This window comes from Notamacropus eugenii, chromosome 5, assembly GCF_028372415.1.
Source record: "Notamacropus eugenii isolate mMacEug1 chromosome 5, mMacEug1.pri_v2, whole genome shotgun sequence".
In the NCBI taxonomy this organism is placed as follows: domain Eukaryota; kingdom Metazoa; phylum Chordata; class Mammalia; order Diprotodontia; family Macropodidae; genus Notamacropus; species Notamacropus eugenii.
Genome location: NC_092876.1, coordinates 441,083,963 through 441,156,051, shown reverse-complemented (window position 1 = coordinate 441,156,051; position 72,089 = coordinate 441,083,963). Strand labels below are relative to the sequence as shown.

At 35.5% G+C, this 72,089-nt stretch overlaps 1 pseudogene; it reads right to left on the bottom strand.

Annotated features, from left to right (window-relative positions):
* Positions 1–27,113: 27,113 nt before the first annotated feature.
* LOC140508034 (peroxiredoxin-4 pseudogene) lies at positions 27,114–52,260 on the bottom strand (annotated as a pseudogene).
* Between the last annotated feature and the right edge of the window lie 19,829 nt (positions 52,261–72,089).

Here is a 72,089-nt window from a genome sequence, read left to right as displayed (position 1 = left end):
CTTCAAAAATCATGGTTGATTTGGAAGGAGTTAGAGAGTATTGATACAAGATTACGTATCTTCAGAAAAAAATCCATTTAGTCCTTCTATCTTTGCTGTCATCCTATATCTCTCCTTCAAAGCCTCTCTAAGAGTATACTACAACATAAGCAAAATAGACATCCATGTAGTTAAATTTCCCTGTCACTATTATTTCATGCTTTTGTGTCAGGTTTGTTACATTTCTCCCCCAAATCATCACCCATTTCCTCATTTCTTTCTGTATTGTGACCACAATACAGTTTCCATTTTTGCCTTCATTAGTTTTCCTTTACTTATGTGCTTGGTATGTAATGTCATATCTTTTTGATTAACAATGCCATCCCATTGTTATTTTTGTCTATTCTCTTAATTTTGGATATGATATACTCTAATTGTCATATTCCAAAGAAAAATTTGTAACCTTTCTTTAAAATCTCTGGTTCACTTTTAAAAATTATATTGCATGCCACACATTTCTGTAGATATCTGAGGCCATGAGTTTCATTGCTGATTCTTTATCTGGATCTTGTCTCCTGTGAATTACTAGATCTATCTTGGCAAATGTAAGTGATTTTTTTCCCATTACTTTCCACTTTCAGTTTAAATCTCTCTTGAACAGAAAAGAGAGATAGGGTTAAGTTATAAGCTTGAAGAGTCTGAGTGATTTAGACCTCTTGGAGGAGATAATCTTAAACATTCCCTTAGCTCAATTTCTCATTTACAGATTAGAGATCATCCTTTGCCTTGCTTATCCAATGCCAAGGTTTCCATATCTTTCCCTTCAAAAAACTGTGAGGCTGGATGGCAGATTGAGTATCAAAGTCAATAGACAAGTGCTTTATTAGTGTGATCACTTACAGGCTGAAAAGTCTAGCCTGTATGGCTTTTCAATTGTTGGATATCAGGAGTTCTTATGAGTTCATGATAAATTTCCTGATGTTTGAGGCTGGACCTTACTCAGGTCAGTCCCTTGGTAGTTTAGTAGTTAGTAGAACAAAACATGTTATTCATCAATTAGTAGTAAGGGATTTACTAAGCCAGATTTACTTAGCCAGGAGAATACTCGACAAAGAAAAGAACAAGGGACACTTCCAGCTGATTTAGCTGAGAGACTCTCCCATAATAATCCACCAGCCAAGTAGCGGTTTTAAGGATGGATAAGAGTCTATTTCTGCCTAAGACTAAAATTTTCTGTTTCTTAAAGTAAGTGCAGATTCATTGCTAATAATTCTGGCACACACTCACACACACACACACGCACATACACACATCTGCCCACAAACTCTGCCTAAAAAACATGCCTCCTTGGGCAACTAGATGGTGTAGTGGATAGAGTGTTGGAGTTGGGTAACAAGATAACACAGTGGATAGAATGGTAGGTCTGGACTCATCTTTGCAAGTTCAAATCCAGTCACAGACGCTTACTATGTGACCCTGGGTGAGTCAATTAAACCTGTTTGCGTCCATTTCCTTATCTGTAAAATGAGCTGGAAAAGGAAATAGTAAACAACTTCAGTGTCTCTGCTAAATAAAATCCCAGATGGGGTCATGATGAATTGGAAATGAATGAAACAACTGAACAATGATGACATACAGCCTTAGGTGAGTTCTTCCTTACCACAAGAATGAACTATAATTTCTATTCATTTCTTCACTCTTACTGACAAATATAATACACCTCAAAAAACTGAATAATTTATGGCTTCTTTTTATTCTTCTTTTTTGCATTGATAGTATGGTATAATGGGAGGAAAATGATGAATTTTCACTCAGGGAAATCTAATTCTACCACTTAGTACCTGTGTAATGTTAACAAGCCATCTGCCTTCACCAAGCTGCACTTTCCTCATCTGTACAAAGAGAGAGGTTGGATTAAATGATCATTAAGGTCATATCTTCCCCTAAACTCCAGACTGTAAGAATCAATGATACTTGAAAAAGAAAATCAAATAATTTTGTGGAAAAACTAAGTGAAACCAGTTATTGTGGGTCATGAATGCCATAAAAACAGTTTACTGATTTTTTCTTAGGGTCTGAGTAGAGTTCTCTCAGAAGGTTGGGATTTGTCTGCGGCAATGCAAAAATAGAGAGATGATAGAACAAAAATAGGAGCATCTTGTTGTGAAAGTAGCTGCAACAGTGAAATAGCCAATAGGTGTCTGAACGTTTTGGTAAAAGTGATCTCCATAAATAATGTCTAAGTGTGGAAACTGACTTTTAAAGCCAAGCTTCCACTTAGTGGAGAAGAACTCGGACTAAAGCTATTAGTTGTAAATTTGTTGTTTGGTTGGTTGGTTGTTGTCCTTCATTTTCGAAGAGGACTAAAATGAAATCACCACGACAAAGTGACCTTTCAGTGTGTCCAACTGTGACTGTTCAAATCAATATGAGCTCAGAATGCTCTACTGCAGATTGGCCACAGATAGTCAATATGAATTTTGGGGGTAGATATTCCAAATTTGCACATCCTATGCTTACTTTGTGCTGTCTCAATTCTGCTTTGCTCATAGAGCACAACACCCTTTCTGATATGGACATACCATGCTGAGAGGTCCTGTGCCACTGTCTCTCATGTTGCACAGTCAAATCCAAAGTTTTTGAGAGAGACCTTGAGAGTATCCTTGGATTGTTTTTTCTGACCAAGATGTGATTACTTGCCCCATGCGAGTTCTCTATAAAATAGTTTGTTTTGGCAAGTGTACATTTTGCATTCGAACAATATGGCCAGCCCATTGGAGTTGTGCTCTCTGAAGCATAGTTTGAATGTCAGTTCAGCTCGAGCAAAGACTTAGGTGTCTAGTACCTTATTCTGCCAGGTGATCCTCAGGGTTGAACACTTCCATAGTTTTCTCAACAGACCATCATCAATCAATGCTAAGGCCATTGACCATTTATCTCAGATTGAAATCAATCCCTCAGTTCAACTTCCAACTGAAGAAGAGGTTTTGAGGGTTATTAGGCTCCTTTCAGGTGGCAAAGCACCAGGTGCTGATTCTTTTCGAGCTAAAATTTACAAGGTAGGGGGGCCATTGCTCATACAAAAGCTGATTGAAATTTTCCAGGTTATATGGCAAGAGGAAGTTATCCTCCAGGAATTCAAGGATGCCTCCATTGTCCATCTCTATAAAGGTAAAGGGAATAGATTGTCCTGCAACAATCACGGGGGGCAGGGGAGTCTCTCAGGCAATGCTGGCAAAATCTTTGCTAGAGTCCACCTTAATAGTCTAATCCTTCATCAGGAAGATGTTTATGTACCTGAGAACCAATGTGACTTCAAAAAGGACCAAAGAACAGTCAATATGGTATTTACTACCTGACTACTCCAGGAGAAGTGCCAGGAGTAGAACAGAGGTCCATACACAACATTTGTAATCTGACCAAGGCCTTTGACACTGTTAGTCATGAGGGCTTATGGAACATTACATCAAAATTTGGCTACCTGGAGAAGTTCATCAGTATTGTACATCAAATTTACTCTTTAATATCTAAGGAAAAGCCATGAAAGGTTTAATTCTCCACTATCAGTACTTCTGCCACCACCACCACCACTACTATTACTACTACTACCATTGTTACTACAATTACTACTACTGCTACTATCTAATACACGCACATACACACATATATATCATATTACATCATAAGTACTGGGATAAATACTTGACAAATAATATTATTTGATTCTCAACATTGTTTCATATGAAAATCTTTGATAATATGTGGTGTATGCTACAAGTTTGAATGTTAATAATGGGCTTAGTAGAACAAATGCGGGGTATCAATGATTGGATGGAGGTACATAGAATATAAGTAAGTCAGAGGTCTAAATCTCTGTCCAAAATGTTACAGTAACTCAATTGAGTTCCATGACACATTATTTGAGAGAATCTCCTGGTAATTATTTTCATATTCACTTGGTATTATCAGGTATAAGTTTTCCTATGTATACCTTCTCTGATTTTTGGTTTGGTTTTATAATTTAATTTGCATAGATGGGTTTCTGTGCTATTCATAATATGTGTTCTTGTAACTGATAGGAAAGGGGTCAAACCTTGGACGTAAAGCTTGAGGTCCTGTTTCTCCCGATAATGAATCAGAGATCAGTAGTTAGCTTGAACCTAAAAATCATATCTCCTAAATTAATAATATTTAAGGGAACAGATAGAAATAATTCTAGCCTATCTAGTCTATCTAGTTTCCTCTCCAAGAGGATGTGAATATCAAACTTTGCTACCCCTCCCCATTTTCCTATCTATTATAAAAGCTCTTCCTTGCATGGTCTCTTTTAAATGAGATAATTTCCCCCATCCTGCCCCCCATTCTTCTCCCAGGGCAATGCTCATTTTGGGGTTACATATCTATACAAACACATATCTCCATATCTACACATCAAATACCCACACACATATATGTAAAATGTGTCTATTTATTTATTTATTTTTAGTTTTCAACATTCATTTCCACAAAATTTTGAATTCCAAATTTTCTCCCCATCTCTCCCCTCATCCCACCCTTCCCCCATCTGTCCTCCATTCTATCATAATCCTCCCTACCCTTATCCCCATCTTCTCTCTTTTCTTGTGGGGCAAGATAGATTTCTATTCCACATTACCTGTATTTCTTATTTCCCAATTGCATGCAAAAACAATTGTCAACATTCATTCCTAAAACTTTGAGATCCAGCTTCTCTCCTTTTCTCACTCCCCAATCATTCCCATTGAGAAGACAAGCTATTCAATATAGGCCATATATATGTGTAGTTTTGCAAAAGACTTCCATACTAGTCATGCCGTGTAAGACTAACTATATTTCCCTCCATCCTATCCTACCCCCCATTTATTCTATTCCTTCTTTTGAACTTGTCCCTCCCAAAAAGTATTTACTTCTAATTGCTCCCTCCTCTCATTTGCCTTCCCTTCTACCATCCCTCAACCTCACTTATCCCCTTCTCCCCTACTTTCCTGTAGTGTAAAATAGATTTTGATACCAAATTGATTGTGCATGTTATACCCTCCTTAAATCAAATGTGATGAGAGTAAACTTCACTTTTTCCTTCTAACCTCCCCCCTTTTTACCTCCATTGAAAAAGCTTTTTCTTGCCTCTTTTATGAGAGATAATTTGATCCATTCCATTTCTCCTTTCTCCCAATATAGTTTTTTCTCACCCCTTAATTTTAATTTTGTAGATATCATCCCTTCCTATTCAAATCACCTTGTGTTCTCTGTCTATACGTGTGTGTATGTGTATGTGTGTGTGTGTGTGTGTTTGTTTGTCTGTGTGTGTATAATCCCTCCAACTACCCAAATACTGAGAAAAATTTCAAGAGTTACAAAATTATCTTTCCATGTAGGAATATAAACAGTTCAACTTTAATAAGTCCCTTATGATTTCTCTTTCTGGTTTACCTTTATATGCGTTTCTTGATTCTTCTGTTTGAAAGTCAAATTTTCTATTCAACCCTGGTCTTTTCATCAAGAATGCTTGAAAGTCCTCTATTTCACTGAATGACTATTGTTTCCTTTGAAATATTATCATCAGTTTTGATGCGTAGGTGATTCTTGGTTTTAGTTCTAGTTCTTTCGACTTCTGAAATAGCATATTCCAAGTCCTTTGATCCCTTAATGTAAAAACTGCTAGATCCTGTGTTATTCTGATTGTATTTCCACAATACTCAAATATTTTTAATTCTGACTTCTTGCAACATTTTCTCCTTGATCTGGGAAGTCTGGAATTTGGCTACAATATTTCTAGGAGTTTGTCTCTCTGGTCTTTCAGGAGGTGTTCAATGAATTCTTTCAATATTTATTTTACCCTCTGGTTCCAGAATATTAGGGCAGTTTTCCTTGATAATTTCGTGAAAGATGATGTCTAAGCTCTTTATTTGATCATAGCTTTCAGGTAGTCCCATAATTTTTAAACTGTGTCTCCGGGATCTATTTTCCAAGTCAGTTGCTTTTCTAATGAGGTATTTCACATTGTCTTCTAGGTTTTCACTCTTTTAGTTTTATTTTGTAATTTTTTGTTTCTCATAAAATCATTAGCTTCTATCTGCTTCATCCTAACTTTTAAAGAACTATTTTCTTCAATGAGCTTTTGCACCTCCCTTTCCATTTGGCTAATTCTGCTCTTTCAGAATTCTTCTCATCATTGCCTTTTTTTTGCCTCTTTTGACATTTGCATTAGTGTATTTTTAAACGTGTTAATTTCTTCAGTATTTTTTTTTTGGATCTCCTTTAGCAAGCTGTTGATTTGCTTCTCATGATTTTCTTGCATCACTCTCATTTCTCTTCCTAATTTTTCCTCCCCCTCTTTTATTGATTTTCAAAATCCTTTTTGGGCACTTCCATGGCCTGAGACCATTGCATTTCAATTTTGGAAGTTTTAAATGCAGAAACCTTGACTTTTAGGTCTTCTTCTGGTACTATGCATTTTTCCTCCTCATCCAAAAGGATGGAAGAAAATACTTGCTCACCAAGAATGTAACATTCTATTGTCTCATTCTTTCCCCTTTCTGGGCCTTTTCCCAGTTATTTACTTGACTTTTGAGTTCTTTGTCAAGGGGAGGGTGTGCTCTGGGAACCTGTAAGTTCTCAGTTCCTCCAAGGTAGCACAATCAAGGGAGAAGAGTTTATTCCTCTCCCGTCCTATGCTCTGGTCTGTGAGCAGGATTCCTTCTCCAGACCCTCTACCAATTCCACCATACCAGCCAGTGCTCCTCTTCTTCACCCCAGGGCCACCACTCATGACTGAGGTTCAGATCAGCTGCTCAGTTCCTCCAGAGGCTTTAGGCTAGGGCTCCAACAATGGAAGCTACCACTGCCTGGGGCCAAGGCTAGACTTCTGTGTTCTCTTCTCACCCAAGTGAAAGAGTTTTCTCACTGACCTTTGAAGCTGTCTTTATTGCTGCTGCAGTGGTGCCTTGAAGACTGCTCCAGTCCTTTCCTTGCCATGCTGTGCTGTGCTTTACTCTGCACCTGGTGCAGTAGACTTTTCCTGTCTGCTGCCCAGGCTGCCCTGGGCTGGAAATATCTTTCACTCTGTCGTTTTGTGACTTCAGCTACTCTCGAATTTATTTAGTCATTTTTACAGGTATTTTATGGGCTGTGGGAGAAGAGCTTCTAGAGATATATCCTTCTACTCCACCATCTTGGTTCTGCCCCCTTAAATATATTTCTTGTAAAGAGTATTTTGTTGTGTTCTGATTTTTAATCCATTCTGCTATTTTTGTTTTTTGGATGAATTCATCCAATTCAAATTCAAAATTATAGTTACTATTTGTCTGTCTCCCTCCATTCTATTTTTACTCACTATGGTACTTCTCAGCCTCTCCTTTTACCCTATCCCTGTAACCATCCCCTCTCCCTTACCCTACTATTCTTTATTCTCCCCACCTCTGTAAAACTCCCTCACTTATCATTTCCCCCACCCTACTAAATCTTAATCTATATCTGTCTAAAGTCCCTTCCTTATCCTGTCCTCTAGTCCTCTTATTTCTTCATGTTTACGAAAGCTTTATACCATTTATGCATACATATATATGTATATGCCTATATATACATACATATACATACATATGTACACATACAAACATGCATACATGTGTGTATATATATATGTGTGTATATGTATGTATATTTGTTGTTTCCTCTTTAACCCATATATAATGAGATTATGATTTCAGTACTACCAGCCCTCCACCCCCACCTACTTGTTCTTATCAGTTCATCTTTTCAAACTCCATGAGTTTGACATAATTACTTCTTTTTATCTATTCTTTCCCAGTTTTGTTTTTTAGAATCACACCACCACAATCAGCTCAGTCCCAACCTTTCTTTCAAACTACCCTAGGAATGATGAAACTCTTAAGAATAGTAATATCATTTTCATATATAAGAATTAAACTGTTTGATGTTAATGAGTTCCTTATAATTGGTCTTTAATGATTTCCTTATGTTTCTTCTGGCTCTATTTAGTTTTCCATTTAGTTCTGGTCTTCTTGTCACAAATACCTGAAAGTCTTTCAGTTCATCAAATTTATGGTTTTTTTCATTCAGGAATATACTCACTTTTTATGGGTAAGTTATTCTTGGTCACAACTTTAGCTCTTTTGCTATTCAAAATATAATGTTCCAAGACCAGTGGTCTTTTAGGATAGAAGCTGCTAGGTCCTTTGAAATCCTGTGATATCTTCACAGTATTTAATTGGTTTTTTTTTGTTACTTGGATATTTTCTCCTTGATCTGGAGGTTTTAAAACTCAGCTATGAAATTCTTGTAAGTTTTCCCCTGGGATCTCTTTAAGTTGGTGAACAGAAGATTTTTTTTCATATTTATATTTTAAACTGTTGTTGAAGAATTTCAGGGAAATTTGCCTTAAGAATTTTTTGTAATATTGTGTCCAGATTCTTTTTTTATCATAATATTCAAGTAGTCCAACAATTTTCCAGATAAATTGTTTTTCTAATGAGATGTTTCAGAGTTTATTTTTTCAGTCTCTTGATTTTATCCTTCCATTCCTCTTGCCAAATCCTAGTTTTCAAGTAGTTATTTTTTTCTTAAAATTTTGGATTTATTTTTACAATTGATCAACTTACCTTTCATAATTTTCTTGCATTCCTTTTTTTTTCCTACTTCTTCCTCAATCTCTCCTATTTTTGAAATCCTTTTTAAGCTTTGTCAAAGAACTCTTTTTGGTCTTGTGACCATTTGATGTTACTATGTGGGATATAAGTGGTTTTTTTAACCTCATTATTTTCTTCTGAATATGAAGCCAGATCTTTTACACCCAAGTAGTCATCTATGGTTAAGTCCTTTTTTCCTCCTTTGCTTACTTATTTTAATTTTGCTTTATTTTATTTTTAACACCTTATTATTGTAATCTCGTTTTAATCCTACATTACAGGTAATGGTGATCCAGGCCATAGGTCCTCCTTACTATTTTTTTTTTTTAATTCTGTCTAGGAGTCCAACCTCAGGAACTTTTTTCCCTTTCTAAGCCATAGTTAGGGCTTCCAGCCAAACTGTCCCCAAAATGTTCTTGTTCCCTGAAGTACCCCACTCACCTAGTGTTTGTTCACTCCTCACCCACAGCCACAGCCTGACATCATATCTACTCATCACCACTAGCATTGGCATCTGGATACAGTGGGAATTCTTCATTCTTCCTCCCAAAGTGATCTGATCCCATGCTGTTCACTGTTACTTACATGGAAGTTTGTGAGATGAATGCTCCTGAGGCTTAGTCCAACTTCTGACCAGGTTTCGCCCAGTGACTGCCACGTCCTGATTAAGCACAGTTGACTGAAGCTGTCCGCACTCCACACAGGACAACCTCATCTCCTGGAGATCCTATCTTTCCTGAGGTCCTCTCAAATTGTCTTAGGAAGACAACTGCTTTACCCTTTTATTTTTGCCTCTCCATGCTCACTTTGAAGTGATGTTCTGTCTATTTGTGGAATAAATTTGGAAAGTCTGGAATTTTCTGACCTATTTCCCCATACTCTCACAATCCCTTCTATTCCTTTGATATTTGAATAGTTTCATTCTGGCTGGTTGAAGTATTTTCTCTTTGAGCTGGAAGTTCTGGAATTTGGCTATATGATTTCTGGAAATTTTCATTTTGGGATCGCTTTAAGGAAGATAGTGATGAATTCTGTCAATTTATATTTTACCCTCTGTGTCAAGGATACTGGAAGAGTTTTCCTTGACAATTTATTGAAATGTGATATTTAAGTTGATATTCACGTGATTCAGCAGATTTTAAATGATCCTGACTCAATCTGTTTTCCAGGCCAGTTGTTTTTTCCAATGAGATTTTCTGCATTTTCCTCTATATTTTTTCATTCTGTTGACTTTCTGTTATTGTTTTTGAAGTCTCATGAAGTCATAAGTTTCTACTTTTCCAATTCTAATACCTACAGAATTATTTTCTTCAGTGAGATTTTGTACCTCATTTTACATTTGGCCAATTCTGTATTTTCGGATGTTACCTTCTTCAGTATTCTTTTGTGCTTCTTTTACCAAGATATCAATTGTTTGTACTTTTCTTCTTTTGCTTTCATTTCTTTACTTAATTCCTCCTTTATCATTCTTATTTGATTTTGAAAATAATTTTCCACATTCTTGTAGGAATTCTTCTTGTGCTTGTGTTCAATTCCTACTTTTTTCTTTGATGCATTGCTTGTAGCTGTTTTGGTTTCTTGTTTGGTTTCATCTGAGTCTGTGTCTTGCTCTTCCTTGTCATGACAGCAGCATTTTATGATTAGGTTCTTTTTTGCCTGTGTGTTTGTTTTGTTTGCTCATTTTTCCACCTTATTTCTTATTTTGGAACATTATGTTAATGTAGGACTTTGTTGTCAGCAAGGTAGTGGGAGCATTGCCTCAACTCCCATCCTTTAACATTGCTGTTTTCAGAACTAGTTTTGGGAGTCTGGAAGTTTTCATTGCTTCTAAGGTTGTGTAATGTGGGAAAAGACATAGTCACTACTCTCCTGGTCTACATCCTGGTCCTTACTCACAAAGGTCCCTGATCCCTTGAGATTGCAATTAATACTGCCTCTGTGGGTCCTTATTGCCTTGGGGCTGGAAGAGATACTGCCCCTCAGATCTTCCACTCCCTCCCAATTGAAAGTCTTTCTCCTACTCTTGAGCTGTGACCTAAAAGTAAATATAAATAATGGAATTATTAAATAGCTCCTGGTTCTACATCAGGCACAAACATAGGGGTTCCTTGTAATCTCTTTCCAGCAAGTTGCCAAGTCTTCTTACCATCTACAGTTTGAGAAGTCCCAAAGTTGTTGCTGCTTCCATCACTACTATTCAGTCCCACCACTAATGTTTCATCTATACAGCTCCATTCATGTTCCCTCCTTTCCCTAATCACAGATCTCTTCTTCTGACCATCTATGTTGTCTCTGACTGGAAGAATGGCTTATTCTTACCTTTTATTGAATTTGACATTCCAAAATTCACTTTAAGGTATTATTTTAAAATTGTTTGGAGAAGTTTTCCAGAACCACTTTGAGTCAGGTATCTATGGCTGTGCCAAATGTGGCTATGAACTCTTTTCCAGTTGATCAAAGTATCAACATTCTTCTCCGTGGCCAGCTTTCACTGAGACAGTACATACTGACAGTGTGTCGAAGTGTCCAGAGTTTGGTTGGCCACAAGCCTTAAAGGTGTACGGTGGCAAGTGTGGCAGTGACCTGGGTTTATCGATGATGGACCAAAGAAGGGCCAGTCCCACTTCTCAATATTTAGTAGCACACTGAAGTTCATTCCTAAAGACAATGAAACTTCAGCTCCAAAGGGAAAGTAATTGGACAGTAGATAATGCTAAATACTGACCATGGAAACATTACAGCAGCCAGTTTACTTTGCAGTCATTGACTGGATTTGGAATTCATAAAAGTTCAAGCTGGTGAACCTAGAGCCTGCTGAAGAAATGACAAAGCCCTTGAAAACAGAAGATCCTAGCTGTAGAACTGGAAAGGACTTCTGAGGTCATGTTGTCCAATCCCTTGCTTATAACTGAGAAAAGGGAAAGCCAGAGACATCAAGTGGACTAAAGAAGGCCAGAAACATGATGATAGGGAGGAGATTTAAACCCAGATGAGTTCATATCTAGCACATTTTCAAAAATTCTAGGCTGCTTCTACTCATTTCCTTTAAGTAGGTTCTGTGAAGAAAGGTGTCACTATTTAGGGAATGCGCAGAACAAGTAAATACTCAATGATGAACAAACACCTATTACATCAAGTTATAGAGCTGAATTAGAATTTGGTTGCTTTTTGTTTTTTGTTGGGTTTTTTTTGTAGTGAGTTTAAATTCAAATACATAAAACTTGGATTTTCCTAAACTTTTGACCATAAGGAGACAGAATTCTTAGTGAGTCAGCCATCCATTTCTGACTTAATCTTATCATAGCTTTTATCAGCATGCTCTCTCCCCTTCTGAGGTTCCAAATGATGATCTTCTGAATTCCATGTAGTCTAGTTTTGAAACAGAATTTGATTAGCTTTAAGTAGCATAAATCAGATTTCCACAATGCTTTAATAAAGAATGAAAATCCTGAAAATTTTATCCTCTTTTTCTGGTTTGGAGTCACAGTATGAATTACTGTGGTTAAATACCTCTAGGATGGCCATGATGATGAAGGTTATTGATAAGACCAGAAAACAGGACAGATTCTTTTTTTAATCTTGATTTACATATAGTAGATTTTAAAGATAGATTTAAAAATTTTTCACTGCAACGTGTGTTTCTTGGGCTTATGGAACACATACTTGGTCAATTACCTCTAAGTGTGGAAAAGGCTACATCCTTTATTTCATTTAAGCATTTTGTCTTTCCATTTTATTGCTTGATACCACCCTCATTTTAACGATCAATTTTCATTTCTCTGGCAGAGAGGGAAAAAGCTTCATGAATTTTTTTGTCTTGTCAATTCCCATAGACTAACTGAAGAGAAGGCCCTTCACACTCTGCAATTACCAAGACATATTGTGTTTCCTGCAAGTGTTAGGGACCCAAGAATGCCATGTCCCTCCTTTACTGATAAGAATAGTACATTATGGTCCTGTTGACCCAAACACTGGAAAGTTCTTAGAAATGGTCTGTTGTAAATGTTAGAGACTGATTCATTTTCAGCAAGGAAGAGAGCCATCATTATGGCTCTCATGCACTTTGTAAGTTCTGTATATTTGTCACCTTTTTGCAATAAAAAGATGACACTGAGTAATATGTGTCATTCTTCTAAAGATTTTTTTTTTTATAATTTTGTTATTCTAGTAGAGGCAATCTCAAAGAACAGTCTTTGATTTGAAGACAGAAAGATCTTGATTCCAAATTATCTCTGACATTTACTAGTTGTGTGTCTGTGACCTCCCTGAGGCTCAGGCAATTCTCTAAGATTCATCTTGCTAAGCTCAGCCCAGCTGCTGTGAGAACTCCATACTCAAAAAATCACAATTCCTTCAAGTATCCTCCTGTTTTCTTTGTTTGGCAATGATTGGACAAAAAATAAAAATTCTTATCTTTTTTTGAAAAAAAACATTGTGTAGAATAAGAGTAGGTATGGTTTTGAAAAAAAATTGTATAGAGAAGATTGTTGGTAGACCTCAGCTGGTTATTTTCTCAGTTGATTATTTTTTCTACTCTACCATCTTGGTTCTGTCCCAAGAAGTTTGTCTTGTGATAATTTTGACAAGAAATCTGAGGATCTGAATAAATGCAGTAGCTGTGTTAATACGGAGAATAAGGTGGAGACAAGAGATGTAGATGAATGAGAACTAATAGGATTTGGTAGCTGACAGGATATGTGCAATGAAAAATGGTGAGGTATTGAGGAAAATACTGAGGTTACAAGACTAGGGTACTGAAAGGATGGTGGTGACTTCAATAGAAAAAGAAAATCTTGTAATACAAGAGAAAATTCTATTTTGGACATATTGAAATTAAGATGCTTGTAAGAGATCCAGTTTGAATTGTACAACAGGTAATTTGTCACTGAGGCATAGGAGAGAACCTGGGACTGAACATATTGATCTCTGAGTCATCTGCATAGAAATGATAGCAAAAGCCATGAAATCTGATGAAGATATTAAAGAGTAGTATATAGAGGGAGGAAAGAAGATGAGCTATGACAGTATCTTAGGGAATAATCACGGTTTTATAAAATGATATATAGGATGAGACAAGAAAAACACACACACACACATAGGTACAAAAAAAAACAAGGGAAGGAGCAAGTGACAAGTAGGAAGATAAATAAAAAGATACTAATATGGAAACTCAAAGAGAAGAAACCTTTCAGGACGAAATAATCAGCAGTGACAAATGGAACAAATAAGAAAAGAAAGACTTCAGAAATCAATGAAATTTGACAATGAAGAAATCATTAGCAACTTTGGGGAAAGTAGCTTCTGTAGAGTGATGAGGGCAGCATCTAGATTGCAATGGATTTAGATAGGTAGTAAACAGAGAAGAAGTGGAAGCAACAAGGGAGTTTGGCTGAGAGAGAAAGGGGAGATATAAGACAATTACCTTGAAACGGTAGAATCAATAGAAAGTAATTTTACATTTTTTAAAAGGATGGAGGACACTTGATTATGTTTGTGTATAATAGTAAAGGAACCAGTAGATAGGGAGAGATTGAAGATTCGATAAAAAAGGACCCCAATTAGGGTTGCAATTTATTGGTGAAGCTGGTAGGGATTGGATCAAATGGACAGGTGGAGAGACTGACACTCCAAAAGAGAAAGGCTACTTCATTTTTAGTGACTGATGAGAGTGGAGTATGATGTCAAGTGATTTTGAACTGATGAGAGAGGAAGAAGAGAAAACTCATGCTAAATGGGCCCAGTTTTCTCAGTAAAGTAAGAGGTGAGACATATACTAGCTCTGTGACTCTTGGTAAATCACTTAACTTTTCAGTCCTCAAGGTAGTACTTTTAAATCTGCAAGTCAGAAAGAAGGTCCCAACCTGAATTGGTAGAGATATTTTTCTCATCTGGTAGTTCCCTGTACCAATGAAATCATAAATATAGTTTTAAGTCCTGTCTATATATCATCTAAATTAAAATTATATCTATAATTTTGTGTAAACCTATGCTAAAGAGTTAAGTATCAGAAGAAAGGCAACTTGATTTCTTCTCATATAATAGATATTAAATAAAAATTCATGTGATTGAAAATACTCAATGATCATATAGAGAGACAGACCTAACATCAATGTTTTGTTTTTTTTTTCCTCCTTTGTTATGATTGAGTGGATTTATTCTCTTTAATGTTTGGTTACAGAATTGTCACATTCTTTCTGTTTTTTGCCTTGTTATTGCCCTCTGTTTTTCTCCAGTGGATTGAGGTTCAGTTAAAATTTGGGTGTGCCTGTCACCTTCAGGTGCTGAATCTTTTGCCTTAATGCTGCTTTGTTTTTTCTATTATTTTGTTGAACTGATGAAATTGCATGGAGACTCTGTGAAGGAGAGATAATGAATTTGATCATTTCTAATAGGTTAAGTATTACTTACAGATTCTTCCTTTTCTTTCTCTTTTTTTAAGTTGAGTGATATGTAAATTTATGAATTTCCGATATAAGGGATGATAATTTTGGGGGGTTGTGGAATCATAAACATTCTTAAATACCACTGAAATCCAATTTTTTCAGATAAGGAAACCAAGGCTCAAAGAGATTATGACTGGTCAGAGGTCATACAGCCAGATAATTAAAAGAGCAGGGCTAGATATCAAGCTTCCTTTACTGCTAGTTGTTTCTGAACCAAAGCTTTTTCATCCCTTTAAGATAACCTAACCAATTCCAGTAAAAATTGAGGCAATTATCCAGAATTTCCTTTTTAAACAACAAGGCACATATACTTTTGTTATCCCATTCAGGTCAGGATCTTCTTACGGCAGAATTATCTTGACAAAAGCAACAATTTCCCATTTTATTTTGTCTATGTAGACAGAAGATATCACCATGTTCTGAGTGGTGTTATTCATAGCAGAAAAGCCACCCTCAAGTCTAGAGGGTCACTTTCTTACAATTTTCCATAACAAAGAAAGGGGTGGGGAAAGGTGTCATGCTCTATCAGTTTCAAACTATGCAAATATTATTAGAATTTACAAAGAAACTGTGAGAATACTGACCAGAAATATTATTTTATATTCTAATCTAATGGGAAATCTTTTCATTCAGAAAACTTTCTGAGCCATCTCTCTTGGTAAATTAGCAATCATTAGTGATGTTTGTTACTTTTAAAATAAGAAGAACAACCTTACTTAATAAGTTGCATAGACATAGCCAGATGTATTTCTTTGTCCCAAATGGGCATGAAAGCCTCTCCCTGCTTTAGTTGTGGTTTATCAAAGCCATTTTACTAATCATAAAATAAAAACAAACCTTGAAATAAAAGGTTTGTACTGTAACTAGAAACAGAGGAACTGCAAATGTTCAATTATTGAGGAAAGGAAGAATTCATCAAATTTTCCTTTCTTCACACTTCAATATCAGAAACAATTAAGAATGAGAGAAGTTTTCAATAGACCACTTCAAAGGGCATGGAAATGCTTATTTTTAATTATTTAATGAAAGGTTAATAGTGCTCTGAAACTTCATTTGTGGAAAATTAAGCTGCTTGGACCAATGTGAAAGTAACTCTCTCTGGTCTGAAGCCAGATAACGAAAATAAAGGAACAATTTATCCATGCACAAATTTGGCTGCTTGTGATCTAGAAGGAGAATAAATAATGTAAGACCTCCATATCCTTGAAAGTTTTTTGAAGATAAAATACACATGTCATTTTTGTGGGGCTATATTATATGATTATCTCTGAGGCCATTCTAGGGCATTCACTAGATTCACTGGGATTGGTGAAAAATGGTTTCCAACAAGAAGGATTGGTAAATTTTTAGTCTTTTAGTCCTTGCTTTTTTTCTGGTTGAATACTTCACAGGACACGTGATGTTCTTCTACAGTCAGATGAGGAGGTCTTCAAGAAGCTAGTCACACAGAAAATAGCTATTAAAGTAACAGGAGGAAATTTACCACCTTGTAAGTCACAGGGAAATGATGTTTTACAACAAAAAAGATGCCAAGAAACTGAAGGAGGAAATCTTTCATTTATAATAAAGCTCTAGCTACTTTGAGTTTTACAGTAGGCACATTGCAACAATTACAATGTACCTGTCTTCGTATTATAAATTTTTCCATTTGGTCATTGATATGATAGTGAATGTCATAGTTTAGATTTTTTATTTCATGTTTTTGCAGAGTAAAGCCCACTGAATGATGAAGTCCTCCATATTTTCCCTTTAGAATGAGATCATGCTGTTTATATCATGTTCCTTCAAAATGCAGAGGCTTAGAAGAGTTCTGTAAGAACTCAGGATGGTTTAGTCTAATCATCCACACAGGGAAATAAACAACAATGACTAAACAGAAAGGAATAAATTACATATATTGTCTAAATTGGTTATGATATATAGTTCATCCTCAGTGTAAACAATAGGTATTTTTTCCATATATACACATGAACAAATACAAATATATTTAAATATGATGGAAAGTACTATTATATAAATGCATAACACACACAGGTATATGTGTGTGTGTATGTGTATATTTTTATATACATTCACTTATGTATGTATGTATCTATCTATCTTTTATAGATCAAAAAATTCAAATGGAAAATGATTTGGACTTAAGATTAAACTCAATGAGAATAGGTTCAATTGTCTTCAGAAAATTTCATTTAGTGACTCTAAACTTGTCCCACAAACAAAGGTCTCTATTCTTAGTGACACCATCCTGCTGGTGTGGCATGGTTATACGTCATGGAGCACTTTGATCTCTGAAGTGTTAAAACTGAATGGTAGATGGAGGTGTGGATGGCTTGTAACATAATAAATATGGAAGTACAAATATTATGAAAGAAATGGAAGAATGTAAAAGAAAGTGAGTTACTCACATAGTGAGAGTAAAAGGTAAGGTATAGGTAGATACAGGACTGTAACTTACTTTAGAAGACATCTAGTTCAAATCCCTTTTTTACAGGTGAGGAAGCAGAATAAGAATAATCACAAATAACTCATCCAGCGAGGATCACACAAGTTGGGCCTCTCCCTTTCTTCATTTCTCATAGTATAAGAAAGATTACACTCATAAACCATATTTTATTCTGGCCTTCTTCAATTGATCTGCACCCACTTTGGTAATAGTTCTTTGTGTCATGAACAACAAACTCTGCTTAGGTTCTGCTCCGCATGGCAATAGGTCCCCTCTGCTCTCCCTTCCACACTCAGATAATCTGATTACCTGAAATCTCATCACCATGAAAAGTGACTCAGGTTTGCACACTATACAACTTGCCAACTTACTCTATTTTCACTCTTTTCTGATTGGAGGACTGGTGCCCCCCACCACCACTCCCCTTCTTTTATAGAGGGCTCACAGTCTTCTTGATAACTACATCTTCCACTAGCAGTTCTTCTCAGAATAGCATACCTCCTGGATTTTTTAGTTCCTCTTATGCATCTTCCTTCCTTAGATTGTAAGTACTTTGAGTGTAGGAATTGTATTTTTCTTACTTGTATACACAGCACTTTGCGCAGTGCCTGGAATTGAGTACACATTTAATAAATGCTTGTTAAATTAAATTAAACTGAATTGAATATGGGTTTGCTCCCTCTTGGATCTATATACTTAGTAATGTTACTTCTGGGCTCAAGAAGAGGTGTTGTTTAGTGACTTTGGGGTATAAGTCTAAGATCCTTTTCAGATTGACTGTAAAAATTCATAGGTCTACAAATAATTCACTGGTGCCCTATTCCTCTGTCACTCAGTAAAATAATTTTTAAGTAGTATCTCCTAGTTATATCCTATTTAGGAAATGTTAAGTTGGTATTCCACTAAAACAGAAACACTAAGTTCCCAAACTTATCTTCCTTACAGAATATATTCTCTACACTCTTCAGGCAATGTATGATTTGTCACTGGTTTGAATCTCCGAAGTAGTTGCTAAAGCAGAGAAGCTGAGGATTCATATGTAGCTTCTGTCAAGGTTCTCAGAGATAGTTTTCAAGAATACAGGATCTGATTATAGTTAGGGTGGAGGGCAGAAAGAGTATTTTCTATAGTCAGAATTGTGCAGAGGTAGAGCCTTCTGTATCATTACTCTCCATGTGAGGCATAGACTTAATGAGTTGGATTTGTACCAAAAACCCCAAATGATATACCTCTCCATTTGTGACTCCAACTAACATTTAAAGACCTTGGAAGGCCTTTGAGGGTTGGAGACAAGGAAAGCAATTATCAGGGTGTTTACAGCTATAGCAGTTGTAACAGTATTGGGCTTTTGACAAGGGAGGATTTCATATCTGAGTGGGATGCCCTTAGACAAAAGCATTTTAATTAGATCCATCTTGGATATTTGAATATTGTCAATAAAAAATAAAATATAAAACCACTAATTAGTGGCTTTCCAAATATTATGCTTCATTGTGGCAGAAGTACTTGGCTACCAAGTGATTTTTTACTTGTAGTGATAAGTTACTGAATTTTATACTAATTACTTGAATTTTTTATCATTTAACATTCCATTTTCTATGTAGGAATAAATTCCTTGTTTCATTTTTGTTATATTTAGTATTTTTTAAACTTTCTGCACTTCTCTGGGGAAAACTCTACACTATATTTTTGTAAACACTTCTATAATTAGCAACTCTATAAGTAGCAATGAATATGAAATATTATGTAAGAAATTGGCTATAGAGATTTTTACTATTTAACTGTTTCTCTCACAAATATAACTATGTTGATTTTCTCTGAAAAATTCAGTTTTAAGAAATCAAAATTGTATCACGTGTAATTTTCTTTATCCCTTATTTGGTCAATAACTCTTCCACTAACCATACTTATAAAGTCTATGCTACGAACATTTATATAGGTTGTGGAGCTTCTGCTATGTGCTGTAAGAGGTTTGTCTAAATATAGTTTCTGACACACTGCTTTCTAGTTTTCCTAGGAAGAATGAAATTTTGCCCTTGGAGTATGTCATTTAATTTTTCAAACACTATGCAACAATATTCAATTGCTTCAGGTTCTTATGTACCAAACCTTTACCAGTTAGCAACTTTTTCAGTTGCTCAATCACTACCAAATAACTTTGAAAACTATATCTTTGAAATTTCTGTTGTCAACCCTTATTCAGATAAAAGCTTGAAAGGACAGACTATCCGGACTGTATCACCAGTGCTTAGTACAGTGCTTCCCACCTAACAAGTACTTAATAAAAGCTATGCCATGCCATGCATTTGCAATACATTTTGATACTGTTACACTCATCATTGTCTTTTCTTTAGTAGTTTCCTTGGGATAATTAGACTTTTCATTTCTTCAGCCAAGTTTTTCTATTTTTCCTTAATTCTAGAAAGTAACATTTCAGAGAGAGGATTCAAGGAAGATGGTGGAAAAGGTCAAAAATTTCAAGCTCTCAGATTTCTCCCGACAAACAAGACAAAATAGCAACTCAGGGTAGAACACTAAAAATACACAGGAGCTGGGGTAGAACAGTGGTCCTCCTGGGACAACCAGGGAAGATCAGAAGAAAAATCCCAGGATTCAAGTTTGGTCCATGTGAAATGTAAACACTTTCAGACTAATTCCACTGAAATAGCAAGCAACAAGTCTCAACCTCCAGACCCCAACAGAAATTCTCACCTCCCAAACAGTGTGGGGAGTCAGGCGTCTGAGCAAGGGAAGATTGAGAACACCTTTGGTGATCAGGGACATCAGTTCCAGCTACGCTGCTGATATGTAGCCTTGAGCAAGAAGTAACCGGCACATGTCCTGGGAGTGCCAAAAGAGTGGGGTGGGGATGACTCTGGTTGTGGGTACTGACAGGAGGGCAGAATACTTGGTTTCAGTTCTAGGCCAAAGGGAAGCACTGAAGGAGGATCTGAGGCCAGAGTCACTATTCCCCTATGACCCAGAAATAAAGGTGATTACAATAATAAGTTGTTACAAATTAAAAAATAAAAGAGCAAACAAAGGAGAAAGAACCCAAATATAGAAAGTTGCTATGAGAATAGGAAAGACCAGGGATCATCTTGAGAGGAGTATACTGAAGCAAAAAACCCTCTCTTACTTCAAAGAGTATGATCAAATGGTCACCTGCCTAAAATGAATTCATAGAATAACATAAAAAAGACTTTAAAAATCAAATTAAAATGACTGAGAAATTTATTTAAATGAACAAGCTAAAAAAAGCAAGGAGATTATGAAAAGAATGTGAACTAGTTAGCAAAAGAGATCCAAAAACTTCAGAAGAAAAGAACTCTTTGAGAATTAGAATTTTGCAAGGGGAAGCCACCAAAGTTATGAAACCAAGAAATTACACACACACACACACACACACACACACACACACACACACATATGTATAAAATGAAAAAAAAATAGAAACATCACATAAAGAAGCAACTGATCTGGAGAACAGATCAAGAAGAGAAAACATAAGAATAATTAGATTATCTGAAAGTTACAATAAAAAAAAAGAATCTTGATACAATAATGCATATAATAATTAAAGAAAATTCACCTGAAGTGTTAAAAAAGAGAAGGCAGAGTAGAAAGAGAATAAATCCACTGATCACCACATGAGAGAAACCCTACAATGAAAACCTACAGGAATATCATAGCTAAATTCCAAAACACCAAGCTCAAGGAGAAAATATTACAAGCAACAAGAAAAAAAAAAACAATTTAAATTTGACAGAGCCATAATTAAAATCATACAAGAACTAGCAAAAGCAACTCTAAAAGACCACAGGTCTTGGAACACTATATATCAAAGAGAAAAAAAAAAAAACTCATGTTACGGTCAAAAATATCATACCTATCAAACTTAAGTATAATCCTGAATGAAAAACAAAAGGGACAGTTAATGAATTGCTAGTTGTTCAGTATTTTATTTAAAGAAAAACAAAACCTGAGCAAAATAGAAAATTTGACATACAAGATTCAAGAGAAATATAAGGTACACATCAAAGACTAATTACAAGAGACTTAATAAGGATGTTTATTTTTTATATAAGGAAACATAAAACCTTTGTCTAAGACTGATATTCTTAATTGAGTAGTTCAAAAGAAAGACTGGGGTAAATCTGATTATAATGTGATTCTAAAAAGTTAAATTATTTAGGTGCCAAGCCTAGAGGCCTGTATTGGGCTACCCGAGTCTTTCCTACCTCACCTCCGAGGTCTTCGGCTGGCCACGCCGGATGCACGTATGAGAGAAAGGACGTTCCAGAGTCGAACAGGGGTTGAGCTTTTTTTCAGGGTCTGGGTTACAAGTGCAGGGGGATCTTCCTTAGGAGGAAAAGGGGGAGATTTCCTAAGGAGGCTAGATCTTAAGGGACTGGAAATAGAAGTACAAGCGGGAAGAGAGGGGGAGTGGAGAGAGGAAAGAAAAGAAGCGGAGCCCTACTGTCCTCTTTGGCTCCACACGTGCTGAGAGAGCTTTCAGGCTTCCTCAATCCTACTTAACCTTCAGCCACACAGTTTGCATCTCAATACCGTGCTGTTAGATAACAATAGTGTGCCCAGATCCGGGACGACCTCGAGGGCAGGGAGACTCCACCCATCACGTATCTCGCGGGGAGAGGCGGAAATACCCGAGCTAGCCGAGCTAGCTCAGTCTAACCTTCTCGAATCCCCGCTGTTCATGGAGGGCCTCGTAAGACTCTAAGATTTAGAAGTCCCACTTTTACCCGCCCGAGACCGTCCACACGGAATTGAGCTTCCAATCCCAACATTTAGGAAAAGGTAAAAAGAATAATTAAATTATACAAATGAGGGGCGAGAGGAAGAACTCACACAAAGTAATTAGGTGGGGGAAGAAGGCTGATAAATCTGGAACATTACTCTTGGGAATGAGTTAAAGAAGGAAATTATACACATATATACACACAAATGTGCAGATGTGTATATAAACATACACACATATGTATATAAATATGCACATATGCATATATATGTATGTATGAGTCTTCTAAATTCAAAAAAGAAATAATAAACTAAGGGAATAGGGAGTGGGAAGAGGATAAGGGTGGGATTTTTAGAGGGAACCCTATTCATGTCAGATCTGGGTTAAACAGTGAATATATACATTTAGAAGGGAATAAAAGTCTAGTAAATTTATAAAGAAATAAGGTGAGAGAATAGGAATGAGGTAGTATAGAAGGTGTTTAGATTAACGGGATTAGGACAAAGAGGGAATAATATATATTTGGAAGGCTATATAAATCTTAAATTCAGATAGAAAGAAGGTAAAGTGAAAGGTGGAGGAAGACGATAAGGAAGGGAAATTTGGCAAGGGCATTAGATTAATAATAAGAGGACAAGGTAGTGGATAGAGGTAAAGCAAAGGAGTTAGGAGGGATATGAAATAAGAAATGCACACAAACATAAAATAAAGTTCAGTAGTGGAATTTATTAAGGGAAAAAATCAGGAGCAGTAATGATGATCTCAGACACAGTTAAAACTAAAATAGATTTCATCAAAAAGGAAAACTACACTATATTTCAGTCATATTAATCAAGATTGTTTTAGACTATTTAAAATAACTAGACAGTATAAGACTGGAATGTGGCTGTTGTGTAGGAAATGAGTTGGGGATGTTTGAAAAATATGTAAAGGAAGATATTATCCACCCTCAGCTAAACAGAGAACAAACAAGAATAGTATGGTCACACATAGATGCATATGAATGTATGTGTTTATATACAGTATATATAATTATGCACATATATGTATAGATATAGATATCTAAGTATATGTATTCATATGTGTATGTAGCTATGTAGGTGTATAGGTATGTATATAGATTTTTGTGTATGTGTGTATGCATATATGTGCATGTACATGTATATATATTTATGAATATATACACGTGTCTATATTATATGTCTATACATATATACATATATATTCTATATTATATGTCTATACATATATACATATATATATGCACATACATATATACATATGTATACCACATACACGCATATCTGCGCTTAATTGTTGGCTTCTTGGGGGAAGGGGAGAAGGAATGGGGAAATACAAACAAAGTAAAAAGTGCCCAGAAGAGAGCAAAAGAAAATTTACAAGGAAGCAAAGAAAAGATGGACAGATCAGAACAATGTGTAGCATTATATAAGCTTTCTTGAAATTGAAACTTTTTGCTGTATATTTCAAATTCTCTCACATTCTGCTGTATGTATGGCAATGCTTTTTCTCTTCTTATTTTGTATTTGTCTCAATATTTAAGTTTATAATGTTTTGTTTCTTTTCTTGTCATGTATTTAAATTTAATATTTAAGTTTAAAATAAATTTTAAAATAAAGTAATATTTCAGTGATATGTCTTATGAACTGGATCTATAAATTAATATAGGTAATGTTGTAATGGCATAACTATGTATCTTTTATTCCATAAAATGTTTTTTATTTTCTTTATTTCTGCAAATAATATTTCATAGATGTATTTACATAATTCCTGGATGCATATTGGTAGGTGGATTCACAGATGTTTTGTACATTCTGAGAATTTTTTAAATGAAATTGTGTTTTCATTTTTTCCTAATATTTTATTTTTAAATATAATAGAGTGCCAATGAATTTGTGGGCTTAATTTATATTTTATTTTGCATCCTAATACTTTACAAATGTTAATTTTATGTAAAACTCTAGGTTTTTCAAATTCAAGAATTTGACATTCTGAAAAGAAGCAATAATTTTATTTCTTATTTGTCTGTGTTTAACCCTAAATTTCTTTTTTTTATTGTTATAGCTAGAATTTCTTAATTTGTGTCAAATAATAATGGAGACTGTGTCCACCTTTTTTCATTTTAATTTTGTCTTCAGTTCCAAATTTCCTTCCTTCCCTAACCACTGAGAAAATAAGAAATACAAAACTCATTACAAATATGAAGATATGCAAAACAAGTTTCTTTATTAGTCATGTTCTGCTGGGAAGAGGAGAAAAAATGTAGAGAAAAAATGTAGAGAAAAAATGCTTCAATTTGCACATCAGTTCTTTGCCTGGAAGAGGATAGCATTTTCCATAGTAAGTCCTTTGGAATAGTAGTCAATCATTGTGTCGATCAAATTGACTAAGTTTTCTCAGTTGATTATTTTAATGTTTTTACTATATTAATTTTAGTTTTTCTTTTAACTCTTTGGGATATAGATTCAGCAGTAGTATTTCTGGGTCAAATGATATTTAATCAGTTTTAGAGCTAGATCCAAAATGATCTCCAAAATACTTACACCAGTTCATAGCTCGTTTTCAATATCCCAGTTGGGCAGTTGTCATTTTTCTTTTCTGTCATTTTAACCAATTTGATGGATATGAGGTGGTGCCTCAGAATGCCTTTAATTTACATTTCTTAATTATTTGCAATTTAAAGAATATTTTCATTTGACTATTGATGATTTTGACTTCTTGCTCTGAAATTACCTTTTCATACCCCGTAATAATTTATCAATAGGCAAATGACTGTTTAAAAAATAAATTTGTTCAGTTCTCCTATACTTGAGAGAAAAAAAATCTTTATGAGAGAAAACTGTTGCAAAGATCCCCCACATTTCTCCCTTTACCCCTCTAATTTTAGTTGCCTTGGCTTTGTGCATACATCAATTTTTTTATCCAAATTGGTCTTTTTATCTTATGCGAAATAATCTCTTTTTTTGATCATAAACCATTTCCTGATACATAATTCTTCTACAGCCTTCTAGTTTGCTTATATCACCCTTTACATCTATATCATGTACTCGTTTTGACCTTATGTTGGTATATAGTGTGAGATGTTGATATGAGCTCACTTTCTGCCAGACTACTTTCCAGTTTTCCTAATTTTTCATGACATAGTGAATTCTTGCTTTAATGGCTGAGATGTTTGGGTTTATCAAACACTAGGTTACTGTTTTCCTTTGTTTTATATGCTGTGTTCATAATCTCTTCCTTTGATCTTCCATTCTGTGTATTCTTCAGTGTCAAATGATTTAGATGATTAAAACTTTGTAGTATTATTTTAGATGTAGAACAGGTAGGCCCCCTTTTCTCCTATTTTTCTGCTGCATATTCTTTTATTCCTCCACATGAACTTTGTTATTATTTACGTAGTTTTAGAAAGTAATTTTTTGTTAATCAGATTAAGTAATTGAACAAGTATTCAACACTCACTGAATAAATCAATGTAAAGAAAATTTTCATTTTTATTATATTGACTTAGACTGCATATGAACAATTAATATTTCTTTAGTTATTTAAATCTGCCTTTGCTTCTGTTTTGTGATCGACTGTGTTAATATTGTTTATGTGTGTGTCTCGGCAGGTAGAATCCCCAATATTATACATAGTGCGTAGTTATTTAAAACGGAATTTCTTTTTACATATCTTCATGGGTTTTATTAGTAATATATATAAATACTAATAATTTGTGTAGACTTATTCAATATCTTGCAACATCATTAAAGTTGTTAATTATTTGAATAATTTTAGCTGACTTTCTAGAGTTCTTTAAACTATCATATTACGTGCAAAAAAAGGTGATAGTCATTCTCCATCACATTGCAGTTTTCTTCAATTTCTTTTTTATTGTTTTATTGCTGTACTTGGTATATATAGTATAATATTAAATAATAATATTGATACTATATGTCCTTGCTTCACACAGTATCTTAATGGAAAAGCGTCTAGTTTGTGCCCATTACAGAAAATGCTTGCTCTTGGGTTTAGTTAGATAGCATTTATTCTTTTTAGACAGGCACCATTTCTTTCTATGCTTTCCATTGTTTTGTTTTTTTAAACAGGAATGATTGTTGTATTTTTCAAAGACTTTTTCTACATTTACTGAAGAAAAAAGTATGATTTTTGTTGTGTTTTATATTGATATGACCAACTGTGCTTAATATTTTCCTAATGTTGAGTCAAGTCTATTCTGGTCACGTGGATGTCCTTCTTTATGCCCAGTTTTACTGGGAAGGCATCTAATGTTTTGACATTACAAATGATGGTAGCTCTTGGTTTTTTATAGGACTTATTTGCCTTATGAAGTAATAGTCCTTTTATTTCTAGGACTTATTTGGTATATTGTGGTAAGCTTTTTATTCCTATGATTTAATTTTTTTTGCATATTTTGTAAATTTTTATGTATATTAATTTTCTTAATATCACTATAATTTCCTCTTGGTGTCCCATTTCTTGACCTCTCCCTGAGATTATATACCAAAATTCAAAGAATCCATTTAAATATGAAATAATAGGATAGAAATCGCCAGAAATGACACATTGAAAAGATCTGAAAAAAGATCCAATGCCACCCTCATGTAAAGACATGAGATGGTAGATTATTTCATAACTTCTCTTCAAAATCATGCTTTTAAAAAAATTTTTACATTTACTTTTGATTTTTTCCATTAACCTTGTGAGCACTTCCTTTTTTAGCAAAACCACTAGAATTTTATTTGTAACCTTTAAACTAGACATGACTTGAGCAAACATTTCAATTCTGTTATCTAAATGCATCAATTTTCTAGGTGGATGTGTAATTCTAACTCTTCCTTTGGCCACCAAGTTTTCATACCTTCTTCAGGTTTGATCTTTTCACTACCGGGTTTCCTACTGGTAGGACAGACTTCCCCATGTTTGCTAGTATATTGCAAAGCTGGAACTAAATCAAGTGTTTCATCTGTTGATCTGCCAACAGAAAGGTCATTGTAATGTCATAGGATCCCTTTTATTATCAATAATGAAAAGGACTCTAAGAATGTGACCTAAATCCAGATAGCCTCCATAATCCTTTGAAATCTGGTGTGTCAAATCTGAAAGAAGTTGAATTTTCATTGACCCAAGGCCTCCTTGCTTCCAAGGGAATATTAATGCATGCTAAACAGGTATATTGGGAATCAACAGAGCATGCAACCACTTCAGTATTTATAGCTTTGCATTCTTCAATTTTCTCACCAAAAGTGATAATTTCAGAAGGACACATAAAAGTGAAGTAGATAAAAGAAGAAAACCAAATATTTTCCTCGATAATTGGTTAATTTGAACTCCTTAACTTCTCTATTTATCACACTTGCTCCTTCCCAGTAAAGGACTGACTTAGAACTCTTGGCTTTGCTGAGGTTCAGAGAGTGGTCTGACACTGGTACATAGGCTGCCTCCCCCAGGGTACACTTGACATTCTGGTTAAAATTGCACACCCTGTCGGGCAGCTGACACTCAGTGGGCATCTTGTCCACTTTGCCCCACATGGGGGCTGCCCACAGCAGCAGCAGCAGGGCCAGCAGTGGCCATCCTTGAGGCCTCTCCCATGATTGTGCATTGGGCCTGTGATCAGATTTTTATTGTTTTCTTAGCTCTGCGTATTTCACCCTAAAGAAGTTCATGTATATCTTTCCATGCATCTCTTTGTTAATTATATTCCTCATATTATATCAAAACAGTGTTCTATTACATTCATGTACCGTAATTTGTTTAGATATATTTCTGATCAATAAACATCTACTTTGTTTCTAATTCTTTGTTAACACAAAAAAGTACTGGTATTTATTGGGACTTTCTTCTTCTCAAAACCCCTTTGTGGAATATAAGGTTAATATTTCTAAAATTTTAGAAGTATTTTTGATATAAATGTCATGTCTTATTTTAAAAAATCCTATAACTCTTGAGAGAATCATATAATTTAAATTTTTATTCAATCTATTTTATTTATATTTTGCTAATATTGACAAAATACTGTATTCTGGGTATGAATTCAACTTGGTCATATTATAAACTCTCATTTGTTGTAACCTTTTAACTAATATTTTACTCAATTCTGCATTAAAGGTCATTAGAGATATTGGTTTACAGTTTACATTCTAGACTTTTTCACTGATTTTATTATTAGGAACATTTTTATCTCACAAAATCACTTGAATAGGATTCCTTCTTTCTATATTTTAATAAATATTTTAGTTAAGTATAAAACTAATTTTTAAATGTTTTTTTTCAAACCCATCTGGTTTGATTTTTTTCTTTCCGTTTAGGCATGCCTTTATACCTTTTTTAAAGAACTGGTTTACTTACATTTTCTTTTTCTCTTATCAATTTATTCTATATTTCTACATATATTTACTTGCTTCATTTATTATCAAGTTTTGGGCATACAACCAGGGAAATATTTTCTAAATTTATTTTTTTCTCATTTCTTGCATACTCTATCTTTTCATTTTGCTATCAGTAATTTGGTTTTCATCTTTTTTTTAGCATATCTGCTATTTATTTTATTAGTTTCATTCACATGATAAAACTCCTAGTTTTGTCGATTCAAATTTTTTTTCAATTTTGTTTATGCTTTATTTAATTTTCATAATTTCATTTTTTTAATATTTGGGAGGCTTATTAGATCTATAACATGTTATATCCTTTTTAAAAATTTAATGCCCATTTATTTATTTATTTATTGGTCTCTTCCATTGATATAAATGTTTAGAAATATAAGCATTCCACTAAAAATGCTTTGGTGACATTATTTTTTATCTGTATTGTCACACTGTATCATTTTTTTAAATGAAATGATCTATCATTTCTCTATATTGCCCTTTGAATTGCCATCATTTTTAGGATTGAATTAGGATTACATTATTATAATAATTATAAATTATTTAGTCTCCTTTTGAGTTTGAATCCTTTCATCAAAGGTCTCATTGATTTTAACATTTATATTGTATTAAATCAATCAGTAAACATTTATAAACTACCTACTCTGTGCCAGACATTGTTAAGCAGTGAGGATATGAAAAGAGGAAAAACTTAGTGTCTGCTCTTAAGAAGTTCACAATCTAATGGGGGAAATAAACAAAGACATACATACAAAAATGGTATATACAGGTGTATAGGAAATAATTAATGAAGAGAAAACAGTAGAAATAAGAAGGGTTGGGAAAGCCTTCATGCAGAAGATGGAATTTGAGTTGTGACTTGAAGGAGGCCTGAAAATTCAGTAGGGAGACATAAGGGAGAATGTTCCAGGCATGGGAAACAGCCAGCGAAAGTGCCAAGAGTCAAGAGATGGAATGTTTTGTTCATGGAACAACAGAGTCCAAAATCACTCAACAAAAAGTATTTGGCATGGATTAAGGTATAATAAAACTGTAAATGGGGGAGGGGGTTAGATTATGCAGAGCTTTAGACCCCAAGCTCAAGGTTTTATATTTGATCCTGGAGACAAGACGGAGTCACTAGACTTTATTGAGTAGGAGGGTGACATGGTTGGACTTAGGATGTAGGAAAATCACTTTGAGGGTTCAATACAGAATGGGATTGAAGTGGTGAGAAACTTGAAGCAAACAGACCCACCAAGTGATTGCAATCATTCAGGTATGATGTGATGGTGCCTGCACTAGACTATGTTAGTGTAAAACAGGAGTGATCCCAAGGGATGGGTAGGATGGTGATGACCTCAACAGGAATAAGCAAAATAGGAAGAGTGTAGAATTTAAGTGGAAAGATTATGAGTTTGTTTTTTGATTTGTTAAATTTAAGATGTCTATCAGACATCCAGTTGGAGATGTGTGAAAGGCAGAAAGGGTAGGGTAAGATAAAAAGCATCACTACAGAGATGGTAATTAATCCCATGAGAGCTGATGAGATCACCAAGTGAACTAGTATATAGAGAGAGGGTAGGAAAGACCCCTATTGGATGCCTATGGTTAGAGGGCATGATCTAGAGGAAGATCAAACAGAGAGGAGAAGGTGGTCTAATAGGCAGGAACGGAATCCATAAAGAGTGCTCTTCTGAAAGTCTAGAGAGAAGAGAATGTCAAAGAGGGAAATGTCATCAATAATTTCAAAGGCTGCAGAGAGTTTGAGGAGAAATGAGAATCTGTCAACCAAGAACATACTTTTCTGTTTTGCTTTGTTTTATTTTTTCTTTGGTATTGCCCTTGAGAGGACTTAATATACTGTGGCTTATGGGCCAGATTTGATACTCTGCTTTAATAAGGTCCACAAAAAGAATGCTAATAGTTTAAAATATGATTAAATTTTATTTTTAAAAACTAGCTGTATGAAATAGGCTTTGGGTTGCATTTGGCCCTTTATCTATAGTTTACTGACCTACCCCCTGACATAATTTCAGTTTATTTTTTTAAAGGCTCTGCATAGTTGACATCCTAATCTAATTCACTAATATATAATTCTTAAAATTATTCTTAATCCTTGATGACTTTGCTTCATCTAATATTCCTGGAATTTTAAACAAAAAATGTATTTGTAATTACTCATCAGGTCAACTACCTATCAATTGAAAAATGTTGGTATTTGATTTTCCATACAAATAAATGATACAACTTGGCCTTTATCACTTTCAAGTCTCCCTGAATACTATCTGATTACCCCTCTGTCTTGGCTAAATTTTAGATATTAACCCAAAAATGGATCATGTTGCTTGACTTAATTTTCTTTGACCTTTTCTTTATCTCATTAAGCTGATGAGTAAAAATTTCATATATTTACTATTTTAAACTTCATAAAAGCACACATTTGCAGTATCCTCACTGCAGATCCACTACATGCAGATAATGGGCCTTTAACTTTTTGTTCCCAGAGTCTATGCTTTGCAACATTACCATTATAATTACAATTATAACAATACATAATTGTATATTATATCATATACAAGAATTATAATATTGTCTCTTGAGGGTAGGTCTATTTGACTGGCCAGCTATCAGTTTTTAAATCATTGTACTTCTACATATCCTACTTTTCAGGGCACAACCAGTCACAGGTGATTGCAGGTTGAAGTGTCCATGTTCCTGCTGCATATCTTTCCTTAAAACAATTAATCTGATATGTGGTGAGTGTGGGTGTTTTCCTTTACTGAAACCCCATTTTTAAGCTATATAGATAGCTATCTCTCTGCTGACCCAAGTCAGAGTGGGTGGAAGGAGTGGTGTGATGTAACATGTTTATCTCTCTGTATTCCTGTGAGGTAGTTAATACAGTGTTATTTTTCCCTAACTAGTAAATGAGGAAACTGGAGATAAGTTTGGTAAGGTGATTTACTCAGGATCCTATAGGTAGTGATAGGATTTGAATTCAAGTTTTCTAATTTTATTTTGTTTTATTTAATTATCTCTACCAACCTAACAAAGGGATTTGGAGTTTTTGATATAGAGGCTTATATGAATTAACACTTGAATCTAGAGGCTAAGGGTAATGTTTGAAAATAGAGTCCTCCTTGTGCTTATATAATTGATGTATTTTTTAAAACAAAAGCATTAGAATATTGTTTTGCCCCTTTCTTTTGTAATTTTTGTTTCTGGTGTGTGGTGGTTGAATATTTTGTTAGTATATTCAAGTGCAAAACTCTTCTTTCAAAAGATGAAGTGTGAAATATGAATTTGACATTTTCACATGGTTGCTTGCTGATTTAACCCAATACCAAATTCCTCATTTTTGCTTTTTGTTTTGAATATATAGCTACATAGATGAGACAATTTATGAATATTATCCTAGGGAAGATCCTCCTCCTCCTCGTCTTTTTGATTACCCCCCCCCCTTTGTCTTTTGGGAGCAAGGCAATTTTAAAAGGAAAAAATGGCAGAATAGCTAGCCAAATGTAGCTTCATTACCATGGTAACTGATACTCTAGCCTTCAAAAATGGTTTCTGTTTATGCAAAACATGCATTTTCAGACAAAAGTGTCAAATAGCAGAAGATTGGAGCCTGTTAATAACAATAACTTAAAAATAAGTAGCCCTGCATGATTTATAAAATAATTGTTTTATGTTATCTTACAACACTGTGAGGTAGAGATCATTGAATATGAGAATTGGAAGTGACACTGAGGTCATCTAGTCAGATCCCTACTGAAAAAAAATATGAACTTTTTCTATAATATCCTTCACAATCAATGATCATGCCCTTGAGGATCATTTCTAGCTACTCTCATCCATGTAATGAAGAGCTTACTTCCCTGAGAAGCAGCCAATTTTATTTTTGGACAGTTGAAATTATTTGGAAGATTTTTCTTTTTTTAAAAAAATGAAATCTATTTCCCTGTAATTTCCACCATGTGGTTCTAGTTCTGCTCTCTGGAGACAAACAAAATGAGACTAATTCCTCTGATTATAATCAGAGGAGCCCAGAATGGACACCAGACAATCCCCACCCCTTCCCTGGCTCCATGACCAATCTAGGAAGTCACAAGATAACTTCTTAGCAAGGAGAAAACACAAGTAAACTCAAGCCAGAACTGAGTACAGATAGCTAGATGTGATTCAATATTTACCTAAGTATCTGTGACTTTGAGAAAGAAAAAAATCTCTCAATTCATTTATAATAAGTCTTTAGGAAAGGAAAAATAAAAAAGAGGAAGATGAGCTATGTGTTTGTTTTAAAGGGAAAAAGTGTTATCTATATGTATCAAAAGATTACTCTTCTGATTTTGTGTTTATCCTATAAGATATGATCTTTAATGTTGGTATATTTTCTTTTTGGTTGTGCTAACAAAGATAATGTGAATATCTTTATGTAAAAATGTTTAAAATTTTTAAAAAGTCTCAAAAATTCTCCATAACAGCTACAGAACTTTGAACTGATTTATGACTTTGCATAAGTATTTTAGGGGCAAACACAAATTAGAATTATTTATCATTGAGATACCAAAAGAAATGACTGGGACGATAATTTATGATACTCCTATATTTTACTTTGGCATTGAAAAACAAAGATATAACATCTTTTAGAATAACAAATAAACTCCTAATTCCCAAAATACTTTCCCATCTAAGGTTCTTTAGTCAATCAATAAGTATGCATTACTACTTGCAAAATCTCAGGCATTGAATTAAGTATTGGCACAAAAAGTGAAGAAAATAGTCTCAGTTATATTCTAAGGTGAAAGACAGAAAGTAAAAAACAATGTATATACAAGACATATACACATTAAATTGGATGTAATAAAAGTGGAAAGTTTCTGGCTTTGGGGTGGAATTGAGGGTGAGAAAGGTCACTTACATAAGGTGGGATTTTAGGTTATACATGAAGGAAGCCAGGAAAATCCAAGGATAAGAGTCAAAGAGGGAAAGCATTCTAGACATGACGGACAGCCAGGGAAAATGCACTTGATTAGATGATGGAGAGTGTTGAGTGAAGTAAGAGCTAGGAGGCCAGTGTCATTGCATCATAAAATACATGTAAGAGAATAAAGTGCAAGAAGTTTGGAAAGGTAGAAAGGTTATTTAATAAGTTCAAGTTAATGCTTTTGCTACTCTTTTTATATTGTCCACTATCAGATTTCTATGAAGAGTATCCTACTTGCTGTCTTTTTGTAAACATATTTTGTTTTTAATTTTATTTTTATTTTAAATCCTAAATTTTATGCATTTCCTAGTCCTCCTCTACTCATTGGAAAATCAAGAAATATGATGCTCATTACATAAATGAAGTAATGCAGCATATATTTCTCCATTATCTATGTTTCAAAAAAATCAAGACAAATAAAATGTTTCAATCTACATTCTGAGTGTATCACTTCTCTATTTGGAGGTGGAGAGCATTTTTCATCATGAGCCCTTTAAAGTTGTGGTGTGGTGTATTGATCAAAGTCACTAAAGTCTTTCACAGTAGATTAACTTTAAAATATTGCTTTGAGGAGCCAAGATGGCGGAGTAGAAAGACACATACATATGGTAGCTCCAAACCCACAGCCCATAAAATATCTGTAAAGAAGACCTCCCAACAAATTCTGGAGCAGCAGAAGCCACAGAACAACTGAGCAGATGAGATTTCTGTTCCAGAGAGACCTGAAAACCTGACATGAAAGGTCCGTCATGCACTGGACGTGGAGCTGAGCCCAGCCCTGCCTTGGCCAAGCAGCACAGAGAGGAGCAGATCCCAGCAGGCTTCAGGGACAGAATCTCCAGCAGCTGCACAGGTCCCTCCACCCAGAGGTGACAAGGGTTGGTGAGAGAATCTTTTTGGGTGGCTGACAGGGGAGTGGGGTGTCCCTGTGACTCAGGCGCCCTCGGGAGGCAGCAGCAGGGGCAGAAGCAGACAGGGGCTCCCAAAGCAGGCAGGAGCTTGGATCCATACTTGAAGGTCTCAGCATAAACCCCCTGAGGGAACTGAGCCCCAGTGGTGGCCCTGCCCCCACCTGAGCACCTGAACTTAATCTCAGACTTAATAGCAGCCCTGCCCCCACGCAAAGCCCTGAGGCTGGAAAGCAGCATTTGAAAGCAGAATTAGCCAAATGGAAAAGGAGGTTTAAAAGCTCACTGAAGAAAATAGTTCTTTCAAAATTAGAATGGAACAGATGGAGGCTAATGACTTTGTGAGACACCAAGAAACCACAAAACAAAACCAAAAGAATGAAAAAATGGAAGATAATATGAAATATCTCATTGGAAAAGCAACTGACCTGGAAAATAGATCCAGGAGAGACAATTTAAAAATTATGGGACTACCTGAAAGCCATGATCAGAAAAAGAGCCTAGACATCATCTTTCATGAAATTATCAAGGAAAACTGCTCTGATATTCTAGAACCAGAGGGCAAAATGAGTATTCAAGGAATCCACAGATCACCTCCTGAAAGAGATCCAAAAAGAGAAACTCCTAGGAACATTGTGGCCAAATTCCAGAGTTCCCAGATCAAGGAGAAAATATTGCAAGCAGCTAGAAAGAAACAATTCAAGTATTGTGGAAATATAATCAGGATAACACAAGATCTAGCAGCTTCTACATCAAGAGATCTAAGGGCGTGGAATAGGATATTCCAGAAGTCAAAGGAACTAGGACTAAAACCAGGGATCACCTACCCAGCAAAACTGAGTATAATACTTCAGGGGAAAAATGGTCTTTCAATGAAACTGAGGACTTTCAAGCATTCTTGATGAAAAGACCAGAGCTGAAAAGAAAATTTGACCTTCAAACACAAGAATGAAGAGGAGCATGAAAAGGTGAACAGCAAAGAGAAGTCATAAGGGACTTACTAAAGTTGAACTGTTTACATTCCTACATGGAAAGACATTATTTGTAACTCTTGAAACTTTTCAGTATCTGGGTAGTGGGTGGGATTACACATACACACACACACACGTGTACACACACAGGGACAGAGAGCACAGAGTGAATTGAATAGGATGGGATCATATCTTAAAAAAATGAAATTAAGCAGTGAGAGAAATATATTGGGAGGAGAAAGGAAGAAATGGAATGGGACAAATTATCTCTCATAAAAGAGGCAAGCAAAAGACTTTTTAGTGGAGGGAAAAAGAAGGGAGGTGAGAGAAAAACATGAAGCTTACTCTCATCACATTCCACTAAAGGAAGGAATAAAATGCACACTCATTTTGGTATGAAATCCTATCTTACAATACAGGAAAATGGGGGAGAAGGGGATAAGCAGGGTCGGGGGGATGATGGGAGGGCAATGGGAGGAGGGAGAAATTTGAAGTCAACACTCTTGGGGAGGGAGAGGATCAAAAGAGAGAATAGAAGCAATGGGGGACAGGATAGGATGGAGGGAAATATAGTTAGTCTTACACAACACAACTATTATGGAAGTCTGCCAAGCCTAGAGGCCTGTATTGGGCTACCCGAGTCTTTCTTACCTGTCCAGGTCTTCGGCTGGCCACGCCGGATGCACATATGAGAGAAAGGACGTTCCAGAGTCAAACAGGGGTTGAGCTTTATTACAGGGTTTCGGTTACAAGTGCAGGGGCTCTTCTTTCTTAGGACGAAGAGGGGGAGATTTCCTAAGAAGGCTAAGCTTAAGGGAATGGAAGTAGAAGTACAAGCGGGGAGAGAGGGGGAGGGGAGAGAGGAAAGAAAAGAAGCGGAGCCCTACTTTTCTCTTTGGCTCCACACGTGCTAAGAGCCTTTTAGGCTTCCTCAATCCTACTTAATCTTCAGCCACACAGTTTGCATCTCAATACCGTGCTGTTAGGTAACTAGGTGTGCTCCAATCCGGGACGACCTCGAGGGCAGGGAGACTCCACCCATCAGGTATCTCCGGGGGAGAGGCGGAAATACCCGAGCTAGCCGAGCTAGCTCGGTCTGACCTTCTCGAACCCCCGCTGTTCATGGAGGGCCTCGTAAGACTCTAAGATTTAGAAGTCCCACTTTTACCTGCCCGAGACTGTCCACACGGAATTGAGCTTCCAGTCCCAACAGAAGTCATTTGCAAAACTACACAGATATGGCCTATATTGAATTGCTTGCCTTCCAAAGGGAATGGGTGGGGAGGGAGGGATGAAGAAAAGTTGGAACTCAAAGTTTTAGGAACAACTGTTGAGTACTGTTCTTGCTACTAGGAAATAAGAAATACAGGTAATGGGGTATAGAAAGTTATCTGGCCCTACAGGACAAAAGAGAAGATGGGGACAAGGGAAGGGGGGGATGATAGAAGAGGGGGCAGATTGGTGATAGGGGCAATTAGAATGCTTTGTGTTTTGGGGTGGTGGAGGGGACAAATGGGGAGAAAATTTGGAACCCAAAATTTTGTGAAAATGAATGTTACAAGTTAAATAAATTAATGAGAAAATAAAATAAAATTTTGCTTTTACTGGGTAAAATGTTCTCCTGGTTTTGCTCACTTCACTTTGCATTAGTTCACATAAGTTTCCCTGGGTTTCTGTAACAGCAATGAAATTAGAATTTTTTGGATGTTTTTGTTTTACTAAAAGTGTCTCTGATTGAATGTCTTTTTTTCTTTTTTGATTCCTGTGTAAATTGTATTGAAATGAAGCAGAGTTGCATGAAGTCATCAGCTTCACTTTCTCCTCCAGAATGATCAGAATCCAGTGGCAGGACAAAGTCAAGACAGCTGATGATGGCTCAGGATGCCATGGATGACGAGCCCCTACCTCACAAATGAGTTTGAGACCCTTTGGTTACCCTCAACCTGGTTTGGCCCATCTGCCAAAATGATTAACCCAGATTTGACCACTGCTCATGCTGCAGCTCCTTAGAGCCACAGGTGAGAGTTGGATGGAACAGCTGAATATGAAAGGTGTAAAGAGCCCCCAAAAGGACTTGACAGCCATCAAACCAAAAGTGTTGTTCCTCCCTGATCATAACGTGGTTAGGGTTAGGGTTAGGGTTGACTTTGATTTTCTCTGATACCTGTACTTGATTAAAGTGATTAAAAAAAAAATTAAATATTTATTTATTAGTTTTTGGTTTTCAACATTCATTTCCACAAAATTTTGAGTTACAAATTTTCTTCCCATCTCTCCCTTCCTCCACCCCATAACATCTTGCATTGTGCTTACCCATTCCCTCAATATGCCCTGCCTTCTATCATACCCCTCCCTTCCCTTATCCCCATCTTCTCTCTTTTCTTATAGGGCAAGATAGATTCCTGTACCACATTACCTGTATTTCATATTTCCCACTTGCATGCAAAAATATTTCTCAATATTCATTCCTATTACTTTGAACTCCAACTTCTCTCCCTTCATCTCTCCTCACCCATCTCCACTGAGAAAGCAAGCAATTCCCTCCTTAAGCCAAATGTGAAGAGAGTAAGTGTCACTTTTTCCCTCTCACCTCCTCTTTTTTCTCCTCCATTGAACAAGCTTATTCTTACCTCTTTTATGAGAGAATTTGCCCCATTCCATTTTTCCCTTTCTCCTCCCAATACATTCCTCTGTCACCCCATAACTTTCATCTGTTCCATTGTAATTTTTGAAAAACTATTTTCTTCAGTGAGCTTTTGAACTTCCTTTTTCATCTGCTCTTTAAAGTATTCTTTTTTTTATTCGTTTTTTGGGCCTCGTTTGCCATTTGAGTTAGTCTATTTTTTAAGGTGTTAATTTCTTGAGCAATTTTTGAGTCTCCTTTAGTAAGCTGTTGACTGGCTTCTCATGACTTTCTTGCATTGCTCTCATTTCTCTTCCCAGTTTTTCTTCCACCTCTATTATTTGATTGTCAAAATCCTTTTTGAGCTCTTCCATGATCTGAGCCCACTGCATATTTAATTTGGAGGTTTTGTCTACAGAAGCCTTGACTTTTAGGTCTTCCTCTGAAGACCTAAGTTGTTCCTCCTCATCTGACAGGATGGAAGGAAATACCTGCTCACCAAGAGAGTAGCCTTCTATTGTCTTATTCTTTTTCCCTTTTTTGGCCATTTTCCCAGCCAGTTACTTGATGTTTGAGTTCTTTGTCAGGGCTGAGCTCAGGGCTGAGATTCAGATCAGCTGCTCAGTTCTGCCAGGGGCTCTACACAGAGGGCTTCAACGATGGAAGCTGCTGCTGCTGAGGGTTCAGACCAAACTCCGCTCTCCTGGGTGAAGGGCCCTCCAATTGACCTTTGAAGTTCTTTGTGGGTTGAACAATCTGGGAATTGGTTGCTTCCAGTGATGCCCTGAAGTCTGTTTAAGGTCTGGTCCCTGCCACATCAGGTTGAACTCCAGGCTTCCTGGGCTGCACTGTGTGCATTCAGTGCTTCATCAAAGTGATTGTTAACCCCTTGCTTTCCTTTTATGAATGGAGGTGTAAGAACCTGTGGTACCAGGTCCCCCTTATTATTTCTTGCAGCATAATAATCCTTAATCCCAGTCATATACCATAACTTGTTCAGGCATTCTCTAGTTGATGAAGATCCCCTCAGTTTCCAATTCTGTGTGGCTATAAATGTGTGTGTGTGTGTGTACTCAAATACACAGATATACATACACACATTTGTACACTCATACATATATATATATATATTACATATATATACATATATATGTAAAATTTCTTGATCAAAGACTATACAGTTTCTAAGTCTTTGGGCTAGTTCGAAATTGTTTTTACAATGACTCGGCAAGTTAACAACTCTCACAGCAGTACATTAGTGCTTCTTTTTAGTCAACCTTGCTGTCATTCAGATACTCTTAAATGTAATCTTTTTCCCATCTAAAATACTCCCTACTTGTCCTTCTCCTGGTCTACATCTTCCTCATCCTTCAGCGTCCCACAGTAGTTCTCCCATTTTTGTGAATCCATACCCAACTACTTGTAATCAAGTCTCAGAGCCCATTAGTGGCAATTGATTACTCAGTGTTCCACATCTGCATGAGCAGCAGAATTAAGAGCTCACAAGAAGTGAGGGAAAAGAGAAGGCTTTTATCTTCAGTCTTGAGAGAGAAGATTTATGATTTCAGATTCCCTTCAGGAAAAAGCCCCTTGAGAGATAGAAAGGCTATAGGAAGAAGACAAAATGTGAGGGAACCAGGGACTCAATCATATTCTATCCTCAGTTTATATATTAACAAAAATTTTAAAGAATTTCCACTTGGATGAGATCTGGGTTGCTTTCTTTCTTAACTGAACAAAGATATCTTACTTCCAAGGGGAGAATTCGTTCACTCTCTATTTTGTGGTATATTATCCCCTCTTTAACTTTTATTTCTGTTTGCCATCAGCTTAGATAAATGGACTTATTTGCCATTGTCTATATGTTGTCGTGTGTAACTGAAATATAATGGGAAGGAAATCATTCCATAGATGTCTTAGGATAATATTTTCACATAAAAATATTATAATCTATGTGAACATGAATCTAAAGGTTATTTTACCTTGCCTAACAATGTTTGTGGCTGGAGTGTGAATATACCTAATTCTAGCTCAGCACACCCTCTGAGTAGAAAAGAATGGTTAGCCTAATTTCATTAATCTTTTGCTCCTTTCCTGGTTAAAAATCATTCTCCCTTGGAGAAATGGGAGGAGGAGACTCTAGACATTCCAATGTAGACACACATAAGTTACACATAGGCAACTATGTGGTATATTAGATAAAACACTGCTATTAGAGTCAGGAAGAGCTTACTTAAATCCGGCCTTATGGCCATTCAGTTCCATGACCCTGCTAACATTCAATTATGATATCCTCTTCTTCTTCATAATAATAATATCTATTTGACTGTAAAAAAGCTAGGTAAAGAAAGGAGGCAAAGGAGATACAATGATAATTTGTCATTTTAAAAAAGCTTAAAGAAATTCTCTTCCTCAAAGTTGCTCACAAAATATCTAGAGTATGTATGTAGAGCATACATACTCTAGACCAAAATGTTTTTATCTTCTTTTTTGTTTCTCAAATTTTACACATTGCATTTTGTTTTTACTGTATTATTTCTTCTACATTTACCTTTTGTGGTACACATACTATAATCTCCTCTAGGTTAGATGGTTTATCTTATGTCTCTGTTATCTCCAAAGCACCTACCACCATGCTAGGACTAGAAGTAGTCAAGAAATACGCGTTGATTGAATGACCATTTGTGCTTTCTATGTCAAAAAAAGCTAGGGTTAATTACTGGCGTATCAGAATATCAAGTAAAGAATACTGATGGGTTATTTTTATTAGTTATTACTTCTTAAATAATTTTAAGTATAGTTGAAGATATTATCAGTCAGGAGAGTAATTTTTTGTGATCTGATGAATTTTATATACAAAACCGCTTTGGAATAAGATAGGTCATGAAAGACAACATCAGGAAAAGTGTGTCAGAAAAAAATGGTCCAATAATGGAACGAATATGAGGGAAACTTTAGTATTTCCTTGTTATTCAAAGTAATGGAAAGATCTCTAGGGCAATAAATGTACTCCATAAACCCCGCTGATTGCAGGGCATGGAGAAGAGGAAAACATGATTAGATTGCTATTTCCATTGTTGGAGTGAATACTTACATCAATGAGATTATAGATCAGTTGTATATATTGACATATGTACAAATACATGCAATATATATACAATATAAAATATGATATTCTATCCACTCTTTACACCTTTCCCCAACTCACAGTAAGAGGCAAAATTAATTCTTAGAAACTCCTTAGCTTGTCAATATGATCTGGGACAGGAAGAAGTTGATATCTTTATTGTCTTTTCCCCTATGAGAGTATGATTATCTCTCTCCTTTTTCTCTTATAATAATATTATCTAATAAAATCAAGGCCCTTTCACACTAATTAAAGAAACACCGTATGACTAACTGACATTGATTTCTGCCTTGTTACTTGATGACTTTCTCCCTGGAAAGTTGTTGTATTGATGCCTAGGCTTATTGTGACGAATGCAAAAAGGAAATGAAAGGGAGCAAACTTAATTAGGAAAAGTTCAGGTAAGATTACTATTACAGTGGTTAGAATGTGAATAAGAAATTATGAAATAAATATAGATCACAGCAGAATATAAGTATTATAATCTCCAGCATTCAGAGAGCTTGAACTGTGCTTGCTGTGTATCCTAAACCTATGATATTCTACATTCCATGTCTTCCTGTAGCCATAATACTGGTACCAAGGACCTGCATTTCAGAAATTAGAAGAGGCAATGATCACACTTGGCTTACTGAATTATAAATGAATCTTTTAGAAAACCATTGAAACTTATACTCATGCTTTATCTTCAGGTCTGATTGTCTTCTCATCCCCAAGAATTATCTTTTATCAGACGAAGACTGCTGGAAGAGAGGTACATAACTCTCTACCATTTGGATATGTATCTGTGAGAACTGAAATACCTGAACTGCAATGCCCATCCGCATGTAGGCTAGATAAGATTTTTTCTTAAAGCGATTGAATAATCGCCTACACCTTGGTGGACTCAGGAGTTTGAGGGCTCAAACTCATGATATTGTTGTCAAAAAACTGGAATTTCTCCCATGAAAAGGCCCTAGACAATTTTCAGGCACTGACTTAATAATTAGCTGGTCACACCAGGGGTATCTGATTCCATTCCTTGATTTAATAAAAAAAAAAAGCAGCTTCTTATTTGATCTAGCTATAACTTTAAGATTTACAAAACCTTTTTATAACATTATATTTGAGTCAATAATCCTAAGAGGAAGTTGCTACAGATATTACTAAGACTAAATTTTAAATGAGAAAAGTTAAGCTCATAGAAAATTATTAACTGTAAATTAAAACATATCTTCCTTACTCTAAAGCAAGAAATTCATAATTCTATTCAAGATGCTTCATTGCTTTACTTCACCGTTCCCCACAAATTTAAATTCTCTTCAGAAAATGCACATGAAATGATCCAAAAACTATCATACACCCCTTCTAGACACAAACCAGAAATGTAAAGGAATCCCAGAAATACACAGATTCACATTCTCTCAGATTCCACACAGATATGCCTTTTTATTTGTTAGTCATAATCACTTTCTGACTCACATTGTTAATGATATCAACTATAATATTAAATCTTAACTTTGACTCTTTTCTCCCTCATCAGCATTCCTTCTCGCTGCTCTCATGATCACCATTATTTTATAGCTCAGAGTAACTATTGACAGCTGGGAATTTTTTTTCAACTCTGGAGCAGACATTTTGCTTACAGTTTCTATAAATTTCTTGAAGAGGAAGTATTGAAGGTATATGTAGCATATTGGTAGACAAAAATGTAGGGGAAGTCCTATGTTGATGGTTTAGCATGATAAAATCATGGAAATTTGAAAGTGCATGGTGGTCTGGGAAAGTTTACAATTTAGTTTCTTGATTTGAGAGCATATGAAGGTAGCTCTAGACAGTAAGGTTGATAAGATAAGCTGAAGTAATGCAGTGAATGATTTTGAATGTGAGTGGGACTGCTATAAAATTATTTCACAGTTGTTAGTGCATAGGAGAAAGCAAATTGTTGCTGGGCCAGGTATGGAGAAATCCTTAACCCAGTTGAAATCAAACAATGTGACTGAAGCAAACCAGGATACTTGATTCCAAAATATTTTGACCAGAATATATTAGTTCAGAATAGAAGTTGCATAGATCATGTATCAGTCAGGCTTTGATTAATTATTTAATATTTCCTCTGTGACAGCAGAATAAGTACTATAATTCTTAGTATTCTCCCACCCCCAGGTAACACTTAACACTAAATTGCAGAAGGGTGGAACCAAGATGGTGGAGTAGAAGTAGGGAACTGCTAGAGCTCTCCCTCTAAATCCCTCAAAAAAGCCTTTAAAAAATGACTCTGAAGAAATTCTGGGACCGGAAAAGCCACAGAATAACATATTGAAGCACATTTCTGGCTATGACAATCTGGAAGGTTGACAAAAAGAGTCTGTCATGCCATATTGGGAAAGGAGTGTAGTTTGATGTGGGCTGCACTGGTGTGGAAGGAGCTAGAGCAGGCATTAGGGCACTGTGGTTTCCAGACTTCTCTACCTACAGAGGGCATAGACAGCTTTGAAGGTCAGCAGGACGGGTCTCTTTCCTCTATGAGAGTGGAGTATGGTATTGTCCCACTTCTAGCCCTGGACCTAGTCCCAAGGCAATGGCAGCCACCTCTGAAATGGAGGCTGCTTCCCCAGTCCTCCTCTTAACAAAGAGCTCAAAATCCAGGCAATTGATTGGGAAAATGAGCAAATGGGGGGGGGGGGGAAGAAATAGACTATAGATTGTTACTTTCTCAGGGAAGAAATATTTTTTTTTTATGTCACTGATGAGGAAGATCCAAACTTAAAACCAGAAGGAGACAACAAAGTCAAAGCTCCTGCATGCAAAGCCTCCAAGAAAAATAAGAATAGGTCTTATTATGGAAGAGCTGAAAAAGGACTTTGAAAATGAAGTAAGAGAAGTAGAGGAAGAATTGGGTAGAGAAATGAGAGTGATTCAAGAAAACCATGAAAAATGAATCAACAGGTTGCTAAAGGAAACCCCCAAAAATGCTGAAGAAAATAATACCATTAAAATTAGACTAATTCAAATGGCAAAAGAGGTCAAAAACACCAATGAGAAGAACAATACCTTACAAGGTAGAATGGGGCAGATGGAAAAGGTGGTCCAAAAGTTCACTTAAGAAAATAATTGCTTCAAAATTAGAATGGAGCAAATGGAAGCTAATGACTTTATGAAAAATCAAGAAATTTTAAAACAAATGAAAAAAATGAAAAAGAGTAAAAGACAATGTGAAGTATCTCATTGGAGAAACAACTGAGCCAGAAAATGGATCCTGGAGAGATAATTTAAAAATTATTGGACAACTTGAAAGCCATGAGCAGAAAAAAAAAAGCCTAGACATCATCTTTGAAGAAATTATCAAGGAAAACTGCTGATACGTTAGAACTAGAGGGCAAAATAGAAGTCAAAAAATCCTCTAATCACCTCCTGAAAGAGATACCAAAAGGAAAACTCCTAGGATTATTGTAGCCAAATTCCAGAGTTCCCAGGTCAAGGAAAAAATATTACAAGCAGCCAGAAGGAGAAAATTCAAGTATTGTGGAAAATGATAGGACAACCCAAGATTTTGCAGCTTTTACACTAAGGAACTGAAGGGCTTTGAATATGACATTCCAGAGGCCAAAGGAGATAGGATTAAAACCCAGAATCACCTACCCAGCAAAAGTGAGTAGAATGCTTCAGGAAAAAATCTAATTTCAATGAAATTGAGGACTTCCAAGCATTATTCTTGAAAAGGCCAGAGCTGAAGAGAAAATGTACTTACGATGTGTGTGTGTGTGTGTGTGTGTGTGTGTGTGTGTGTGTGTGAGAGAGAGAGAGAGAGAGAGAGAGAGAGAGAGAGAGAGAGAGAGAGAGAGAGAGAGAGAGAGAGAGAGAGAGAGAGAGAGAGAGAGAGAGAGAGAGAGAGAGAGAGAGAGAGAGAGAGAGAGAGAGAGAGAAAGAGCACAGGGTGAACTGAATATAAAAGGATGATAGCTACAAAAAAAATTTAATGTTGAGAGGAATGCACTAGAAGAAAGAGAAAGGAAGAGGTAGAATGTAATAAATCATCTCGCATAAAAGAGGCAAAAAGGATCTTTTAAAGTGGAGGAGAAGGGGAAGGTGAGAGGGAATAAGTGAGGCTTCCTTTAATCAGATTTAGCTTTAGGTGGGATTAGCATACACACTCATTTGGGTATGGAAGCTTATCTTACCCTACAGGAAATCAGAGGGTAAGGGGTTAAGAAAGGGGGTATAATAGAAGGGATCGCAGATTGGGGGAAGGGGTAATCAGAACAAACACTTTTGTATAGGGACAAGGCAAAGGAGAGAATAGTATAGGATAGAGGTAAATATACTTAGTATCTTACAACATGACTTTTATGGAAGTGTTTGGCATGACTACACATGTATGACCTATATCCAACTGTTTGCCTTCTCAGTGAGCATGGATGGGGAGTGGGGAAGAGAGAGAATATTAAGCTTAGGGCTTTAAAAATGAAAAAAAAAATGTTTTTGCATGCAATTAAGAAATAATTTTTATACGTGGTGGGGTACAGAAATCTATCTTGCCCTACAGGAAAATAGAAGGGAAGGAAATGGGGGTGGGGGATAAAAGGGAGGGCAGATTGGAGGAAAAGATAATCAGAATACACACACTATCCTGGTGTGGGTGGAGAGGTGAGATAGGGAGAAAATTTAAAAATGAAAATTTTGTGGAAGTGAATGTTGAAAACTGGATGTCAATTAATTAAAAAAAAAACTACTAAATTACAGAATTATTGCCTATCTGGATTAGGAGTGAGTTTCATCACTGAGATATATGAAATCTGAAATGAAAGCCATATGTGTAGGTATACTTAACTGTATATATGTTACCTCTCCCATTCCCCAAGTAGGATGTGAGCACCTTGAGAACAGGGACTTATTCCACTATTTTGCTTTTTATCCACAAATGGCACTGTACTGGACACAGAAGAGGTATAACAAATAAAAGCCTGTTGTAATGAGAAGGAAGGGAATGGAGATGGGGGAACCAGGTAAATAAAAGTAAATTTGAAATGTGTTATATTTATAGATTTAAAACTTTACAATCTATTTTTGCATCAATTGTGGTGAATATGTATCATAATTTTAATTCAATTTAATAAACATTTATGAAGCACCTCCTATGAGCAAGGTACAAATTTGAGCCGTAGAGATAAATGGATTAGGGATTCAATTGTAATGAGGATGTGAGAATTAAAGACGTAAGTTAATATTAACTATATAACTCTCCTGTATCTATGCTAGGTTTCCAAGTGTTCAGAACCTGGTAGAGTAAAGCTCAACCCTGAGATTTTGCCTGATGTTTCTGTAAATATGCTGAGTCGAATTAGTAATACAATTCAAAAATATGTGAGTGTTCAAGCCAAAAAGGAAAGGGTATTATCAATAGATAAAGGTAATGTTTCATACAGCTTTTGATAATTTTTTTGTTAGTTGTTGTATGAAGATCCTTAAACCTAATAAATTTCTGACAAGGTTCTAATTCCTATTGATGGAATGGAGTTGTTAATCCATTTTTATGAAAGCAGAAGTGGTGGTAAATAAGAATGTTGTTGCTATGTAGTTTACGGTTCTTGACCATATCCCCATGGCAACAACTAAGAGTCGTTCAACGTTTCACAGAAGTGTTAAAAAGGTAAATGGTACTGATTTTCCAGGGTTTTGTTCTTAAAATTAAGACATATAAGAGGACATCCTAAGGGTTAAATGTTGTAAACTCATAGGCTTCTCTTACACTTATGTTTATTCATTTCATTGTTAAAACTAAATTCTGGGAGGTAAGAAAGACTACTATAACATTAAAATGATTTCCATATTCTCCATTAATCATTTCCTGATTTACTTTTCTTCTGTACCTGATAACTGCTAATGTGTTATTTATCCATGAACTTTTCCTTCTAATTTCATTATTTTTGTTGATGACATCATTATTTGATCAGTCTACCACTTACAAAACCTTATCAATAACTTTTTTGTTGTATCTCTTCCCTATCCCACGTTACTTTTTCCTTTACTAGGATGTTTTCTTATTTTGTAAATTCGAACCAGTTCCCTATGTGTTTGAGAAATGAGGCCTTTATCAGAGAATCTTATTTTAATTTTTTTCACATTTACTATTGCTAACTGTATTTCCCTCCATCCTACTCCCCACCCCACTTCTTCTATTCTCTTTACTTTCACCCTATCCCTCCTCAAAAATGTTTTGCTTCTGACTACCCCCTCCCCCAATCTGCCCTCAGTTCTATCACACAAACTTTCTTCTCTTATCTCCTGCCTCTCCTACTTTCTTGTAGGATAAGATAGATTTCTATACACAGATGAGTGTGAGTGTTATTCCCTCTTTGAGCCAATTCTAATGAGAGTAAGGTTCACATACTTCCCCTTAACTCCTCCATCTTCCCCTTCACTGTAAAAGTTTTTTCTTGATTCTCTTATGTGAAACCTTAAACCCCTTTCTACCTCTATCTTTTCTTTCTCCCAGAACATTCCTGTCTCCCATTTTTATTTTCCAAATATCAATCCCTTCATATTCAACTCATACCTCTGCCCTCTATGTACCTATCTGTCTGTCCATCATCCATCCATCTGTCTATCTATCTGCTCTTTCTAATTGCCTTAAGAATGAGAATGTTCTTATCAGTCATAATTATCATCTTCCCATATAGGAATATATACAGTCTAACCTCGTTAAGTTCCTTATGATTTCTCTTTCCTGTATACCTTTATATGCTTCTTCAGAGTCTTGTATTTGAAAGTCAATGTTTTCTATTCAGCTCTGGTCTTTTCATTAAGAATGCTTGAAAATTCTTTATTTCATTGAATATCTCTTTTTTTCTCCCAAAAGACTATACTCAGTTTTTTTCTGGGTAGGTGATTCCTGGCTGTAATCCTAAATCCTTTGTGCTTCAGAAAATTAAACCCCAATAAGCTAGATGCATTCCCAATAAGATCAGGGGTGAAACAAGGTTGTCCATTATCACCACTATTATTTAATATGGTACTAGAAATGTTAGCTGTAGCAATTAGACAAGATAAAGATATTCAAGGAATTAAAATAGCCAAAGAAGAAACTAAATTATCACTCTTTGCAGATGATATGATGATTTACCTAGAGAATCCCAGAGATTCAAGTAAAAAATTACTAGAATTAATAAACAACTTTGGCAAAGTCGCAGGGTACAAAATAAACCCACAGAAATCTTCTGCATTCCTATATATTAGCAACCAAGTCCAACAGCAAGAGATAGAAAGAGAAATCCCATTTAAAGTTAGGGTAGACAGTATAAAATACTTAGGAGTCTACCTGCCAAAACAAACCCAGGGATTATATGAACACAATTACAAGACACTTTTTGCACAAATAAAGTCAGATTTAAGTAAGTGGAAAAACATTAGTTGCTCATGGGTAGGCCGGGCTAATATAATAAAAATGACAATTCTACCCAAATTAATATACTTATTTACTGCCATACCAATTAAACTATCAGACAATTACTTTCTAGAGCTGGACAAAATAATATCAAAATTCATTTGGAAAAACAAAAGGTCCAGAATATCAAAGGGACTAATGAAAAGAAATGCTTGGGAAGGTGGCCTAGCGCTACCAGACCTCAAACTGTACTATAAAGCAGCAATTATCAAAACCACTTGGTATTGGCTAAGAAACAGAGAGGTAGACAAGTGGAATAGACTTGGCACTCAAGATGCAGTAGGCAAGGAATATAGCAACCTTCTGTTTGATAAACCCAAGGACCCCAGCTTCTGGGATAAGAACTCATTGTTTGACAAAAATTGCTGGGAAAACTGGATAACAGTGTGGCGGAAATTAGTCATAGACCCATACCTGACACTGTACACAAAAATAAAGTCCAAATGGGTACATGATTTAGGTATAAAGATTGATACCATGAATAAACTGGAGAAGCAAGGAATAGTGTATTTATCAGATCTATGGAGAAGGGAAGAATTCTTTACTAAAGGAGAGATAGAATGCATTATGAAATGCAAAATGGATAACTTTGATTACATTAAACTGAGAAGTTTTTGCACAACCAAACCCAATGCAACCAAAATCCGGAGGGATGTAGTAAATTGGGAAAGAATTTTTACAGCTAAGCTCGGGGATAAAGGCCTCATTACTAGAATATATAGAGAACTGATCCAAATGTACAATCATACAAGTCATTCCCCAATTGATAAATGGTCAAAGGATATGAACAGGCAATTTTCAGAGGAAGAAATTAAAGCTATCTATAATCATATGAAAAAATGCTCTAAATCACTATTGGTTAGAGAGATGCAAATCAAAACAACTCTGAGGTACCACATCACACCTATAAGATTGGCAAACATGACAGAACAAGAAAATGATAAATGCTGGAGAGGATGTGGGAAAGTTGGAACACTAATTCATTGTTGGTGGAGCTGCGAGCGTATCCAACCATTCTGGAGAGCAATTTGGAACTATGCCCAAAGGGCTACAAAAATGTGCATACCCTTTGACCCAGCAATATCGCTACTAGGACTATATCCCCAAGAGATCATAAAAATGGGAAAGGGTCCCACATGTACAAAAATATTTATAGCAGCACTCTATGTAGTTGCCAAAAACTGGAAGTCAAGGGGATGTCCATCAATTGGGGAATGGCTGAATAAATTATGGTATATGAATGTAATGGAGTACTATTGTGCCATAAGAAATGATGAACAAGAAGACTTCAGAGAGGCCTGGAAGGACTTATATGACCTGATGCTGAGTGAAAGGAGCAGAACCAGGAGAACTTTATGCACAGCAACAACCACAGTGTGTGAGAGTTTTGTCTGGTAGACTTAGATTTTTGTAATAACACAAGAACTTCTTACCAAAAAAAAAAAAAAATCCCAATGGAGGATCTCAAGGCAAAATGCCTGCCACACTCAGAGAGAGAAATATGGAAGTCACTCACATATTGTAGCAGATCATGTTTGTGTATGTGTATGTGTTTGTGTATCATGTTCTGATTTGTTATACGATTTCTTTCATTTATCTTAGTCTGACTACATAGCATGACTATAGTGAAAATATACTCAATAGGAAAGTATATGTAGAATCTATACAGAATTGTATGCAGTCGTGGGGAGGGAGGGGGGGAGTGGGGGGTAGGTGGGGGGGGGATAAAATCACAATTGTATGGCAGTGACTGTTAAACATTACAAAATAAAAAAAAATTAAAAAAAAAAAAAAGAAAAGAAAATTAAACCCCAAACCCTCAGATCCTATAATGTAGAAGCTGTTAAATCTTGTGTTATCCTGACTGTGGGCTCCGTAACATTGGAATTGTTCCTATCTAGCTTCTTGCAATATTTTCTCCTTGTCATGGAATCTCTGAAATTTGGTTAGCATATTAATATGAGTTTTCATTTTGAAATCTTTTTCAGGAGCTGTTTGGTGAATACTTTCACTTTTTATGCTATCTTCTGGTTCTAGAATATCAGGGAAGTCTTCCTTGAAAATTTCTGGAAAGATGATATCTAGACTTTTTCTTTTAAGCATGTCTTTCAGGTAGTCCAATAACTTAAATCATCTCTTCTGGATATGTATTCAAGGTCGTGGGGTTTTCCGGTGAGATATTTCACATTTTCTTCTCCTTTTTTTCATTCTTTTCATTTTCATTCAATTTCTTGATTTCTCATAAGGTTAGTAGCTTCCATTTGCTCCATTCTTATTTTGAAGGAATTATTTTTTTCAGTGAGCTTTTGGGTCTCCCTTTCCATTTGGCAAATTCTGCCTTTTTCTATTGAACTTTTTATTAACATTTTTTTTCACTTTTTTCCTTCCTTCAGTTTTTTCTTTTTAAATTATTTATTTTTAATTTTCAATATTCACTTCCACAAGATTTTGAGTTACAAAATTTCTCCCCATCTTTCTCTTCCCCCCACCCTGAGATAGCATGCTTACTACCCCTTCCCTCAGTCTACTTTCCCTTTGATCATATCCTCCTTCCCCTTTACTTTCTTAAAAGGCTATATAGATTATACCTCATTGCCTATATTTCTTATTTCCCAGTTGCATATAAAACCACTTTTTTTACATTTGTTTTTAAAACTTTCAGTTCCAAATTCTATCCCTTATTGCTTCCTCATCCATCCTCATTGAGAAGGCAAGCAATTCAATATAGGTTATGCATGTATAATTATGCAAAACTTCTCCATAATAGTCATGTGAAAGACTATATTTCCCTCCGTCCTATCCTTTCCCGCAATTATCTTATTTTCTCCTTTGACTGTCCATTTTCTAAAGAGTTTGCTTCTGACAATCCCAGTCCCAATCTGCCCTCCTTTACCTCTCCCCTTCTCTCTTAATTGCCTATAGGACAAGATACCAAGTTGAGTGTATATGTTATTCCCTCCTTAAATGAAATCCAGTGACAGTAAACTTCACTCATTCCTTCTCACCGGCCCTCTATTTCTCTCCATTGTGAAACCTTTTCCTTGCCTCTTTTGTTTGAGATAATTTACCCCATTCCATCTCTCCCTTTCTCTTTCTTTCAATATATTCCTCTCAACAGAAGCTGTTGACTTCTTTTTCATGATTTTCTTTCATCACTCTCATTTCTCTTCACAATTTTTCCTCTGTTTCACTTGTTTGATTTTCAAAATCCTTTTTTCAGCTCTTCCAAGGCCTGAGATAAGTCACATTTTTCTGGGAGACTTTTGATGTAGGTGCTTTGACTTCCTGATATTATATTTTCATCTTCTTTGTCCCCAAATTAAGATCCTATAATCTGAGTTCTTTTATGATGTTTACTCATCTTTCCAGTCAAATATCTGACTTTCTAACTCTTTGTCAAGGTACGTCTCTGCTTCTGGTGGGGGTGGGGGTAGGGGTGGAGGTGCTGCTCCAATTTTCAGAAATTTTGTATCAGCCATTTGATTCCCCCACTGTCTGTGGGCCCACAACTCTGGATGCTGCTGCTGCCATACTGTTGCCATTGCCCTGACATCTCTGCTGCCCTGGGCATGGAGGCAGACCTGGTCAGATCATTTGCTCCTCTTTCACCCATGTCACCCAGAGTTTTCTTACTGACATTTTAGGCATTTGTGGTTTGAGAAGTCTGAGAACTGCCATAGCTGCCAATGATTCATTTCCCTGAGGCACTATGCCCACAAGCTTGAGTATGCTAGTATTCTTCCTTGACCAGGGATTACCACCTGGGACTGTGACCTAGATCAGAGTAGGGGCAAAGCAATAGTGTCCTGGCCCCAGTTCTATCAAAGAGAGCTCTGTAATCTCCTTCTGTTCAGTTGTTCCACCCCATTACCATCTGTGGTCTGACAGCTCTGGAAGCAGCCACTGCCACTGCTAATTCAGTGGTTTCCAAGACCTACTCATCCTTTATGGGACTTTGTCTGTGCTAGTGCAGATGTTGCAAGACTGTACTCAGCTCGCACCCAGGTGTGACAGAATTTACCTGCTGATCTTCTAAGTTTTCTTTGGCATCTTTGCACTCAGACCTCTAGAAACCACTACTGCTGTCACTGATTCAGGTCTGCTTCTGCTTTGCTGGGACCTAGTCTGCCATAGTATTTGTCTATGTTGGACTGTACTCTCCTCTCACCCAGATGCAACAGACCTTTCTTGCCAACCTTATAAGATGTCTTAGGCTGGAAAATTGTTTCACTCCATTTTTTTTCTTCATTCTGCAACTCAAGAATTGTTTCAGACTCATTAATTAAAGTTATTTGGAGGGGTTTAGGGGAGAGCTTAGGTGAGTCCCTGCCTTGATGCTGCCACCTTGATTCCTCTTCCCAAGTTTTGTTTTTTCAGTTTCTGAAATCTCTCTAATTTCCTATCCCACTGCTAAAACTCTAGACTTGTATTCTTACTTACCAAGATTACTGCAGAAAACTTTCAACAAGTATTCCATATTCCCTTTATATCTCCTTACAATTTATCCTTAACGATGTTAGTAGACCCATTTTCCTCATGTTTAGATCTGTCATCCTATTTCTTTGCTTAAAAATCCTTTAATATCTCCCTATTGCCTACCAGTTAAATTTCAACCTCTGTTGCCTGACACAACCCCACCTTCTTAGCCTTATTATATACCATTTATTCTATCATTCATATAACTTGGGTAACTATTTAAATATAGCTATGCTCTGTTCAGTTCTATTGGTACACTAATGCTCATCCTGATCACTCTTCCTCATCATTTCCTTTCCTCCCTCCTCTTCTGTTTCATTACCAGCCATCTTTAAAAAGTTAACTCAACTGGCATCTACTGCCCCAAGCTTTCCCCAATCTTTGCAGTTGTTAGCAACCTATTCCCCCATGTCCTTCACACATAATTTTAATTTTTCAACTGTGTAATGCAGTTGTCATTACATCATTATTTTCTAATAGTGCTAATTGTGTAAAACATTTTTTCATAGGACTTCTGCAACTGCCACTTGAATTTTTAGGTCAAATCCCTGGAGGGCAACTGACCTACTATTCTAAGTGTTCTAGGGGACCAGTCTGAGAGGTTGGATTTCTGGTATTATAAGTCATAAAATCCCACTGTTGTACTTTTTATTAACAATCAGCCACGTTTAATTAGCTTTCAGCAAATGTGTTTACTAAGTTGTTAAACGAGAGTAGTAACCCAAAAATATTATTATGAAAAAAGACTTGGGAACATTCTGCCACGAATTCATATAGGGTCTGTGGGATAGAGTGGACAAACAAAACAAATCTAACAAACAAAAAACAACAAAAATCCCCACCAAAAAAACTTCCCAAATGTACAAAAATAGTTAGGTATATATGCAGAGAAGACATGTAGCAAAGCCATGACTCAGAAATCTTGGTTACTGGATGTCCTTTCCTTTCTTGTGAACTTCTCCTTAGGTTAGTAGCTTTCTAAAGAGCTCCAATGAGCTGCCTTTAAAAAATAAATAGCTGGTACATATCTCTTCCTTAAGCTACCTTTCCTCAGATAATTATCCCCCAACTTCTAGTTTCATGTGTGACTTTCTTTTGGTCCTGTTCCTTCAGTCCAGTCTAGATGCACTGTCTAATACTGGTCTATTCATTCAGATATTGTGGTCAGTGAGAAAGGAGGAAGATAGAGAGAAAAAAATTCTTCTCTTCCCCTTTCACATATCTCTCCAAGAAAGATTCATTTTCATTGCCCTGGTTCCAAACGGAATCTTCTGGACTGTAAAATTTCTACCATTAGATTGTTCTATCACCTAAATGTCCAACTCCAAACTGGTTTGTTGTCTATATATATGGCCCAGCAGATGTGATATGATCTTCTCAAACAATCACAAAAATGCTTCCCCTGTGGTTTATGTGCGTTTTGTCCAATGGCCATGTATTGTTAATGTACTTTTACATAATGGAAAGATCTTTCCTATCCATTAATAGGCCCATGTGACCTGTTTGCATCACATGGAAGCCTGAGTCACATGAGTCTGTGGTGGGAGGAGCTTGCTGAATGGTAGGAACAGGAATGGTGGACCAGAGCTGAGAGAAAGTTGGACACAACTGTTACAGTTGAAGCAGAGAGACGGAGCAAGCAGTGAGTTGTGAGTGTTCATTTGTGGGAAGGACCTAGCAGGAGAGAGGTTTGGGGATGGTGGTGCCCCCTGCATTGTTATTGTGTTTAGATTTCTTTGTTGCTATGATAGATTTGGTTTTCTGGTGTTAGGGTTTGACTTTCTGGTGTTTAATAAATGTTCTGTCTTCCATGTGAAGAGTCTGTTATGTTTCGTGATTCAGAATTTTGCCAGCATATTCATAGCCACTGTAAGTGCTGTGAATATTACATTGGTACTACAGACCAAGACTCTAAAAGGCTTTTCAATTTATTAAATACTTTTTCAAAGGAGGAAGCAATTCCTATCTGTGTATGTGTCACAAAGTCCAATTTAAAAGCAAATTTCATGAGTGGAGGACCAGAGGCCCTAGCTGTCATAGTGTTCTACACATGGCAGGGACAATGATTTTTTTTTTTTTTCTGAATTGAGTAGACTAGAATCAAATTGAATCATTGAAATTTTAAATTTAAATGAATGTAATTCAATTCAAAAAGTACATTATTATTATTTTTGCTATGTATACACAGAAATAATGAGGGGAAATTGGATTTGTAGTCAAAGGATCTCTGCTTTAGTTCTGGCTCTTCCAGGGTAATTGAACAAATCACTGAACCTCAATTTCCTGAGACAGTTGAATTAAAAAATATGCAAACTCCTGTCCAGCTTGATAGTTAAGTTTCTAAGAATTTATGATAGTGAATAAATTTCTTTTTGGTGAGTCAAGAAGACCTTCATCCAACTCTTATCTCTGAAACTTATTAACTGAGTAACCTTCAGCAACTACTTAATCCCTCAAACAGTTCATTAGCCCTTATGAGCCAAGTCATATATAGGTTATGCTCTGTATGTAGACAAAAAATCCTTCTACTTCCCACATTCAAATATATCCAAGGCATTTTGTGGTCAATACTTTTGAAATCTTCCTCTAATATTTCAAGGATCTCTGAGTTTATTGGTGTGGACATATTTCCTTAATCAATATAGATCAACATCATGCCACTCAGTGTAAGTATGCACTGTAGTAGGTTATCATCACAGTTTTCGAAGTCATAAGAATTTTTAAACTCATGTCCAACCTTCTTTTGACTAAGTGCTCTTAGTTTACATATGATCTTTCCCTGATATTGTAATCAGAGCTTTTATATCTTATTACAAATTGCTACAGATTTGACTTTCCTGGTAGGTCCTTCAAGAACCCAGGCTCATCTTCATTGCATTTTGAGGCATCAGAGTATAACTATATGGAAGTTTCATTTTGTTTTTCTCACCCTAAACAAAAAATAATTTATGCTTTCAAGTTTTTCTATGCAAAAAATGTGAAGTAACAGAATTCAGGAAAAACTAAACAAAAAAAAAACTCACTGCTAAATGTAATTGGTCAACAAATATTTATTAAATGCCTGCTCTTTCCCAGGCACTGTACTAAGTACCAAGGATAGAAAAAGAAGTCAAAGGCAGTCTCTTCCCTCAAACTTATGGAAGAAAGGAGATTTTCTCCTTTGCCCATATGTTATCAAATAATTAATTCAACAAAATATTAAGTATTTTTGATAAATTTTTAATGATTTTGATAAAGTCATGTGATTTTTCTATGCATCATAGAAAATGTCAGTTCTATGTTTTTTCTGCTTAGGTAGTAGGTCCGAATAAGTGCCACTCTTCTGTATGAGCCTACTGTAGTAACCATAAAACATTGTACCTGTGGTCTGTAGACAAAGAATTTTAATAGATGAACTGAGGTTAATGGACTTGTATAATGTTTCACAGAAACACTTTAGTGGACCATACAGAGAGAAAATTATATTTTTGTCTGTTTGACATTTATGGAATGGATGTATAATATCCCTTGGCTCTTCTCACATTCATATGATTCTTTATCTTCTAAATATTTTGTCCACTGGAACTCACCATAGTATCTAGGCAACCCACTTTTTTTTTAATTTCATAAAATCATAAAGCTGTGCAGAAACTCAGGGAAGTAGAATGAACTTTTTACTTTCTGCATCCTCTTATTCATTAATTTCCTTTTAACACACACATATTATACACACATGTGCATGTGAATATACGTCCACATTCTGACTGACCTTATCCATTGACAGATGAATCACTACCTACAATACAGCAATTTCATTATTCAATAATTCAAGTTATTAGAAAATCCTTCTCAATAATAAATAGAATTTGTCACTGAGTTACTTCTAATCATTTTACTTCTATGTGTTGTTTTCTTCCCTCTAGAGCTCCATAAGGAAAATAGTATAGAACAGCTTCTATGTTGATATATTTAACAAAATAAAACATGATTCTTTTCTCAAAGGTTAACAATTCAAGTGTTTTAAATAATATGACATACCTTTCATGTCTTGGATGATTATATATTTATACAGTGCTGTATTTGGAATCAGAAAGACCAGGGATGAAATCCTGCCTCCAAGTCTAGGAACACTAGAAACTGAGTATTAATTTCATTATTTATAAAAATAAGGGGATAATGACACTCTTCAACTGTAATGAGAGGGAGTGTGCCAGAATGGATAGAGGGCTAGTCTTTTAGTCAGGAAGAGCTGGATTTCAGTCTGCTTCTGACATTTATTGACTGTTATGTATTGGCCAAGTCATAAAATATCTTAGTGACCCAGGTAGCTGTCAAATAATATAAAATTGAAGATCTGCAGTTAAAGTGCATTGGTAGAGGTAGATTTTTTCTAGACAAGTTTCTTATGTTTATGAAATTAAAGATGATTTTTCCAAAAGATGACCTATGTAAAATGTCATGAAAGAGAAGATGTGTGTCAAGTACTTTGCAAAGCTTAAAACACTTTATAAATGTCAATTGAAATTGCTCTTTCTAATGCTTTTAGAGAAGCTATGCCTGATGAGTACAAAATATAGTGGGACTATCAGTTCCCTTACTCTAGAAAAGTGGTCCCAAAACTTTTTTTAATTGGATACTTTTATTAGTAAAGACTTTTTTTTTATTAACACATGTATTGTAGTATGTAGTAACATCTAGTAAAGTAGGATTTTTTGGTGTTTTTCTGCATTGAGCTTTAGTCAATTAAGTGCCTTTCATTGAATCTTGCCTTTGAATCAAGAGCCTTTGATTGGAAACTATATATATATATATATATATATATATATATATATATATATATATATACACATATATATATATATGTATGTTTATATATATGTATGTATGTATATATGTGTGTGTATATACACATATACACACATGTATGTATGTGTATATATACACATATACATATATGTATATATGTATATGTGTATATATATAGCATTGGTTACCAGGAGAGGAAAGAGCTGAGAGAGAGAAAGAAGAGAGCGTGAGCAGGCTAAGGGAACTTGCTTGTGGTGAGCCCTAACAGAAAGAATGCTTGGAATATTGGGAGTCCTGTCTGTCGATCAGTGTTAATTCCTCAGACAGAAACGCTGTCTGTTGGTCTGTGTTGATTTTTCAGATAGAAGCCCTATTTGTTGTTGTTTATGAGTGAATTGAGATGATGGAGCTAGTAATGTATATAAATATTATTATAGCCTTGTTAAGCTTTGTTTTCCTGGACAGAGAAGCTGTGGACAGGAGCTGTTGGAGCCTTCTGTCAGGCAGAAGCAGGAAAAGTTTGGAGTTGATTATTCCCTGTAACCTGAGACAAGGAGCAGGAGCAGAGAATTGCCTGCATATGAACCCAGGCAAGACCTAGGATTGGCCAGCCCATGGAGGAGGAAACGTGGGGTTTAGAAGTCAACCTCAAGTCAATATGAGAGAGGACTTTACTTGGACTCTGTGCATTGATTAAGGAAATTGTTCTTATAGTAGCCTAGGGGTGGGTGGTGTGGTATTTTCTGCTAACCCTTAAGGATGCATCATGCTAGGGAAGACCCACCCTGGCACCTCCTGACTTTGGCAATGCAACGATGCTGTACACCCTATGACATATTGAGTATTATGAGATACATATGTGTATTAGATGACATGGTTTGCTTAAGGATATTGCTATGAATGTTTTGCCTTACTTTATTGAATAATGTTTAGTTTATTGCTGAATAAATAAGAGTTCATTATATTATGTGGGTAGATCCTTAAAAATCATTCACAGCAGCAGTCTTCAAGTGTAGTGGCATGATTGATGTTACATTTGTGCATATTTGTTTTATTGACAAATCATGTAATGTAATACTTTATTACATATAATGTAACACTCTATTAGAAATTATGTACATTTTAGAAATTACTCAGAAATTGAAGTTGCAATATGGTGAATTAAAGATGAAACATAGCTGATCCAAGAGTCAATGTACAGACATTAGTATTTAATGAGTAGAGAAGATATACCTTACCATCTAAAGTTCTTTGAAGGTAAGGAGGGTAGTTTGGAGAGAGGGGAGACTCAAAGAAAAGAGAGCACTTACATGTCAAAGGCAAGAGTTCACTTTAGATGTTATGAGCAACTGAGCTAGGGTTATGGCTCTGTGTATAAAGACAAAGGCACAGAAGAAATATGAGGTGACAGAAAAGATTATTTGGCAATAATTGAGTATTTGGTGTGTGAGACAGTTAGCAATCAATGACACGGAGATGGTGAAAACAGGTGACTACGAGAGTAGTAATTCACTCAATCACATTAGAGAAATTCTGAGAAAAATATGCGTTTTGAAGGAAAGATAATGCAAAAAATATGATACATATAATATATCAATGCCTGATTATTCTGTGTGATTCATTTTATTCCTTTCTTCCCTACCACCAACCATAGACCCAAAGAAAATGGGAAGCATGGCTCTTACTTATCTGTCACTTTCTGGGGCCATTATGCTTATCCTCTAAAGTTCCATGAGACAAACTGGAGACCTAGGAGTAGGTCGGCTAAGGAGAGAGGGATGAAGCTGTTAATGGGTACCTGACTGGTGATTAAGCTATAATTTCCCTTAGGAACCAATGTCTGGAGCCTTTACAGTTGTGTAAAGAAGCCAAATGGTAGAGGGATAGTTGTATGAGAAAACCACATGCCCTGAGGAGGTGGGTTACAACCTATCTTTTCAACCTCTGATTTGTTGATCACACATCTCTTTGTTTTAGGCCTTGGTCTACCAGTTTGCTAACTTCCTCATTTTGGACATGACTTCTCTAGACACTAAACTATTAATAAAGTACATATTTCAGCATACATGTGACACAGGAGTAAATGATGAATTTATATCAACTAAAACATAGAGGGATTATTAAATTATTAATGCCAAAGTCTGCCTCAACCTCAGCCATTAATGTTTTGAACCTAAATGAAAGAGTTTACATTTGTCCCTATTAAATGTAATTTAATGGCATATTTTTATCTGATATCTCCATATGTCCAACAGTACTGTAAACAGAAAACATGATAAACTTTAGCATATACTCCTTGTTTAAAACTGTGGCACCACATGCTAGTATGGACACATTAGAAAGATTGAAAATATATTACATGTGAGAAGATGTGCCAGACAGTCTAAAACATGGACTGGCAATCTTAGTCTCCATCACACCATAAGGAAAGCTATATTAAAAGTATCGTGGGAAGAATGAACTGATATGCTAATCAGTGTACTTTTAGGCCAATTCCCATATGCTCAAAAAATGCCAGTGAATAGGAAAATTAATGTCTTTTAGATGTTCCATAATTTAGTCACTTTTCTGGGGGAGGTTTGTATGCACCATAAGCCAATCAAACATCAGGGATTTATGAGATATCAAAAACTCAGATATGTAGGCAGTTCAATTTTAAGAAATCTTCCACTGACCAGCATAAGTTCAGGAATTTAGAATATTTATTTTAAAATATGTTAAAACCACTTGACAAACTCAGCTCAGTATCTCTAGTAGTTTATAATGCAAATGCAACCTGGATTCAGATACCGATTTGATGTAATGGAAGATATTAAATATATAATAGTAATTAGATATTCAAGTACAGAAATGAAAAGGACATGAGATCTACTTTTGTATATTCTAAGTAGTTAGAAGGGTGCAATATTAGAGGGGGAAGCTTTCTTAGGATTAAATAGAAGGGAATGAAAGAAAGAGAAAACCTAGAAGAGGAAAACAGACCACTGAAAAATAATAGATGTGAGTTTCTTCCCAAAAAGTAGGCATCTTTACCTTCTGAGAAAGAAGGATAAAGGTACTTTTATTCAAACTAATGATGATATGGATCCTAAAGTGTTATCAGGTGAACAATTACAGGAAGAAATGATGATAAATAAATCACTTCTGAGTGGCATTGAAACAGCTATTTATTGGCCTATGATTAATATAAAAAAATTTAACAACTGTACACCATACATAGCCCATGTGAAAGGTTATGCTGTGAACTGCTACATTAGTTGAAAATGACCCCAAATCTCACATCTTATCCATCTGGTATGGGCTTATTTCCTTGTTAATATTTAATGGGTTTAGAAAGTATTTAAGTGGCATCTTTTGATTTTTCCTAGAAATTATTAAAAATGTGCTCTCTTATTAACTAATCACTTGGCCCTGAGCACCATACCATTTTACAAATGAACTAGAGAAATGTCTTTTCCCTTAATATTTCATTCATTTCTTTCTAAACAACAAAGTCTTTCCATAGGAATTGACAAATTTCCATGTTATTGTTTATACATAATTTAAATTTTTAACAAAAATACAAATGCAAATTTAAATATATTGATAATGTATAAACTGAAAAGATTTAACCATCAACCTTACTAACTGCTAACTTCTGTACATGGAATGGAACAGAACTACAAAACCAAACCATTTACATCCCTTATGATGGCAGCCAAAATCTCTTAAGAATTTGCTTCAGGTTATCCTCTCAATAGGATGTTTTCTTTCTAGGATGTAATGTTCTCTTACTTCTTTCTCTCATCTCTCTTCGCATAATATCTTCAAACTGTGTTCAACACTATCTCTTTCAGCCATAACAGTTAGTTTTTTCCAGATGACAGTTAAACTCTGTTTTCTAAAAACCATATTTCTTTTCTCTTAAAGATATGGATGGGGGAAAAATGGGGATAGGGTTGAATCCGTGATTTTATTGACATATTTACCTTCTGGATGAGGTAACTACCTCTACCAATGCAGGTCAAAAATTCTTCAGGAATGTATAGTTTTACAGAGTTAGCTAAAATACTAACTAGTTCAGTGACTTGCTCAGGGTTTCCTAGACATGTCAGAGGCAGAATGTGAAGTCAAGTCTTTCTTATTGTGAGGTAAAAAAAAAAATCTATCAATTTTCCCATTATTGTATTAGAATAGCAAATAAGAAAAGTCTAAGAAAGAAACTATTGAAATTCCCAAGATATATATCCAATATATGATAATGAGCATCTTAAAACTTATCAGAGTCAAAGACTAGTACTCTTCTTGTTGATTAATGTATATACATATGGTATGATGACAAATGTTCTTGGTCAATGAGGTTTAGACCTAGAAACTGAAGACTTTTGGGGAGTAGGTATTACTCTTCCCAATGTTATTGATCTGTGGTAATAGCTTCAAAAAAGAGAGATTGTCTTTGGAAATAATTGGTGATTGAGAACATGGTGTCTGAGAATAAATTTTGGATTTCTGGTTCATATTTTACAATATGCTATTGATAACTTTTGGAGGGTTAGGACTATACTTCATAACACACAACAATATCTGATAATAACATATTTTTGTATCTCAACAGGAGAAAAACTGCATAACTCCCCATACCTATATAAGCAAATCTCTGAAGTTTGCACCAGATTGAATAATGCTGAAGCAATCTAATCAGAAACTGCTATAAGTGAAATCTACCACAGAATTTAAAAAGTCAGACACAATCCAAAAAAATATAGGAAAGCATTTTCCTTCATTTAAATAAGAAGCAAAGCAACCAGAGTGGGGGCATGGATAACCAGAAGACTCTTCCATGTTGACAAGTTATCAAGAGCTGAGAAATTACCTGAGAAAACCCCTAAGTAAGGAATTTTAAAGTACCAATGAATGGTGTTAGTAAGCTTCTAGCAAGGTGCTGCATATGGCAAAGGAGGGCCTCTGACCTCTCTAAAACTTCTTTCTGAAGGGAGAAATCACCACCTGAAAGAAATCTGAAAAGCTCAAAGAATTCGAAAGACAACATCCAGAGCTAAATATTTAGAAAATATTTAGAAGTATCCACATAGAAGTACCAAGTTTCAAGGAGCTACAATCTGGATGACACAGGGCCTTGTAGCTTCACCTAAAACAAATATAGGAGAATTTGAAGTACAATATTCCAAAGGACAAAAGAAATAGACTTACAATCAAGAATAACTTACTCTACAAAAATGGGTATAACCCTTTATGGAAAAAGTAGATTTTTAATCAAATAGAAGACTTTAAACATTCCTCATGAAAAGACTAAAGCCAAGAAGAAACACTGAAATAGAAAAGTAAAAGTACAGAGGAACTTAGAAAGATGTTTTCCTTAAGACAAGCAAGGCACTATATGATGATGTCGTACTAACATATTACAAATGGGGAAAAAAATCCTTCTTCAAACCTTAATTTTGTTGAAGGATATTAAGGAAGCTAAACAAGAAAATGGACAAATTAGTTGTTCTGAAGATTTGAAAAGGAGAAAGGAAGACAAAAGGAATTTACAAGTGTAGAAATAAGGAAAAATGGGCTAGGATTCAATATTTGTCATAAGTGGATTTTGTGAAAGGAAGAGCATGCAAACATGGAGGAAGGGGAGTAGATATCAGAAGGCACTCAATATGTTTTTACAAAAGTGGACCAAGAAGGGTTAAACATACAGTTACATTCACATAGACAAGGACACAAAATGTGATGTGAAATATATCAAATCCAACAAGGAAATATGTAGGGATAGACATGAAGAGTCAAGAGGGTGGATAATATTAGGGAAGGAATAGTCATAGACTTTCTGTTTCTATAGGCACACTAAAGGAAGAGGGAGAAAAAAGAAGAAAGGAACTTGAATTCCAGAGAGTTCTTTAGATTATCCCTTGGATAACTGGGAAATGATTGAATAAACTATTATATTAGTATAACAGAATATTATTGCATTATAAAAAATGACAAAACAGATAATTTTACAGTATCTTGAGTGCTATGAATTGAAGTAGAATGAGGTGAGGAGTTTATAGAGAGCAATTTACACATAAACAATGACATCGGAAAGAAAAACAACTGAAAAATATAAGAACTTTGAACAAAGCAATGGACAAGGAAACAAATATCTACCCAGCACCAGAAACTATGTTCCAGAAACTATGCTAAACAAACTTGCAAGGTAGGTTCTTTTATTATTTCCATTTCACAGTTGAGGGAATTAAGGCAAACAAAGGTTAAATGACTTGTCATGAGTCACACAGCCAATAAATGTCTGAAGTTGAATTTCTCCAACTGTCTTCTGATCTTAGGCCTTTTGCCTTATGTACTATACTACCAGTGTCCAGATGAGCTGTGAGGAAGCATACTATTTACTTGCTAATAAAAAGGTGTCAGGCACAAGATTCAGAGACATACATTTTAGACATGGCTACTGTGTGGATTTGTGATTTTGGTAATGCTTATTAATTAAAACGTTTTGCTTTCTGCTAATGGGAAGAAAGATAATGACACAGGGTAAGCAAAAGTCAAAGTAATGTGAAAGAGACAAATAGAAGGGAGTTCCAAAGGGCAGACCAGTAGGTAAGTTTTGAAACACTTTTTAAAAGGAAGTACTTTTTAATTTCATGTTTATAGAAATGTTATATTTTGGTGATTACATTCAAAAATTTTAAAATAAGCCATATGAAATATTTTGGGTCTAATCTAAGGATTTTTCCTATCTTTAATAAAAAAGGGAAGGAAGAGATAGATTTAGGGGACTTTTCTTAAAGTTTAAAATCTACGATATTATGATCTTCAATATCAGTAGTCTCCAACTTTTAAAAAAAAGTTATACTCTATACAGTTTGTAAAAAGTGGACATGCATTTACATTAAGTGTATATTTACACATGTACAAATTATATATGTATATGTATATGCATGTGTAATATGCATATGTACAGCTGTACTGATCAACTATTCAACAAGCATTTATTAAGCACCTACCATGCTAGATAATGTATTAATTGTTGTGATCAAAAGATAAGAGTCAATCAGTACCTGACCTTAAAGAACTCACAGTCCAATAATGGAGAAATGAAAAGAGTTATATTCATCTATTGATTTGTCTCAGTACGTATATATATATATATATATATATATATATATATATATATATATATATATATATATATATATATATACATATATATATATGTATGTATATATATAATGTATATACACAAATATCTGTATATATGTACACATTCACATACATATATGCACATGCACACACATATGTATGTATGTATGTACAAAATTAACAGAGAGAAGGAGTTAATATTAAAGTGGATTGGGAAAGACTTCTTGTAAAAAGTGGAAATTTGTTTTTATTGTGTTCATCCTTCGTTGCTGAAGAAGACCATGCCATCAGAGAAATGATGACATGACTTTAACCTGACTTTGTTTTGAGGGAGGGGGGGCTGTGCAAGGTCACAAGCCTCACTTTTCCTCCAGAGCCATCTGAATCCAGTGACCAGATATTCTTCAGGATGACTGGAGATGACCCAAAATGTACTGGGAGACCTTGGCCCCTTTAGGTTAAGATCTATGCAAGTACTCACTTAGGGTGAGTTCATTGAATGGACCTGTTTAAGAAGTAGCCAGGGCATGACCCCTTTAATGAGGCAAAGAAAAAAAAGACATCAGGCTGGGAAGGAAACAGCAACGGTTACTATTGATAATCACTCTTAGGCCAGGAGGGTTCAGAAGAGAGCCTTCAATAGACATAGTCAAATCTGGAAAAGATATGGATTTTAAGGGAATGAAGAAATAATGACATCTGCAATGAAAGGTCCAACCCATTCATATCTGTTCATCTTATATTATTCACTTCTCTGATTGGAATATTAAAATTTGATATATATTGGTAGAGTATGGAAGAGAGGGAAAGGTGATATTGTCACCAGCCATTGACTGGTGTATTGAGTTTTCATATTAAGGAATACCTGAAATAACGTTACAGTCAATAAGCTGGACTGCATTACAGTTGAACTTTAAGGAAAGAAGATTTCTTGAGCAGGTGCTTTGGGTGCCTTAGGCAAGATTAAGCTAAAACCATGAATGCACAGTCCTTGGAGCTATGAACAGTTCCATCAAACCATTCTGTAAACAAATGGAACTGATGTTTCAAATTATATCCCAAATGAATTACTAAATTGTGTACACCTTTTGACTCAGCGATGATAATGCTAAATCCATACTAAAAATAAAAACCAAAGAAAGAGCAAAAGGACAAAAAGTACAAAAATATTTAGAGTAATATTATTTTTGTGGTGGAAAAGAATGGTAAAGTGAAAGGTTGGCCATCATTTGAAGAATATTTGAATAAGCTATGTTGTATGAACACAATGTAATACTACTGTGCTGGAGGACAATGAAGTAGATGGTTTCAGAATACCTGGAAAGATTTGTATGAACTGGTGCAAAGTATAGTAAACAGAAGTAAAATAACAATTTATAAAATAATTGAAATACTGTTAAGATAATCAACTTTGAAAGACTTAGGAAAACTTATCATAACAGTGTTCAGATACCATTTTGAGTCCTCAAGATGAGATAAGATGCCTTTTTCTTGATAGATCCAGAGTGCAGTTTGAGGCTTTTTTTAAAAAATCTGGCTAATGTAGTTATTTGTTTTGTTTATGTTTGAAGGCTTTTGTTTTCCTTGTTTTCTTAATTGGGGTGGGGTGGGATGTTAAGAGTGAAGAGAAGGAAATGTTGATCTAAAAGTAAAATTTAATTTTAAAAATATTAAGTTAAACTACCCTTATCCATAAGAAGCCAGTAGTAGGAGAGAATGGGTTCAGATAGGGTTAAAATGTAATGTGTAAAGGGAGTAATTTAATTGTTTTCAGAAATTAGCCCGAATATCAATGTCATGGGGAGGTTAGGATGTAGTCCAACTTCCCACCGTCTGATTACCTGATCATATAGTCCTTAGAATCAGATCACTACTTCTCTTTATTAAGACTATGACTCCCAAAGGGTAGTAACCAACATTGCTCCAACTCACAGAAACCAAGTTTAAGCCCTGACATCTTAACTTCAGCCTAACTGGATTTTCAACATTAAGACTATGTACAGCTTTGACAAAAATGCCATAGGTTGAGTAGAATATATAGGGACTATTGAAAGAAAAATAGAGTAATGGAATTGGTTTTATTTATTTTTCTTTTTTTATTAATTTATTTTAATATTAAATATTATTCTCTCTTTATTCCATTTCCATTAATCTAGATGCCCTTCTATATCTCCCCTTATCCTACTCTTATACTCATTTCTTCATAAATTTAGAAGACTTTTATTCCCTTCCAAATCTCCATATTGTTTTCTCTTTTACCCAGATCTGATGTGAGTAGAGTTCCCTCTGAAAAGACCTCTTTTCTCTTTTGTCCTCTTCCCCATCCCTATCCTTTAGCCTTCTGTTTGTTTTTGAATTTAGATGATATTTATACCTACATATATATGTATATATGTATATACATATATATATTTCCATATTTAACCCATGAGAGTAGGGTTCCAAAACTACCAGCTCATCTAATCCCTGTGTGTCACTTCTTCCTCATACTTCATTTGTATAATTGCTCTTCTTTTTACTTTTTCCTAAATAGTTTTACTTTTTAGAATCAAATCATACTCAAGTCTACCCGAATTTTTCTTTTGAACTACCCAACTATTAAAAGCAATCTTAGACATAAGTTTTGGATTTCCTCATATAAAAAGTAAATAGTTTATCCTTATGGAATCCCTTTTAATTAATTTTTGATGTATATTTTCATTTCTCTTGGATCTTGTATATCAAATTTTCTATTAAGTTTAGTTTAGTTGTTTTTTTGCAGCAAAATCCTGAAAGTCTGGTGATTCATTGAATGTCTTTTTTTAAATTCAGGATCATGCTTAACTTTGCTTGGTATAATATTTCTGGCCACAAACCCCTGCTTTTTTGCTTTTTGTTACATGTATTGTTTCAAGACCTGCAGTCTTTTAGAATCACTACTGCTAGTTCTTGTGTGATTCTCATTGTGGCTCAGATGGAAAGGGAGTTGACTGATTTAAATGAGAAGATTTTTATGCTGCAGCATTCAAACTCTCCTTTAGAAGAGCAATCTAGAAAGTCTTAGGTAGTAGAAGAAAAAGTTGTTAGTTTATCTCACAAAAAGAAACAAAAAGTAACAAGAGAAAGGATGCATGGGTGGCTTCTTAGACAGAAGGACAACAGAAGAATCAGGAGGGCTACACAGTGTTTGAGGAGGTAATTGAGGATTTTATTCAGCAAGAGGTCACAGAAATTATGAGTTAGTTCACCCAAAGGCTGAGAGAATGATTGATATCTAGGATGGTGAGAATCAATAAAAAAGATAAATTTCCTTGAGAGATAAGCATAAACACCCACCAAATTCAAAGTCAAAATAGATTGACAAGAAAATAATTGTGTACTAATCTACTGAGAGCAGGGGTAGATTTTGGAAGAATAGATGACATTCCAACTAATGAATTATATAAAATGTCTCCAGGAAAAGGACTTGATATTGGATGAGCAGGGAGATAGGAACTGCCCCTAAAGATCCCTCTGAAATATTGTATCCAGTATATCACACTTGCAGGGAGAATGGAAGGGTGGTCAAGCCACAGCTCATATTAAAGAAAGTATACCTCTAGCCAGAATGATGACCCTCAAACTGTTAATTAGAAAACTGTAAATAGCTGTGAATGAGGCTATGATAGTGAGTTCATGGACTCCAGAAACAAAACAAACTCCAGTTGCACTGCTGTTGGTTATTGTCTCTTGGTTTTTTTTTGGCTTCTACATCCAAATGCACTCAGAAACATATGAATTAGTACTTGGACATGGAAGAGCTCAAAAAGGATTTTGAAATTCATGTAAGAGAGACAGAGAAGAAATGGGAAGAGAAATGAGAATGATACAAGAAAATCATGAAAAATGAGTTAACAAATCATAGACACAACAATTACTGAAGAAAATAACCCTTAATAAAATACTAGGTCAAATGGTTAAAAAAAATTCCCAAAATCCAATTAGGAGAAGAACGCCTTAAAAGCAGAAACAACCACATGGAAAAAGAGGCACAAAAATTCACTGAGGAAAAAGAAACCTTAAAAGGTATAATTGGCCAAATTGAAAAGGAAGCATGAAAGTTTACAGAAGAAAATAGTTCCTTAAAAACTATAATTGAGAAAATGGAACTAATATTTTTTTTGAGAAATCAAGGAGCAGCAAAACGAAATGAAAAGAATTTTAAAAAGACAATGTGAATTATCTCATTGGAAAAAAATGTTTTGGCAAATACAATCAGGAGAGATAAATTTAAAACTATTAGACTATCTGAAAGCCATAATTTAAAAAAAGAAAGAGAGCCTAGACATCATCTTTCAAGTAATTACAAAGGAAAACTGTCCCTATATTCTAGAATGAAAGGGTAAGATAGATATAGAAAGAATCCACCAATAAACTCCTGAGATTCCAAAGTGAAATCTCCCATGAAAAAATGGACCAACTCTCAGAGTTCTCAGTCAAGGAGAAAATATTGCAAGCAGCCAGAAAGGAACAATTCAGATATTATGGAAACAAAATCAGGTTAACACAAGATTTAGCAGCTCTTACATTAAAGAATCAGAGGGCTTGGAATATGCTATTCTGGGGATCAAAGGACCTAACATTTCAATCAAAATCACTATCCAGCAAAATTGAATACAATCCTTCAGGGAGAAATTGGATAAGAGAACTTCCAAGCATTCTTCTTGAAATGACCAGAGCTGAATAGAAAATTTGCCTTTCACTTTCAAGACTCAAGAGAAGCATAAAAAAGGTAAACAGGAAAGAAAAATCATAAGGAAATTAATTAGATTAAACTGTTTACATTCCTACATGGGAAAATGCTGTTTGTAACTCATAAGAACTTTTGCACTCTTAGGGCAGTTAGAAGGAGCATATACAGAGAGAGAGCACAGATGTGAGTTGAATATGAAGGCATGATATCTAAAAAAATATAGAAATAAAAGTTGAGAGAAGAATATACTGGGAAAATAGGAAAGGTAGAGACACAATGAGGTACATTATTTCACATAAAAGATGCAAGAGAAAGCTTTTACAGTAGAGGAGAAGAAAAGGGAGATAAGGGAGAGTGAGTGAACCTTATTCTCATCAAAATTGACTCAAACAGGGAATAACCTACACATGCATTTGGCATAGCAATCTATCCTACCCTATAGGAAAGTAGGTGAGGAAGGGGATAAGAGAAGGTGGGGGTTTGTGAAAGAGAGGACAAATTGGGAGAGGGGTTGTAAGAAGCAAAACACTTTTGAGGAGAGACAGATTGAAAGGTGAGAGGGAATAGAATAAACATGGAGGAATAAGATTGAAGGAATTAGTTAATAATAGTTACTGTAGAAAAGATTTTGAAGTAATTTCTCTGATACAGGCTTCATTACTCAAATATATAAAGCACTGTATTCAATTTATGAAAAATAAGAGCCATTCCCCAACGAATAAATGATCAAAAAATAAGAACAGTGTTCAAGTAAAGTAATCAAGACTATATAGCCATATGAAAAATGTTCTGACTCACTACTGATTGAAGAAATGGAAACTAAAACAATTCTGAGGTACTGACTCAATTCTGTTAGATTGGTTAATAAGACAGAAATGGAAAATGACAAATTATGGAAGTAATGTGGGGAAAATGAAATATTAATGCACCATTTGTGGAGTTGTGAATTGATTCAACCATTCTGCAGAACCATTTGGAACTATGCCTCCAGGTTTGTAAAACCATGCATACCCTTCAACCTGGCAGTACTACTGCTAAGTCTGTATCCCAAAAGAGTTTTAAAAAATCGAAATGAAAAAAGGATTCATATATACAAAAAAATGTATGGCAGCCATTTACTGGTGGCAAAGAATTAGAAACTGACGGGATGTCCATCAGTTGGGGAATGCTAAACAAACTGTGGCATATGATTATGATGGAATATTATTTGTCTATAAGAAATGACGAGCAGGATGCTCTCAGAAAAACCTGAAAACACTTACATGAACTAATGCAAACTGAAAGGTACTATGCACAAAATAAAAACAGTATTGGAAGATGATCAGCTATGACTGACATACCTATTCTTAGCAATACAATGATTCAAGGCAACTCTGAAGGACTTAGGATAAAAAGGGCAACCCATCCCCAGAGAAAGATCTGATGATTCCTGAGTCCAGATTGAAATAAACTTCTAAAAACCTTTTCTTCATTTTTCTTGAGTTTTTTCCTCTGTTCCATGTTTTCTTTTACAACATTCGTATTATGCAAATGTTTTACATGGTTACACATATATAACCTATATTGAATTTCTTCCCTTCTCAATGAGGGTGTGCATGGGGAGTAAGGAAGGTAGAGAATTTGGAATTTAAAGTTTTAGAAATGAATGTTAAAGTAGATTTTACATGTATCTGGGTAAAAATAAAATTCTAAGAAAAAATAAATAAAATAACTGTTTTAAAACAAAGGATAAAAATTCCCTGCTCTTAAGAAGTTCAGTTTTGGAGGCGGAGCCAAGATGGCGGAGTGAAAGCAACGACTCACCTAAGCTCCTGGAAAAACTCCTTTGGATATCTCTGGGGGGAGAGTCTGACCAGACTTTGGAAGTGTAGAATCCAGTGGGAGATGGACTTTGACAGATTCGGAGCCCAGGCTGGACTGGAAGGTCCACGGGAGGGATCTGTTCCACGGGGGTAAGACCCCGGCGCACAGTGCAGCGCGGTCAGCGTGGCAGGGCGGAGGCGACCCGAGGGGCCCGAGAGTGGCGGGCGAGACCAGCGGAGCAGGAGATAAGCCAGGCCGAGCCAACGATATCAGCGCAACAGCCTTTGAAATCTTCAGCCTAAAGACGGGACTTCAGTGGGTCACTACTTGAACATCCAGGAGCTGGGATGCCGGAGTGATCAGTAAGTGCTCTCCCCTCCCCCCCGATGACGGTGAGGGAACCATAAAATTCTTCCCCAGATTAATCCTGGATCAGTGGGAACAGCAGAAGGGGGCGGGTGGTCT